Source organism: Microtus oregoni, unplaced genomic scaffold (assembly GCF_018167655.1).
Source record: "Microtus oregoni isolate MIOR12 unplaced genomic scaffold, Mior012 000171F_ref0000002, whole genome shotgun sequence".
NCBI lineage: Eukaryota > Metazoa > Chordata > Mammalia > Rodentia > Cricetidae > Microtus > Microtus oregoni.
Window position 1 is genome coordinate 457,484 of NW_024544827.1, and position 72,089 is coordinate 529,572.

Here is a 72,089-nt window from a genome sequence, read left to right on the forward strand (position 1 = left end):
CCCTCTAGGGGCAAGTTTCTTGCCCACCCTAACGTGGCTCCCTTAACTAAGAATTGTGGTTCCGTGCTCCCCTATCCACCTTTCCTTTATCCCAATTCTCCTGTTTCCCAGGTCCCCCCTCCTTCCCTTCTACCTTTTCTCTCCCCATCTCCCCTTACCCCCATCCCACCCCACCCCCAAGATCCCATTTTCTCCCCGGAAATTTGGTCTACTTCCCTTAGCCAAGAGGACAACTATATGTTTTTCCTTGGGTTCACCTTCTTCCTTAGCTTCTTTAGGTTCACCTATTGTAGACTCCGTGGTCCTTATTTATGGCTAGAAACCAATTATGAGTGAGTACATCCCATATTCATCTTTTTGGGTCTGGGACACCTCACTCAGGATAGTGTTTTCTATTTCCATCCATTTGCATGCAAAATTCGAGAAGTCATTGTTTTTTACCGCAGCGTAGTACTCTAGCATGTATATATTCCATAATTTCTTCATCCATTCTTCCATTGAAGGGCATCTAGGTTGTTTCCAGGTTCTGGCTATTACAAATAATACTGCTATGAACATAGTTGAACAAATGCTTTTGTCATTTGATAGAGCATCTCTTGGGTATATTCCCAAGAGTGGTATTGCTGGGTCCAGGGGTAAGTTGATCCCGAATTTCCTGAGAAACCGAAACACTGACTTCCACAGTGGTTGCACAAGATTGCATTCCCACCAGCAATGGATGAGGGTACCCATTCTTCCACAGCCTCTCCAGCAAAGGTTATCCTTGGTGTTTTTGACTTTAGCCATTCTGACAGGTGTAAGATGATATCTCAAAGTTGTTTTGATTTGCATTTCCCTGATTGCTAAGGAAGTTGAGCACGACCTTAAGTGTCTTTTGGCCATTTGAACTTCTTCTGTTGAGAATTCTCTGTTCAGTTCAGTGCCCCATTTTTTAATTGGGTTAATTAGCATTTTAAAGTCTAGTTTCTTGAGTTCTCTATATATTTTGGAGATCAGACCTTTATCTGTTGCGGGGTTGGTGAAGATCTTCTCCCAGTCAGTAGGTTGCCTTTGTGTCTTAGTGACCATGTCCTTTGCTTTACAGAAGCTTCTCAGTTTAAGTAGGTCCCATTTATTCAATGTTGCCCTTAATGTCTGTGCTTCTGGGGTTATACATAGGAAGCGATCTCCTGTGCCCATCTGTTGTAGGGTATTTCCCACTTTCTCTTCTATCAGGTTCAGTGTGTTCTGACTGATATTGAGGTCTTTAATCCATTTGGACTTGAGTTTTGTGCACGGTGAGAGATATGGGTCTATTTTCATTCTTCTACAGGTTGACATCCAGTTGTGCCAGCACCATTTGTTGAAGATGCTTTCTTTCTTCCATTGTATACTTTTAGCTCCTTTATCGAAAATGAGGTGTTCATAGGTTTGTGGGATAAAATCTGGGTCTTCTATACGATTCCATTGGTCAACTCCTCTGTTTTTATGCCAGTACCACACTGTTTTCATTACTGTAGCTCTGTAATAGAGTTTGAAGTCAGGGATGGTAATGCCTCCAGAAGATCCTTTATTGTATAGGATTGTTTTGGCTATCCTGGGTTTTTTGTTTTTCCATATAAAGTTGATTATTGTCCTCTCCAGATCTGTGAAGAATTTTGATGGGATCTTGATGGGGATTGCATTGAATCTATAAATTGCCTTTGGTAGAATTGCCATTTTTACTATGTTGATCCTCCCAATCCAAGAGCAAGGGAGGTCCATCCATTTTTTGGTATCCTCTTCAATTTCTTTCTTCAATGCCTTAAAGTTCTTGTCAAATAGATCTTTCACTTCCTTGGTTAGATTTACCCCAAGATATTTTATGCTGTTTGTGGCTATCGTGAATGGTGAAGCTTCTCTGATTTCCCTCTCTGCTTCCATATCCTTTGTGTATAAGAGGGCGACTGATTTTTTGGAGTTGATCTTGTATCCTGCCACATTACTAAAGGTGTTTATCAGCTGTAAAAGTTCTTTGGTGGAGTTTTGGGGGTCGCTTATGTACACTATCATATCATCTGCAAATAACGAAAGTTTAACTTCTTCCTTTCCAATTCGAATCCCTTTGATCCCCTTATGTTGTCTTATTGCTATTGCTAGAACTTCAAGTACTATATTGAAGAGGTATGGCGAGAGTGGACAGCCTTGTCGTGTTCCTGAGTTTAGTGGGATGGCTTTAAGTTTCTCTCCATTTAATTTAATGTTAGCTGTCGGCTTGCTGTATATAGCTTTTATTATATTTAGGTATGACCCTTGTATCCCTAATCTCTCCAAGACTTTTAACATAAATGGATGTTGAATTTTGTCAAATGCTTTTTCAGCATCTAATGAAATGATCATATGGTTTTTTTCTTTCAGTTTATTTATATGCTGGATTACATTGATAGATTTTCGTATGTTGAACCAGCCCTGCATCTGAGGAATGAAGCCTACTTGATCATAATGGATAATTTTTCGGATGTGTTCTTGGATTCGATTTGCCAGTATTTTGTTGAGGATTTTTGCGTCGATATTCATGAGTGAGATTGGCCTGTAGTTCTCTTTCCTGGTTGAGTCTTTGAGTGGTTTTGGTATCAGAGTAATTGTGGCTTCATAAAAGGAATTTGGTAATGACCCTTCTGTTTCTATATTGTGGAATACATTAAGGAGTATAGGTATTAGGTCTTCTTGGAAGTTCTGGTAGAATTCTGCATTGAAACCATCTGGTCCTGGGCTTTTTTTGGTAGGGAGGTTTTTGATAACCTCTTCTAATTCTTCGCGACTTACAGGTCTGTTCAGATTGTTCACCTGGTCCTGGTTTAGTTTTGGTAAATGGTATTTATCTAAAAAAGCGTCCATTTCTTTTACATTTTCCAGTTTTGTGGCATACAGGCTTTTGTAGTAAGATCTAATGACTCTCTGAATTTCCTCTGTGTCTGTGGTTATGTCCCCCGTTTCATTTCTGATCTTATTAATTTGCGTGTTCTCTCTCTGCCGTTTGATTAGTTTGGATAGGGGTTTATCAATCTTGTTGATTTTCTCCAGGAACCAGCTTTTTGTTTCATTGATTCTTTGGATTGTTTTCTGCGTTTCTATTTTGTTGATTTCAGCCATCAATTTGATTATTTCCAGTCTTCTACTCCTCCTAGGTGAGTCTGCTTCTTTTTTTTCTAGAGCTTTCAAGTGGGCTGTTAAGTCTCCAATATGTGCTTTCTCTGTTTTCTTTAGGTGGGCACTTAGTGCTATGAACTTTCCTCTCAGTACTGCTTTCATAGTGTCCCATAAGTTTGAGTATGTTGTTTCTTTATTTTCATTGAATTCAAGGAAGACTTTAATTTCTTTCTTTATTTCTTCCTTAATCCAGGTATGGTTCAGTAGTTGACTGTTCAGTTTCCATGAGTTTGTAGGCTTTTTGGGGGTAGCATTGTTGTTGAATTCTAACTTTAATCCATGGTGATCTGATAAGACACAGGTGGTTACTAATATTTTTTTGTAACTCTGTAAGTTCGCTTTGTTACCAAGTATGTGGTCAATTTTCGAGAAGGTTCCATGAGCTGCAGAGAAGAAGGTATATTCTTTCCTCTTTGGGTGGAATAATCTATAGATGTCTGTTAAGTCCATTTGCTTCATTACCTCCATTAATTCTCTAATTTCTCTGTTAGGTTTCTGTCTGATTGACCTGTCCATTGGTGAAAGAGGAGTGTTGAAGTCTCCTACTATTAGTGTGTGCGGTTTGATGGCTGCCTTGAGTTTTAGTAATGTTTCTTTTACGTACGTGGGTGCTTTTATATTAGGGGCATAGATATTCAGGATTGAGACTTCTTCCTGATGAATTGTTCCTGTTATGAGTATAAAATGTCCCTCTCCATCTCTTCTGATTGATTTAAGTTTGAAGTCAACTTTGTTAGAAATTAGTATGGCCACACCTGCTTGTTTCTTAGGTCCATTTGCTTGATAAGCCTTTTCCCAGCCCTTTACTCTGAGTAGGTGCCTGTCTTTGTGGTTGAGGTGTGTTTCTTGTAGACAGCAGAATGTTGGATCCTGTTTTCTTATCCAATCTCTTAGCCTGTGCCTTTTTATAGGTGAGTTGAGCCCATTGATATTAAGTGATATTAATGACCAGTGGTTGTTAACTCCGGTCACTTTTTAAGTAGTAGGGTTTGTGTGTTTCCCTTCTTTGAGTTGCGCTGGTGAAGGGTCTCTAGATGTCTGAGTTATTGTGATCATTGTTGGACTCCTTGGTTAGTGATTTTCCTTCTATTATTTTCTGTAAGGCTGGATTTGTGGCTATGTATTGTTTAAATTTGTTTTTATCCTGGAAAATTTTGTTTTCTCCATTTATAGTGAATGAAAGTTTGGCTGGATATAGTAGTCTGGGCTTGCATCCGTGGTCTCTGAGTTTTTGGAGAACATCTATCCAGGACCTTCTGGCTTTCATGGTTTCCATGGAGAAGTCAGGTGTAAGTCTGATAGGTTTACCTTTATAAGTAACTTGGCCTTTTTCCTTTGCGGCTCTTAATATTCTTTCTTTATTCTGTATATTTTGTGTTTTGATTATTATATGGCGAGGGGATGTTTTCTTTTGATCCAGCCTATTTGGTGTTCTGTATGCTTCTTGAACCTTCATAGGTACATCTGTCTTCAGGTTGGGAAAGTTTTCTTCTATAATTTTATTAAGTATATTTTCTGTACCGTTGAGCTGCACTTCTTCTCCTTCTTCTACTCCAATTATTCTTAGGTTTGGTCTTTTTATTGTGTCCCATATTTCCTGAATGTTTTGTGATGAGAGTTTGTTGGACTTGCTGTTTTCTTTGATCAGAGTGTTTATTTTCTCTATGTTATCCTCAGAATCTGAGATTCTTTCTTCTATCTCTTGTATTCTGCTGGTTATACTTGATTCTGTAGTCTCTATTCGTTTACCTAGATTTTCCATGTCCAGTCGGCCCTCTGTTTGTGTTTTCTTCTTTGCCTCCATTTCAGTTTTCAAGTCATGAACTGTTTCCTTTATCTGCTTGATTGTTTTTCCTTGGTTTCCTAGGGTATCATTCACTGATTTACTCAATTCCTCGAACTTTCTATTATACTTCTCATCCATTTCTATAAGGGCGTTTTTTATATGCTGCTTAAGGGTGTCAATCACTTTCATGAAGTCAGTTTTTTCTACTTCTTCTTGATTAAGGTGTTCATGTCCTCCTGTTGTGGGGTCACTGGCTTCTGGTGGTTTCGTGTTGTTTTTCAGATTGTTGGGAGAATTCCTGCATTGGCGTCTGCCCATCTCTTTTTCCCAATACTCCCCTTTGGATCTTCTTTTATAGGATCAGGTCTTCTTGCCCACTGATGTACCTTCCCAGTGATGTCACTCCCCAGAGATGTTTCTCCACAATGAGGTTTCACTCGGTGCCCAGATCGAAACTCCGCGCTGCTTGGTTAGCTCGCGAACAAAGGGCCCACCCTGCTTGCTGCGGGCAGGCTATGGGAACAAAGGAGCTACCGGCCACCCCTTTGTCCTCCTGGTTCGGGTTCTGTCCCAGCACCCTATCAGGCTGAGCAGGGAGGCGCTATGCCCCAAAGAAGGGAGGGAGGGAGGAAGACAGGGGGCGTGGGGATCTGGATGTAAGCTGAATGGGATAGGAAGAGAGAGGCGGTTTGGGCAGTATAGCCCCTGTAGGATGGCCAGGAAGTGTGGGCGGGCTGAGGTATGATCCCAGCTGCCGCAGCACTCACTCACCACAATGATGTTTCACTCGGTGCCCGGATCAAAACTGCGCTGCTTGGTTAGCTCGCGAACAAAGGGCCCACCCCGCTCGCTGCGGGCAGGCTATGGGAACAAAAAGCCAGAAATCTTTAATAAATAAATAAATTAAAAAATTAGAAAAAAAGAAAAGAAATGCTTAACATTTTAAGAAATGCTCCTGGATAGTAAAAAAAATGTTACAGATTCACAATAAAACAGATTCAGACATAAAAGACCACACTGTTGGATGAATGTATGTAGGCTTGAGAGAGAGAAGAAAAAGAATATAGAAAATAAAGTTAATGGTTTAAAAAAAAGGGTAAGGCCTGATCTCTAGGCGCTAGGAGACCCAGCATTGGGGTGAGTTTCTGACCCTGCGGCGCCAGCCCGGGAAGGGGAGTTCAGAGGTTCCTTGGCCCCCTGTCCTTCTTGAGCTCTCGGCAGGGCCCCCACTCCCTGCATACCTCCTCTTTCTTCCTAGCCCACCCAGCTTCCATCCAGAACCCTCCCCACTTTGCCCCACCGCCTTCTTTCTGCACATAACATCACCCAGCCCAGGCAGTCTGGGCACTAGGTCCGAATCATCGGGGCACCCAAGCGGGTGGGAGTCTCTTTGTTTCTATGGCCTGCCTGCACCAAGTAGGGTAGGCGCTTTGTTTGCGACCTGCCCACCAGCACGGAGGCCTGATCTCTAGGCGCCAGGAGACCCAGCATTGGGGTGAGTTTCTGACCCTGCGGCGCCAGCCCGGGAAGGGGAGTTCAGAGGTTCCTTGGCCCTCTATCCTTCTTGAGCTCTCGGCAGGGCCCCCACTCCCTGCATACCTCCTCTTTCTTCCTAGCCCACCCAGCTTCCATCCAGAACCCTCCCCACTTTGCCCCACCGCCCTCTTTCTGCACATAACATCACCCAGCCCAGCCTGTCTGGGCACTGGGTCCGAATCCTCGGGGCACCCAAGCAGGCGGGAGTTCCTTTGTTTCTTTGGCCTGCCTGCACCAAGCAGGGTAGGCACTTTGTTTGCCACCTGCCCATCAGCACGGAGGCCTGATCTCTCGGCGCCAGGAGACCCAGCCTTGAGGAGACCCAGCGTTGGGGAGAGACAACGTTGGGGAGATCCAGCATTGGGTAGGCAAGGAGACCTGATCCAGTAAAGAAGATCCATAAGGGAGCATTTGGAAGAAGAGATGGGTAGACGCCAAGGCAAGAATTCGCCCAACAAGCTGAAAAGCAACATGAAGCCACCAGAAACCAGCGACCTCACAACAGGAGGACATGAACACCTTAATCAAGAAGAAGTAGATAAGGTTGACTTCATGAAAGTGATTGACGCTCTTAAACAGCATGTAAAAAATGCCCTTATAGAAATGGATGAGAAATATAACAGAAAGTTTGAAGAACTGAATAAATCAGTGAATGATACCCTAGAAAACCAAGGAAAAACAATCAAACAGATAATGGAAACGGTGCAAGACTTGAAAACTGAAATGGAGGCAAAGAAGAAAACACAAACAGAGGGCCGGCTGGACATGGAAAATTTAAGTAAACAAACAGAGTCTACAGAAACAAGCATAACCAACAGAATACAAGAGATAGAAGAAAGAATCTCAGATTCTGAAGATACCATAGAGAAAATAAACACTCTGATCAAAGAAAACAGCAAGTCCAACAAACTCTCATCACAAAATATTCAGGAAATATGGGACACAATAAAAAGACCAAACCTAAGAATAATAGGAGTAGAAGAAGGAGAAGAAGTGCAGCTCAATGGTCCAGAAAATATATTTAATAAAATTATAGAAGAAAACTTTTCCAACCTAAAGAAAGATATACCTATGAAGGTTCAAGAAGCATACAGAACACCGAATAGACTGGATCAAAAAAGAACATCCCCTCGCCATATAATTATCAAAACACAAAGCATACAGAATAAGGAAAGAATATTAAGAGCTGCAAAGGAAAAAGGCCAAATTACTTATAAAGGTAAACCTATCAGACTTACACCTGACTTCTCCATGGAAACCATGAAAGCCAGAAGGTCCTGGATAGATGTACTTCAGAAACTAAGAGACCATGGATGCAAGCCCAGATTACTATACCCAGCCAAGCTTTCGTTCACTATAAATGGAGAAAATAAAATTTTCCAGGATAAAAACAAATTTAAACAATACGCAGCCACAAATCCAGCCTTACAGAAAGTAATAGAAGGAAAATCACTAACCAAGGAGTCCAACAATGACCACAATAACTCAGACATCTAGAGACCCTTCATCAACACAAATCAAAGAAGGGAAACACACAAACTCTACGACTAAAAAAATGACCGGAGTTAACATCCACTGGTCATTAATATCACTTAATGTCAATGGACTCAACTCACCTATTAAAAGGCACAGGCTAAGAGATTGGATAAGAAAACAGGATCCAACATTCTGCTGTTTACAAGAAACACACCTCAACCACAAAGACAGGCACCTACTCAGAGTAAAGGGCTGGGAAAAGGCTTATCAAGCAAATGGACCTAAGAAACAAGCAGGTGTGGCCATACTAATCTCTAACAAAGTTGACTTCAAACTTAAATCAATCAGAAGAGATGGAGAGGGGCATTTTATACTCATAACAGGAACAGTTCATCAGGATGAAGTCTCAATTCTGAACATCTATGCCCCTAATCTAAAAGCACCCACGTACATAAAAGAAACATTGCTAAAACTCAAGGCAGCCATCAAACCGCACACACTAATAGTAGGAGACTTCAACACTCCTCTCTCACCAATGGACAGGTCAATCAGACAGAAACCTAACAGAGAAATAAGAGAATTAATGGAGGTAATGAATCAAATGGACTTAACAGACATCTATAGAACATTCCACCCAAATAGGAGATAATATACCTTCTTCTCTGCAGCTCATGGAACCTTCTCAAAAATCGACCACATAGTCGGTAACAAAGCAAACATCCACAGTTACAAAAAAATATTAGTAACCACCTGTGTCTTATCAGATCACCATGGATTAAAGTTAGAATTCAACAACAATGCTACCCCCAGAAAGCCTACAAACTCATGGAAACTGAACAGTCAACTACTGAACCATACCTGGATTAAGGAAGAAATTAAGAAAGAAATTAAAGTCTTCCTGGAATTCAATGAAAATAAAGAAACAACATACTTAAACTTATGGGACACTATGAAAGCAGTCCTAAGAGGAAAGTTCATAGCACTAAGTGCCCACTTAAAGAAAACTGAGAAAGCTCACATTGGAGACTGAACAGCCCAACTGAAAGCTCTAGAAAAAAAAAGAAGCAGACTCACCTAGGAGGAGTAGAAGACTGGAAATAATCAAACTGAGGGCTGAAATCAACAAAATAGAAACACAGAAAACAATCCAAAGAATCAATGAAACAAAAAGCTGATTTCTGGAGAAAATCAACAAGATTGACAAACCCCTATCCAAACTAATCAAACGGCAGAGAGAGAATTTGCAAATTAATAAGATCAGAAATGAAAAGGGGGACATAACCACAGACACAGAGGAAATTCATAGAATCATTAGATCTTACTGCAAAAGCCTATATGCCACAAAACTGGAAAATGTAAAGGAAATGGACACTTTTTTAGATAAATACCATATACCAAAGTTAAACCAGGACCAGGTGAACAATCTAAATAGACCTGTTAGTCGCGAAGAATTAGAAGAGGTTATCAAAAACCTCCCTACCAAAAAAAGCCCAGGACCAGATGGTTTCAATGCGGAATTCTACCAGAACTTCCAAGAAGACCTAATACCTATACTCCTTAATGTATTTCACAATATAGAAACAGAAGAGTCATTGCCAAATTCCTTTTATGAAGCTACAGTTACTCTGATACCAAAACCGCACAAAGACTCAACCAAGAAAGAAAATTATAGACCAATCTCACTCATGAACATCGATGCAAAAATCCTCAACAAAATAGTGGCAAACCGAATCCAAGAACACATTAGGAAAATTATCCATTATGATCAAGTAGGCTTCATCCCAGGGATGCAGGGCTGGTTCAACATACGAAAATCTATCAATGTAATCCAGCATATAAATAAACTGAAAGAAAAAATCCATATGATCATTTCATTAGATGCTGAAAAAGCATTTGACAAAATTCAACACCCCTTTATGATAAAAGTATTGGAGAGATTAGGGATACAAGGGTCATACCTAAATATAATAAAAGCTATATACAGCAAGCCGACAGCTAACATTAAATTAAATGGAGAGAAACTTAAAGCCATCCCACTAAACTCAGGAACACGACAAGGCTGTCCACTCTTGCCATACCTCTTCAATATAGTACTTGAAGTTCTAGCAATAGCAATAAGACAACATAAGGGGATCAAAGGGATTCGAATTGGAAAGGAAGAAGTTAAACTTTCGTTATTTGCAGATGATATGATAGTGTACATAAGCGACCCCAAAAACTCCACCAAAGAACTTTTACAGCTGATAAACACCTTTAGTAATGTGGCAGGATACAAGATCAACTCCAAAAAATCAGTCGCCCTCTTATACACAAAGGATATGGAAGCAGAGAGGGAAATCAGAGAAGCTTCACCTTTCACAATAGCCACAAACAGCATAAAATATCTTGGGGTAACTCTAACCAAGGAAGTGAAAGATCTATTTGACAAGAACTTTAAGGCATTGAAGAAAGAAATTGAGGAGTATACCAGAAAATGGAAGGACCTTCCTTGCTCTTGGATTGGGAGGATCAACATAGTAAAAATGGCAATTCTACCAAAGGCAATTTATAGATTCAATGCAATCCCCATCAAGATCCCATCAAAATTCTTCACAGATCTGGAGAGGACAATAATCAACTTTATATGGAAAAACAAAAAACCCAGGATAGCCAAAACAATCCTATACAATAAAGGATTGTCTGGAGGCATTACCATCCCTGACTTCAAACTCTATTACAGAGCTACAGTGATGAAAACAGTGTGGTACTGGCATAAAAACAGAGGAGTTGACCAATGGAATCGTATAGAAGACCCGAATTTTAACCCACAAACCTATGAACACCTCATTTTTGATAAAGGAGCCAAAAGTATACAATGGAAGAAAGAAAGCATTTTTAACAAATGGTGCTGGCATAACTGGATGTCAACCTGTAGAAGAATGAAAATAGACCCATATCTATCACCATGCACAAAACTCAAGTCCAAATGGATTAAAGACCTCACTATCAGTCAGAACACAGTGAACCTGATAGAAGAGAAAGTGGGAAGTACCCTACAGGAGATGGGCACAGGAGATCGCTTCCTATGTGTAACCCCAACAGCACAGACTTTAAGGGCAACATTGAATAAATGGGACCTACTAAAACTGAGAAGCTTCTGTAAAGCAAAGGACACTGTCACCAAGACAAAAAGGCAACCTACTGACTGGGAGAAGATCTTCACCAACCCTGCAACAGACAAAGGTCTGATCTCCAAAATATATAGAGAACTCAAGAAACTAGACTTTAAAATGCTAATTAACCCAATTAAAAAATGGGGCACTGAACTGAACAGAGAATTCTCAGCAGAGGAAGTTCAAATGGCCAAAAGACACTTAAGGTCATGCTCAACCTCCTTAGCAATCAGGGAAATGCAAATCAAATCAACTTTGAGATATCATCTTACACCTGTCAGAATGGCTAAAATAAAAAACTCCAATGATAGCCTTTGCTGGAGAGGCTGTGGAGGAAGGGGAACACTCATCCATTGCTGGTGGGAATGCAATCTTGTGCAACCACTTTGGAAATCGGTGTTTCGGTTTCTCAGGAAATTCGGGATCAACTTACCCCTGGACCCAACAATACCACTCCTGGGAATATACCCAAGAGATGCCCTATCACATGACAAGAGCATTTGTTCAACTATGTTCATAGCAGTATTATTTGTAATAGCCAGAACCTGGAAACAACCTAGATGCCCTTCAATGGAAGAATGGATGAAGAAAGTGTGGAATATCTACACATTAGAGTACTATGCTGCGTTAAAAAACAATGACTTCTCAAATTTTGCATGCAAATGGATGGAAATAGAAAACACTATCCTGAGTGAGGTATCCCAGACCCAAAAAGATGAACATGGGATGTACTCACTCATAATTGGTTTCTAGCCATAAACAAGGGTCACGGAGTCTACACTTGGTGATCCCAAAGAAGCTAAGTAAGAAGGTGAACCAAAGGAAAAGCATATAGTTGTCCTCTTGGCTATGGGAAGTAGACAAAATTGCCGGGGAGAAAATTGAGATCTTGGGGGTGGGGTGGGATGGGGGTAAGGGGAGATGGGGAGAGAGGGGGGAGAGGGGGAGAATGGGGGGAGCTTGGGGAAGGGGGAGGATTGGGATGAAGGATGGTTGGATGGGGGAGCACGGAAGCACGGTTCTTAGTTAAGGGAGCCACTTTAGGGTGGGCAAGAGTCTTGACCCTAGAGGGGCTCCCTAGTGCCCAAGATGAGGTTCCCAGTTAGTTCCTTGGGCAGCTGAGGATTGGGAACCTGAAATGACCCTATCCTAGAGCAATACTGACGAATATCTTGCATATCATCATAGAATCTTCATCTGGTGATGGATAGAGATAGAGACAGAGACCCACACAGGAGCACTGGACTGAGCTCCCAAGGTCCCAAGGAGGAGCAGAAGGAGGGAGAACATGAGCAAAGAATTCGGGACCACGAGGCGTGCATCCACCCACTGAGACAGTGGAGCTGATCTACGGGGAGCTCACCAAGGCCAGCTGGACTGTGACCGAAAAAGCATGGGATAAAACCGGACTCTCTGAACATGGCGAACAATGAGGGCTGATGAGACACCAAGGACAATGGCAGGGGGTTTTGATCCTACTTAATGTGCTGGCTTTGTGGGAGCCTAGCCAGTTTGGATGTTCACCTTCCTAGATATGGACGGAGGGGGGAGGACCTAGGACTTAACACAGGGCAGGGAACCCGGACTGCTCTGTGGACTGGAGAGGGAGGGGGAGAGGAGTGGGGGGAGGGGGAGAAGGGTGGGAGGAGGGGGAGAAGGGTGGGAGGAGGGGAAGGGAAATGGGAGGCTGGGAGGAGGTGGAAACTTGTTTTTTGTTTATGTTTTTTTTCTTCTTTTCGCAATAAAAAAAATAAAAAAAATAGCTAAATATAAAAAAAGGGTAAAGTCTTTAAAGAGACAGAGTACAGATAGTTGTAGATTAAAAGAAATAAAGAAAAATAAGCCACGTAAAAATGGAAAATTCACAGAGAGTCTGGATTATGTACATTGTGTTTTCTTTAAAATTTTTGACTGTGAAGGAGCTAAGTACAGAGAGACATTTCATTACATGGGCTGCCAAGCTAAACCAGAATGGATATGAGGGTATTACGATTTCAAATTTTGGGTCTAAGAATATGATGCTTTGGAGAGGGTCTTCTTTTGTTTTCACAGAGGACCAGACCCTGTGGATTTCTTCTATTCCAATTTGGTATGATAGACCACGCCCTCCTGAAAGGTTGTTGTGAACATCTTCAGAAAATTGCTTCGCTCAACTGCCAACTGAGATGAAACTAGCATGAAAGACCTAATTAATGACGCCCCCACTCAGCAGGAAGCAGTTTGGAGAGAAAAAACTGCGCCCATGTTCCCAAAATATTGTTTATAAATGTTCTTTTACTTTTAAAGGGGGATATGATATAGATATGAATAATTTGCATTAGTATAGATTTTGCTTTATTGATAGAGATTTGAGGTCAATTTTGTTATATGTATATGTAATTCTGCTCTTGATTAAGGTATTGTGATTGTGTAGTTCATTTAAAATATAATGTATAATAGAAAATAGAGGTTGCTAATGGATCATCATCGATGATAGTAAAGTTTGTAGTCATGTTACTTAGATTTTCTAGATATATATAGATATATTTCAGATAGGCTTTCTTCATATCTTTCAAAGACTGCAGAATATGGCATTTTAAATGTTTTAATAACTTAGGACTTTTCATGACAATGAGACACTCTGCTCCTGGCAGCACCAATCTACTTCAAGAAGAAGATGGGCATCGAAGAGGATCCTTATAGAGTTTGATAGTCATTTGGGCAAGAAACTGTTCTTGCCTGGACTGTTGCATAAACTGGACAAAGAGAACCCACAGAGAGAGGACTGCTGAACTTGCCTAAAGGTGAGATGGTCTTTCAGGTTCCTGACTCATGAAAGAGTCTGCGAGACATTCTGCAGGATACAGCAGAAAATGACTAAACTGTCTTTGGAATTTCCTGCTTGATGAAAATGTCTGCTGGATACTTTGGGCCTGAAGGCTGAAGATGGATGCCCCAATGGTACAAAAGAACTTTGGGTGACTGTCCAGGCAGCGAGATGTCTCTGTCATTTCTAGAGTTTTCTTATTTCTTGTTTACTTAGGTAGTATTATATCTTTCTGGAGTCTTTGATGGAGTTGAAGAATGAATAGATAGTTATAGTTTTCCTTAGTTATGATAAAAGATAAAATAGATATAAATATTGTAACTGTAATTCTTGCTTTATAACTGTTTTGTTATATGTAATTTTGCTATGTTAAAGTTAAAGCCTTCCTTTTTTTGTTTAAACAGAAAAAGGGGAAGTGATGGGGGAGTGTCATATATCAATCTGTTGATTTCATTGGTTAAGCAATAAAGGAACTGCTAGGCCCATTTGATAGGCCCTCTCTTGGGTAGGTGGAGTAAACAGAACAGAAGGCTGGGAGAAAGAAGCTGAGTCAGTGAGTCGCCATGGTTCTCCCACTCCAGGCAGATGCAGGTTAAGATCATTCCTGGTAAGCCAGCTCGTGGGCTACAGCAGATTATTAGAAATGGGCTAGTCCAGGTGCGAGAGCTAGCCTAAAAGAGGCTAGATAGAAATGGGCCAAGCGGTGTTTAAAAGAATACAGTTTCCGTGTAATTATTTCTGGTAAAGCTAGCCGTGGGGGCGGCCGGGTGCCGGGGACGCAGCCTGCTGCTCCTATTTCAACACATGACCATACATTCTCTGATGTCTCCAAATTTGCTAAAATAGTCTCTAAGGCTTTCTGGTAAGGTCTTCCAGCTCAGTCCACCAATAAACAATTTACTGGGGTCAGGCTGGGAGTCGCTGGTGCTGCCCAAGGTGCCTGAGCTCCCATTTGCCTCCATAGTGGAACACCCCCATCCCCCACCCCCTACACACTGAGTCCAACATCTAAGCAGAGCACAGTGGCAGCCAGTTCCTAGCCCCAGATTTCTGTCCCTCCTCCCCTGCCTCCCCCAATCCCCCTGCCTGCCTCCACCTCTGCCTCTTCCCCCTTCCCCCTCCTAGGATACATCTAATAGAGTTGTTGTTCAAGGGAGTCACATGGAAATCCCCAAGAAACCCAGGCTATTGCCAAGACAATAGGTTGCTCTCCACAAAGTGACATCAAGGCCATCAACTACACAACTCATTGAACATGGAGAGGTCAAGCTAGTGCTATATAGAACCTTCACTCTCGTGTCTCAGTGTCTTTGGTATGGGAAGTACTCTGAGGGTTATCTAACGTGAACTGTAAACACCAATCCAGCCACAAGCCCTTTGATCTACATTCTGACCTACCTGTAAAATATGCTAGGGCGATGATGGCACAAAGTTTGTGGGAGTAACCAACCAATGTTTGATTTGACTTAAGGCCTTCTCCATGAGATGTAACCACACACTGCTTGGGCAACCAAGAATGAGAGACTAAATAACCCAGAGACCTAGGGTTAAACCAAATAATTCTGTTCTTAAAAAAATAGAGAGTAAAAATAAAGTGACTCCTAATGATATTCTGCTATACTTATAGATCAGAGCCTTATTCAGTCATCATCAGAGAGGCTTCCTCCTGCAGCAGAAGGGAACAAATGTAGTGGCCGTAGCCAGATATATTGCAGAGAGAGAGACCTTGGCACACTCAGCTCTAATTGGGATGTCTCCATCAAATGCCTTTCCTTAGAGCTCAAGGAATAAACCCTTTGAAAGAGGAGGCAGGGGTATGGGAAACAGAGGGGATGGAGGAAAGCAGGAGAACAAGTCCCTCTAATCAATTAAGCAAAGTTCATATGAACTCACAGAGACTGAAGCAGCAAGCACAGGTCCTACGTGGTTCTGTCCCAAGTCCTCTGTGTATATATTATAGCTTTCAGCTTAATGCTTTTATGGGATTTCTGAATGTGTGAATGACTGGGTCTGTGATTCTTGTACCTTCTTTTGGTGCTTTATGCTTTCTGTTGGTTTGCCTTGTCCAACTTCAATGTGACGCAACCATTCTGTTAGTCTGTGTCTTTTTACTGGGTAATTGATACCATTGATACCGAAAGATATCAATGATTCTTAATTTCTGTTATTTTTTGTAGTTGTTGGTGATGGTGGTTGTGTGTGTGTGTGTGTGTGTGTGTGTGTGTGTGTGTGTGTGTGTGTGTGTGTGATGTGTTTCCTGTCTTTGGGTTTTGCTGGTTTGAGATTACTTATTGCCTGTGATTTTGTGGGTATAGTTAACCTCTTTGGGTTAAAGTTTTCCTTCTAATGCCATTAGGAGACTTAAGGTAAAATTGAAAGACCCAGTAACTCAACTAGAAAACTCAAAAGAAAACTTTACAAGTAGAATTAATCAAGCAGAAGATAAAATATCAAGACTAGAAGATAAAGTGGAGGTATTAGAACAAAAGAAAAGAAAAATAAAAAACAAATGAAACAAACTAAGAAAATGTGGGACACCATGAAAACAAACAAACCTTTGAATTATAGGTATACAGTTTCACTTGCCAATGGTGATGAGGCCGGATTTCCATGGCTTGGCATAGAGGACAAGCCTGCATGGGGGCATTGTGATTTCCAGTGTCTAGGTTGCTGGTAGATAGAGCAGGTGTAGTGCAATATCGTACGTGACCATTTAGGCCACACTTGATTGAGCCCTGTGGTTGGCTTCCCTTGTTCCCCTTCCTGTGACCTTAGGGCAGCTGCTAAGGCCTATAGATTGTTGTAACTTTGTCTATTGGGAAGACTCAGCTGATTCCTCTCTCACATTAAAAACTTTAAAGGCCATTTTCACCAATTACCATATAGGAGTTTGGGGACTATCATCAACCTTTTTTTTTAAACTCTTTCCTAATATCTAGTACTGACTGAGGAAGCAGAATAATTAGTAGAAAAGGAACCTAGCTGCTTTTCTACCTGAGAGAGATTTGGAAGAGAAAAGGGAGCATGGGAGGGGATAACCCAGTGTGCAGAGGGGGTCCAGGAGTGGAACAGTGAGGTAGGAGGGGGAGGGGAAGGTGGAAGTTGACCTTGAACCTCCGAATTGGGAAAGGGAGGGAAAAGAATGTTGTTACACAGGAGGGGGTTGGGAAGTATGGACTGGAGGGAGTGGGGGAGAGGCCAGTGCCTCTGGTGCTGTGAGACACTGGCTAGTAAGTGGGGGGCTAGTAAGTGGGAGGCAAGAGCACAGAGCCCAAAAGCCATGGACATATATATGTAAGCTCTGTTTATTTGTATCAGACAGGATCAATTTTAAAAGATTTTTGTAAGAGGCTTACATGGGCAACAGCAGACATGGCTTTGAACTGTAAGTGCCCATTTTAGAGTCTATGTCCAATCACAAGGCCTAAGTCCATTTCAGGGCATCCTCCAAAATGGCTTTTAAGTCCAAAAGGGGCCATAGAGATTGGATGCCCGGTGTCCCAGGACAAACAGATCTCCGCCTCAGCCAAGCCTGATTCCATGGGACTGACCGCACCCTGGGACTCGAATTCCCGACGTGAGCTCACAACTTCAGCAGGAATCCAAAAACGACAAAAATAAGTACAAATGGGTAACCCCCAAACCCTATAGCATAGCCAAGAAAAGGGACTCACCAAGACGCAGCTGCTGTAGCCCAGAAGCCAGTTTTAAGTGTGGCATAGAGACCTCAAAGTGTAGACTAGGGGCCTTTCAACACGTGGCCTGACACATGGAAAGGGCCTGCCCTATCTCGGTGGAACTTACAAAATTTTAGGAATATTTCCTAACATGAGCTCCCTGCCGACACAAAATTCCCAATCAAGCCAAATCAAAACAAGCGAAATTAAGAAATATCCAGGTTTAATGGGAGATCTGTGCTCTCAGGCGGCCCCAAGGGGGAACTGGGAAGCTGTGGAAACGTGACCCCCAGGAGGAAGAAAGGAAGACCATGCGTTCTTTTTTTGGGAGATCACTTAAGTACCCTGGGGAGTGGTCCTAACCCCTCCCTGGGATTTGGAGTCCAGACCAGGCCTGGGGGCTGGGATAGATGTGAAGGGCAGAGGCCTAGGCTCCCAACTTGACATATAGGCATAGATGAATCCCAAGTTAGTGGCATAGATCATAGCTTCAACATGATCATGGAAAAAACATTCAGCAAACTAGTGAAAGGCACATCCATACAAATACAAGAAGCACACAAAACACAAAATAGACTGTAGGGATGAGTCCCGCCCCTTAAGGGGCGTGTTTGCCTCAGGCTAATGTTTACCTATAAATCTGGCGAACATGCTCGCAGCACTTGCTTCTGCTTTCCTGGTCTCCGCCGGAACGGTGGTTCTGTAAGTCTATTCCTCCATTAAAGCTGTATATATTTTTACAATCTGTCTGAATTCGTTTACACCATTACAATAGACAACATCAAAAAGGAAAATCCCCACAACATATAATAGCTAAATCACTAAGTATATATAACAAATAAAATGTACTAAAATCTGTAAGAGAAAAAGCACAAGTCACATATAAAGGAAAACCCATCAGAATAGCAGCTGTTTTCTCAATGGGAAATTTGACAGTCAGAGGATCTCAAAGCAATTGTTAAATGTCATAAAAGGTAATAGTCATAAAAAAATGTGACAGCCAACATAGATTAATATACACAGTGAAATTATCTGTGTGGTTGAAGGAGAAAGAGAAAGTTTCTACAACATAAACAACCTAAAAAAGTTTATATCCAACAAATCAAGCCTACATAAAATACATAGAATCAGTCATCAAAAGCCTTCCAACCAAAAAAACCCAGGGCTGGATGGTTTCTGTAGTCAGAGCCTGCTTGTTCATTTCTCATCCTTCCAGACCCAGAATAATGGCACAGAAATTATATTAATTAAAGCACTGCTTGATAAATCACTTAGGTATATTTCTAGCTAGTTCTTATATCTTAAATCAATCCATTTCTATTATTTTACATTTTACCATGAGGCTCATGGTTTACTGGTACTGGGATGCGAGCATCTTTTCCCTCTAGCATCTACATGGCATCACCTTGACTCCACCTACTCTCTTGCTACAACTCTGTTTGGATTTTCTACCTGGTTTTACTCTGTTAAACCATTGGTCAAAGCAGCTTCTTTATTAACCAATGGCAATAAAACATATTCACAGCATATATCACCTCCTATATCATCTCTTCTTTTTTTTGTCTAAATAAAAAGGAAGGCTTTAACTTTAACATAGTAAAGTTGCATATAACAAAATAGGTATCAAGCAAGAATTACAGTCACAATATTTATATCTACTTAATCTTTTATCATAACTAAGGAAAATTATAATTATAACTGTCTATTCTTCAACTCCATAAAGACTCCAGAAGGATATGCTATTACCTACGTAAACAGTAAGCAACTTCTAAAATTCTAGAATTGACAGAGACATCTTGCTTCCTGAACTGTCACTCAAAGTTCTTTTGTAACTTTGGGGCTACTGGACTGTCACCCAAAATTCTTTTGTAATATTGGGACACCCATATTCAGCATACAGGTCCATAGTATATGGAAGACTTTTCCATAAAGCAGGAAATTTCAAAGACAGTTCCACCTATATTGGCAGTTTGTAAGTCATTTTCTTCTGTGTCCTGCAGAATGTTTGGCAGACTCTTTCATGAAGAAGAAACCCTGAAGGACAGTCTTACTTTTGGTGTAGGAGGCCCTTCTGTATTTGTGTTGCTTTCATTGGTTATCAAAGAAACTGCCTTGGCCTAGTTGATAGGGCAGAACTCAGGTAGGCGGGGAAGACAGAACAGAATTCTAGGAGGAAGAAAGCAGAGACAGGCAGACACCATGATTCTCCTGCCCAAGACAGACACTGGTTAGACTCATGCCAGTAAGCCACAGTCAAGTGGCGATACACATTAATGGAGATGGGTTAAACTAATATGTGAGAGTTAGCCAATAAGGGGCTGGAGATAATGGGCCAGGCAGTAATTAACTGAATACAGTTTCTGTGTGGTTATTTCAGGGCTAAGATAGCCAGTCAGCAGGACACAGCCTGCTCCTTCTACAACGGAGTGGTGCCCACGTGGACAACTGCATCCACATAAAGCCTGACAGAGTGTGGGAAGTAATTCTGGGCAGAAAAGAATAGAGTAAAGCATGGCTTCTTGGGAGCAGCAATTTCTTGGGTCTGCTCTGCTTGCTAGAGGCAAGCACTCTCATTTAAGAGAGGCTTCCTGACTCAGCATTAGCTGCAAAACCTTGCAGCTCCTTTAAGAGGTCCTTCCACGAAACACTTACATAGTGTTGATGAAAAGCTGACCACATGCTTTTTGGTTTTCAGCCATACCAGGAAAAAAGCCACACTGTTTTAAAATGCCAGCTTTCTGGGCCGTCCAGCCAGGGCAAACTCTGACTCTTTCAGGCAGGCAATCTGACTACAGAGCATTTGAGTGTGGTTTGTGAGCACACTGCTGCAGCTTGCTTGCTGGCAGGGACCTTGAAACGCTATAGGGCTGTGGCAGTAAACATGGCTACAGCCAGTACCTCTGCCATGAGGCTGGAATCGCAGAAAGGGGCTGGATCCAGCAGTCAAAGCCATGGCTTTAAGCCTACCCATATTGCTTGGTAAATCAAAGACTCGCCGGGCGATGGTGGCGCACGCCTTTAATTCCAGCACTCGGGAGGCAGAGGCAGGCGGATCTCTGTGAGTTCGAGGCCAGCCTGGTCTACAAGAGCTAATTCCAGGACAGGCTCCAAAACCACAGAGAAACCCTGTCTCGAAAAACCAAAAAAAAAAAAAAAAGTAAATCAAAGACTCATGTAATCAGAAAAAGAGAGATATACAGTAAAGAGAGATTCAAAGAAAAACACCTCTAAATGGTTTACTGTATGTTAAAAATAAATGCAGGATTGGAAGAAAAAAAGGTTAAAATCCTTAAAATAAAAAAGAAAGAGAGTAGTTGGGTGTGGTGGTACACACCTTTAATCCCAATGCTTGGGAGGCAGAGGCAGACAGATCTCTGTGAGTTCAAGGTGTGGTAGCACACACCTTTAATCCCAACACTTGGGAGGGAGAGGCAGGTGGATCTCTGTGAGTTCAAAGACAGCCTGGTCTACAGAGGGAGTTCCAGGACAGCCAACAGAGAACCTATCTCAAAAATAAAAGTAAAATAAAAGAAACAGAGTTTAAAATAAAGCCACATAAAGATGAAAAATACACAGAGAATCTTGATACTGTATGTTATTATGCTGTCTTTGAATTGTTTGAATGCTGAGAAAGGAGCAACAACTGCTAAAAGATATTTTCTTTTAAATGCTGCTGGATTAATTCACAATGGGTATTTTGAAAATACCTTGACTTCAAAATTGAAGTCAAAAGGTATGTTACTTTGAAGAAGAGGATTTGCTTTTGTTTCCACAGGAAATGAGAGGCTGTGCATTCATTCTGGGTTAATAAAAATCAGGATTGATCAAGGAAGACTACCTGAGAAATCTCTGGTAGGAACTGATGGCCCAGATGTCTGAGTTCTACATCCAGAACAGATTCAAGACTGCTGCCTGAGGTGATCAAGACTCACAGGATACTCCAGTCAGTATTTGAAATCATAATTCTAAATTTTCTTTAGGTCCCCATAAGATTATCAGCACCCTGAACCAGCCAGAAGTAGCCTGGAAAACTATGCCCACATTCCAAAGAAAATGGATTACAGATGATCTTTTTTATATAAAAAAGGGGGGAATAGTTTGGAACAATTCTGTATTCTGTCAATTATGTTTTAAATACACAGATTGGCTGGTAGCCAGGCAGGAAGTATAGGCAGGAAAACCAGACAGGAAGTAGAGGTGGGGCAACGAGAACAGGAGTATTCTGGGAAGAAGGAAGCTCTCTCCCCAGTCCTGCCCAGACCACGAAAGAAGCAAGATGTGACCTATCCCACTGAAAAAGGTACTAAGCCATGTGGCTAACATAGATAAGAATAATGGGCTAATATAAGTTATAAGAGCTAATACAAAGCCTGACCTAATGGGCCAATTAGTTTATAACATATGTAGATTTCTGTGTGATTTTCTTTGGGACCTAAAGACTGTAGGAAATGGACAGGACAGAAACCCCACCAAGCAGGCCCTCATGTTACAAATTTTAGGCAAGTTCAATCATTATTTTTCTGTGGGTCCTGCATGTCCAGTTCATACAGCATAACATCAAGCAGTCCAGGCAAGAGAATTTTCTTTCCCAAATGGCTAACAAACTCCATAAGGAGTCTCTCCGATGACCATCATCCTCTTGAAGAAATTTGTGCTGCCAGGAGCATATGTGTCTCAATGTCATGAAAATTCCTAAGTTCTTAAACATTCTAAATGCCATATTCTGTATGTCCTTGAAAGGTTTGAAGAATGCCTATCCATCTGAAATATTTATCTATACATCTAGAAAACCTAATTGACATGACTACAAACTTGACTATTATAGATGGCTGATGACATAAGTCACAAAACAATCCCACACCAGTTCAGAATTATGAATAATAAAGGGTTATTTATTTAAGGGAAAACTTACAGATCACTGTCTTAGACAACAGTCCTCTGCACAAACAGGAACAGAATCTAACAGCTGGAAGCGGGAGCCGTAAACAAGAGAGAGGGCACATGTTTACTGCTGCTTTTACCACATCTAAGTGGGCTGGTACCTTAAAGGCTATTGGCTGAAGGAGCAGAATGTGCTCACACAGCACCTCCCCCTTTCGTTTAAATAAGAGAGTTCCAGACCCATTACAACACGATATACACTAGGAACAGATATCAAGTATATTTAGAATTACAACCAGTACAAACAATAGTAAGCAAGGAACATATGCTAAATGTTTTAATAAACATTCTATCCTAGGGAGTCTAAGTCTTGTATTAGAAATGGCTTGGCTAGATCATAAGAGGACAGTAACTACAACTACCTAATCTTCAACCCCATTGAAGGCCTGAGAAGGGAGATAATATTACTTGAACAGGTAGGAAGTACAATCAAGTAGCTTCCAAAGCCAGCAATATATGACAGAGACAATTAGCTCCCTGAGCAATCACCCAAAGTTTCATTTTGCAACGTTGAAGTAACCAACTTTGGCTAAAGCCTAGTGTAACTGAGAGACCATTTTTAGAGGCAGGAAATTTTTCGAAACCATCTTATCCTATCTTGGCAAGATTTGACAGTCCTGTTTATTCATTTCCAGATACCATGTAACTTGTTAGTGGTTGAGGTATTGTCAGTTCCTTGCCCAAAGGCCAGTTTTGTCAAGAAGAAAACAAACTCCAAGTGGAGTGTCTTTGGTGCTCAACACTCTCTCAGGAATAGATTGGTGTGGTCAAAAGCAATCATGTCTCATGTCAACAAAACCCTAAATTATTTAAATGCCATGTTCCACATATCCTTGAAGTGGTTGAAAATTACCTATCTAGACATAAAACAATTTCTTTGTATCTAAAGACCCTAACTGACTTGACTGTATGTACAACAAACATGAACAACTATTGACCTATAATAATTAATACCTGTATAACTTAAAGACTATAACTTCATGTCAGAATATTAAATAATCTGTAAACAAATATGCAACAAATGAGGACAGTGACCTCAAAATGTAAACAATATATAAGTATCTTAATCAGAGGTAGGAGTAATATTTAATGCAACATGAAAAGTTGCATCAATATACAAAATGTCCTAAACAGAGATGAAATCATGCATATATACAATCTGACAGAATAACTTTGCATAGGTGTACAAATAATGTAAACAAAAATAAGAAATATCATTTGAACTTGTATCAATATACAAAAACTATACCAATGTAAATTATCCATGAATAATAATAGCTCACAAGTATTCACTCTATTACTCACTATTATTATACCTTTTTTTGAACAAATATAGTTTTCACCCCAACCCTCTAGTACAAGAAATAATCAACAATACCTAAACAGTTGCATCCTCCTTCAGATTTCCTACCTCTTTTTCAAGAAGTTTGGTACCAGTCTATACCATTTCTAAAAATACCTCAGTTAACTAAGTTTTGTTAGTTTAAGTGGTCATATCCTTCTTCAGATTTCCAACCTGTCTCTTGAGAAGCCTGGTATCAGTCTGGAAAGACTGTACCATTTCTAAACATTCTTCATTCCTAGCCCTATTGTCAAACCATACTTTTAATAAAAAAAATATTGAGGACAAGACTAATCCCCAGAATCAAAAATAGTGATGTAGAAGGGACATCATATAAGTCTTGTAAAACCTCGCACATGGTATAAGTAAAGAGGCTATTAAAACCTTGGACAGTTAGGTTGTCTGACATATTTCCCTTTTAAATTAGCAACTTATGATATATTTTGGATATTAAATCTTACCTGTGGTTTAATTAGCTGGATTAGATGGAAAAACCATTACCTGCCAGTAGGTGTCATGGGCCACCTACAAAATGAACCCAGCTGGGCCCAGCAGCATACCTGAAGTCATGTGACTGGTCTGAATCTGAATTTAGTGTGAAATGCTGAAAAATATGCTTAGATCAAAAATATATATTAATAGAAATCACAGACTGTGTGTACCACGGAGGGCCCTGATCAGTCAACAGCTGCAGGAGCACAGGAATAACAAGATAACAGCAGGCACCCAGGAAAGCTTGTATCCCCTCTGAATTTCTGCACAGTGTGCAGTGGTGGGACACAGACACTGGGGCTAGCATGCAGGAACTGGAAGCCACTCTTAGGCGAGTAATGAGATAATATAAAGAACCGTGGCCAAACTGCAGCAAGAAAAGCTGCAGATTCACAAGAATTCTATAACCAAATGAACTGCTGGCTCCATGCACAGGCTGCAGCCAACTGAGGGAGGAATCGCGCCAAATCGGGCACACTCCAAGCCAGTGGCATGCAGCAGGGCTGAGGGGTTCTAAAACCAAACATTCAGGTGCCGGGTGATGATGTAAGTCACAAAACAATCTCATACCAGTTCAGAATTATGAATAATAAAAGGGTTATTTGTTTATGGGGAAAGCTTACATGTTACTGTCCTAGACAACAGTCCTCTGCACAAACAGGAACAGAGTCTAACAGCCAGAAGCAGGAGCCACATTAGTCTGGAAGGGATCTACTGGTTCTCATCCTCTGTGGAAACAAAAGCAGAGCTTCTTTTCCAAAGCAATATATCCTTTCACCACAGTTTTGAAGTCAAGATATCTTTAAAATATATATGTTGGTTTACCTTATCACCCTATAAAATAAAATATCTCTCTGTACTTAGCTCATTCACTCGAAAATTCAAAAAAACCACAATAATATACATAATCCAGACTCTCTGTGTATATTCTATTCTTACATGGCTTATTTTTCTTTATTCCTTTAATCTATGACTATCTGTACTCTGTCTCTTTAAAGACTTTGTTTTATTTTTTAAACCATTTACTTGCTTTACATCTGTCTATATTATTTCTCTTCTCTCTCCCAAGCCTATGTACATTTATCCAACACTGTGACCCATTAAGGGGTCTTTTTCATCTGAATCCGCCTTTATTGTGTATCTGTAATAATTTTCTGACCAGGAACACTTTTAAAATGATAATCAGCTTGGTCACAGTGACCCTAGATGCTGATTCTGCCTGCCTCAGGCTTTTAATATATCAGAGGTAGTTCATCATCAGCTCTGAGACTGCCAGGTAGGAGCTGTCCTCACCACCTCAACTCTGGGTGGCACTGTGTAGCATACAAACACTTTATCTGAGTAAAAGCTAAATCAGCCATGTAGCACTTTGTATTGCCTGAAAATATCTCTGTGTGTGGCGGAGTGGGGTGCCTTGCTCTCCTGCCTGTGCACTCCTAGCAAACCTGATCCCACAACCTGACCAGGCAGGGAATACTAAGCCATGCTGTTTTCCTCCTAACCCCAAGCAGGTATACAAGTACCCAAACCTAAAGTGTGTGGTTTGCCATGCAGCTAGCCCTAGTTGTTTGGGCGCCATTCTGTAGTCAGAGGCTGATTGCTCATTTCCCAGGCACCCAGACCCTAAATGATCACACAGAAACTATATTAATTGCAACACCACTTGGCCAATCACTTAAGTGTATTGCTAACTAGCTCTTATATCTTAACCCATCTCTATTAATCTGTGCATCACCACAAGGTCGGGGCACACCAGCAAGGTACCAGTAGGCTCCCACAAACATCTTTCTCCTTCAATGGCTACATGGTTTCTCCTTGACTCTGCCTACTCTCTCTACATCTCTGTTTCTATTTCCTGCCTGGTTTTTTTCCATAAGTCATTGACTAAAAGCAGCTTCTTTATTAACCAATGGCAACAAAACATATTCACAGCATACATCACTTCCCACATCAGGTTTCAGTAGAGAATTCTACCAAAACTTCAAAGAAGAGCTAATACCTATATTCTACAAATTGTTCCACATAATAGAAACAGAAGGAACATTGCCAAACTCTTTTTATGAGTCTGAGGTTATGCTGATACTGAAAGTACACAAAGACTCCACCAAGAAAGAGAATTACAGACCAATCTCCCTCATGAACATTGATGCAAAAATACTCAATAAAATACTGGCAAACCGAATCTAAGAATATATCAAAAAAAATCATCCTCCATGATCAAGTCAGCTTCATTCCAGAGATGCAGGGACGGTTCAACATGTAAAAATCTATCATTGTAACTCATATAAATAAACTGAAAGAAAAAACATACAATCATCTCACTAGATGCTGAAAAAGCATTCACCGAAATCCAACACTCCTTCATGATAAAGGTCTTGGAGAGATTGGGGATACAAAGAATGTATTTATACATAATAAAAGCAATATACAGCAAGTTCACAGCCAACATCAAATTAAATGGAGAGAAACTCAAAGCAATTCCACTAAAATCAGGAACAAGACAAGGCTGTCCACTCTCTCCATATCTATTCAACATAGTTCTGAAGTTCTAGCTAGGGCAATAAGACAACAAAAGAAGATCAAGGGGATACAAATTGAAAGGGAAGAAGTAAAACTTTCAGTATCTGCAGATGATATGATAGCATACATAAATGACCCCAAAAACTCTACCAGAGAACTCCTACAACTGATAAGTACCCTCAGTAATACAGCAGGATACAAGATCAACTCAAAAAATCAGTAACCCTCCTATATACAAATGATAAAGAACCCGAGAATGAAATCAGAGAAGCAGCGCCTTTAACAATAGCCACAAATAACATAACATATCTTCGAGTAACACTAACTAAAGAAGTGAAAGACCTGTATTACAAGAAATTTAAGTCTTTGAAAAAAGAAATTGAAGAAGGTACCAGAAAATGGAAAGTTCTCCTATGCTTTTGCATAGGTGGGATCAACATGATAAAAATGGCAATCTTACCAAAAGCAATCTATAGATTCAATGCACTCCCCCATCAAAATCCCAACACAATTCTTCATAGACCTTGAAAAAACAATACTCAACTTCATATGGAAGAACAAAAAACCCAGGATAGCCAAAACAATACTGTACTATTGCTGGGTTCTAACATCTTCCTTGGGGGAAGAGGGTGAAAAAGTGCAACACCAATGAACATAGATGCCAGGAATCAGGCAGAAGACTTGCTGCAGGCTCATTTATTTAACAGTGTGAAAACACTTATATACCCAGGCTGGGAGACAATTGATAGCTGACATCTCATGCTTATCTCTCATTGGCTAGGCACCATCAGGACCTCTGACAGCACCTGTCACTAGGCACTCAGGAAACACTGTTTGGTAACTCCTTATTGGCTAGGCACAGACAGGATCTTTGACACCTCCAGGCAGACTCTAGGTTGCCTCCTTTTGGTCCAGTAGGCCTTATCTTCCTACATATCCACCCTTTTTCTTTATTACATAGGATGTTCTGTGGGAGCCAGAGTTCTTTGTTTAGACCTTGTTGACCGCACCTCAGGGAGGCTCAGCAACTTGACTGTGTCTGTCTTAGGTTGGCCTGCCAAATAAGCTCATGCCCACCTCTGACCACCAGCCCTCCAAGAGCATTCATTCCTGGAGAACTGCCAAGGTGTGGGGTACTAGATAATAATAGCATTTTGAATTACAAATAACTAGGCACGCATAAGCTCCTGTGGAGGACTGTCAGAAGGATGCCTAAAAGCCATTAACACCTGGAGTCACCTTAGTTACTGTCTACTGGTATTGGATTTACTGCATGAGGCATTTAAGGAGAATAAGAGTTAAAAAAAAAACACCACCAATTAATACATACATGAACATCCAGGAGGATCAATATCCTTTTTTATATTATGCCAAACTTTTTTTAAATGAATCATCAAAGGCCATAACCTCTGCTCTTAATAAACCAATTTGTTGGGGATGAGTAATGAGAGCAAGAAAGGGGAGTATGTACATTGCCCATCCTGGTTTATTCCCTCCTTGGTGGAAGCAGCCTGATCCATGGCTAAATGTACATCTCTTACTGGGACCCATATTGGTGTTGTGGCATTCTGAGAAAAAACACAAGCATACCCTCTCCCAAGGGTTAGCAGGGTGCTGGAGGCTGCCACTGGAGGGAGATAGGATCTCTGCATATCACCAGGGCAAAGATGCCCAGTGCTTGTAAACTGGGCTGAGCCCCTTGTCATCAAAACTGAGAAAGTCATATGGAAAAGAACCTCTGTTAAGGCCAGATGAGGATCTCTCCTAGCCTCTGGCAAGACAGTCCTGGCCAACAGCTCCTTAAGAGGACTGTTGGTTCTTTCCACAATGCCTTGTCTCTGTGGGTTGTAGAGGATGACAGTAGTGCAGAAAATCCTTCAGGTCCCCAGAAAATCATTGAATTGTTGAGAGGCATAGGCAGGGCCATACAGGAAAAAAATAGACATACATACACTCACAAATAATTACAAGTAAGATAAATATGTTTAAAAGTAATGCTATTCCACTGAGTATATGTCACATCTATTATCATCTGTCTATCACTTATCTATCCTCTATCATCTATGTATCTATCGATCTATTTTTCTATCATCTATTTTCTATTTATCATCTATATATCTCTATTTTTCTACCAATCTATTTATTTTATTTATCAGTTTATCAATATATACTTAAGCTACTTAGCCAAAGAAAGGTACTAAAGAGTCAAAAATAAGTAAGGGGAGAAATAGAATTTTGGGGAGATAACAGAGTTTTGACAATAGTTCCTAGATTTTTGGTTTTCTTCTGTCCTATACCAGGTGGCTCTTCTGATGTGAGACAGAAACTCTGATTTTTTTCTTCCAACAACATGCTTGTGTTTAGAGAAGGAAACAGCCACATTCCAACTCCAAAGTTATCTTTAATTTTTAATTGAATTGGGACTACAACTTTTCTGAGAAGTAAAGAGATATAGATGTTTAGGTAGTGGGATCTAATGTGACAGGTACCAGCACTCAGTCCCCTGAGTTTTCACTGGAATCAGAAAAGACCAGTGTGATGTGAGGGGTGGAAGTGGAGGCAGGGACTGCATGGGGCTGTATCTAGGGATGGAGTGGAGGCGGGGGACTGCATGGAGCTGTATCTAGGGATGGAGTGGAGGAGGGGACTGCATGGGGCTGTATCTAGGGATGGAGTGGAGGAGGGGACTGCATGGGGCTGTAACTAGGGATGGAGTGGAGGAGGGGGCTGCATGGGGCTGTATCTAGGGATGGAGTGGAGGAGGGGGCTGCATGGGGCTTTATCTAGGGATGGAGTGGAGGCAGGGACTGCATGGGGCTGTATCTAAGGATGGAGTGGAGGAGGGGGCTGCATGGGGCTGTATCTAGGGATGGAGTGGAGGAGGGGGCTGCATGGGGCTGTATCTAGGGATGGAGTGGAGGAGGGGACTGCATGGGGCTGTATCTAGGGATGGAGTGGAGGAGGGGACTGCATGGGGCTATATCTTTATTGGAAGCGTAGGGAGCCCAGCTAGGATCTTGTTTTTTGGCAAATGATTGACAGTTGTATCCAAAATGATAGTATTTGATAAGCCTTTCAGTCCAGGGATGTCCAGGAGATTAGTCAGTCCTGTCCAGTTAATCCCTAAAAGTGGTTTCCTAAGGAAGAAGATGGACAATGTTCCAGCTAAAGGCATGTCATCAGTCAAGGGCTCCAGGATCGTCCACATTGTCCCACGAATCTGAATACTTTTCACACCAGCTCCACAAAAAAATTGATCTCCAAATCAATCTCACAATTTTCTGCAAAACTAATCCAAAGGGGCCCCGGAGCTGCGGGACAAATTGCGGCCGCCCGGCGCCCCCCCCCCCCCGCAGCCGCCGGAACTGGGGGGCAGCCTGCCTCCCCCCCCCCACCGCAACTGACGTGATGTTTCCGCAAAGCCGGCACTCAGGCTCCTACCACCTCCCCCAGCAGCTCAAGTTCACCACCTCCGACTCCTGTGACCGCATCAAAGATGAGTTCCAGTTGCTGCAAGCACAGTACCACCGCCTCAAGCTGGAGTGTGACAAGCTGGCCAGCGAGAAATCAGAGATGCAGCAGCGGCATTACGTCATATACTATGAGATGTCCTATGGATTGAACATGGAGATGCATAAACAGGCTGAAATCGTGAAGAGGCTGAATGGGATTTGCGCCCAGGTTCTGCCCTGTTTGTCACAGGAGCATCAGCAACAGGTTCTGGGAGCTATCGAGAGAGCCAAGCAGGTCACGGTTCCTGAGCTGAACTCCATCATCCGACAGCAGCTCCAGGCTCACCAGCTGTCCCAGCTGCTGGCGCTGGCCCTGCCCCTGACACCGCTGCTCGTGGGGCTCCAGCCGCCATCACTCCCTGCAGTCAGCGCGGGCACCGGCCTGCTGTCTCTTTCGGCTCTGGGCTCTCAGGCACACCTCTCTAAGGAGGACAAGAATGGACATGATGGGGACACCCACCAGGAGGATGACGGCAAGAAGTCGGATTAGCTCCTGGGGAGGAGGGAGGGGGAGGGGGGACACAGGGGAGACAGGCACAGAGAGGGAGCAGTGTTCCTAGGGCCACACAACACAGAGCTCAGCCACTGCCCAAGCTTCCACCCCCAGTCCAGGTTCCAGCCGTCTTGCCCTGCACCCTGGACCTAGGGGACCTCAGACGGACACCCCAGGTTACAGAGGGCAGCAAGAAATCCCCCACCTGCGACATTTATCCGGGTCACCGCCACCAGTCGTGGCCCACAATGTACACAATGCAACTCTAGCTGCCCCTTTCCGCCCTGTGCGCCCCGAGTCCTCCCCGTGCCCCGGCTCTGCTTCCCCACACTGTACACTTGCTAGGTCCAGACCCCCCCCAACTCACCCAGTCCAGTTCCCTCGCCCACCAAGGAGGGGACAGAGGAAGTGACATGAAGACTAGGGACTGCAGTGGGGGTGGGCACCCACAAACCTCCCTTCCTCCCCTTTCCCAAATAAACATGAGGGTTCTGAATTTGGTTTGTTTATTTTTTTTTTTGCCCTAGTATTCTATAGCTTGTCTTCTAAGAAAGGGGATTTAAAGAAAGAAAAAGAGGAAAGAGATAAAAGACCGAAGCACCACGCATGTCTGTGTATATAGTTAGCTTTGGTGTGTCCTCTTGGTCTCCCCATGAAGGAGGATTGCTGTACTGAGGGTGGGGTCTAGCTGTGCCTTTAAAATAAAAACATGAAAAGGTTAAAAAAACTAATCTGAAGGGCCAGAATAATTTGTCTTTTGTTTACATTTTCAGTATAAACCTTAACATCATTGACTCTAAGGGGTTGCTGACCCACATTTACTTTTGAAAAAATGAAAATGCTGAGGTGGGCGTTTGTTCAGCACACAGCCAGTTCTATGATTTCTTGAACGAGTTTTTCTATAAATTGACAAATAAAGGGCCACATGTGCCTTACCATCTTATTTAGCCATTCTACCTTTTTGGTGTCTGGAAAATGAACCCAGGCAGGCAGATTACAGGCGTGTACCCCCAGGTGCACAGCTCGCCCCTTGTCCTCAAACAACACCAGCACATGACACAGGCAGCTAGCCTCAAAGCCACGGCTCAAGCAGCACCAGGCAAGAAGCCCAAGCGCCAGCAGCACCCAACTGAAGATCAGTCCAGGTAGCCAAAGGCATACACTGACAGCAGCAACATGAAGCTGTGGTCACTGCTTCATCCACACACCAGCTGCTAAGAGTCAAAGGGAATCAGGAGCTGTGAGGACACACCAGAGCGACCAGTTAACACCCTCACTCTGCAGGGCAGGCCCAAGCTCCCACTGCTTGGACCACCCACCAAAGTCCCAGCAGGTGCCGCAGAAGCAGCAAGCGTCCGAAGGCTCTGGCGGACTTGGACAACTTGGGCAGACCAGGCCGCGGGATATAGACACTCTGCAGTTCCTGGACAGGCTGCCGAAGACCAAGGCGGACCACAGGCCACCCTCCATGCACTACTGCAAGGTCTGCGGTGTCAGTTGCATAGGACCGCAGACCTATCGCGACCACCTGGAAGGACAGACGCGAATGATGAAGCTTAGATGACAGGTACACAGACAGTGGAGGTCCGTGAGGGGCCCATAGCCTTCACTGAGGCCTAGTTGCACACCAGGCTAGGGAAGCCTTTTTCCTCTGAGCCCACACCTCAGAGTTTCACCTACACCCGAGGCTCGGTCAGCACCCTGAGACCTCAATCAAGTAGGAAGCTCACACCAGTCACAACTCACACCCTTCAGGCCTGACCAACACAGGCCTTCGGGTCCTCATCTCCCATGCCTCCATGCAGTTCACTTCTCTCTGCTGAGGCAAAAGCGGCACTCCATACCCTTCCTGTCAGTACCCCTCTGAGGTGGACAGCAGGAGATCAATGGTCAATAGGGGTGGGAAATTGTATTGGACCCTGTTGACATCATAGCTGGTCTAACTTGAGACCCATACAGCAAGAGGAAGTTCATACCTGGCACTGCCTAGTGTGCCAGGAACCAGAAGCTGGATAGCCCAGAGACCCAGAATAGAAGAAAAAAAAAAACATGACTGGCAAAAAAAAGTCAATGAAATGATTCCTACCAATACTTTTCTGTACTTGTAGACTAACACCTGGCACAACTGTCCTCAGAGAGGTTTCATCCAGCAGCTGATAGAAACAAATGGAGAAATCCACAGCTAAATATTAGGCAGAGCTCAGGGAATCCTCTGGAAAGGGGAGAGGAAGGATTTATGAGCCAGAAGTTCAAGGACACTACAAGAACCGGCCCACAAAATCAACTAACCTAGGTTCATAGGGGTTCACAGAGACTGAAGTGACAATCAGGGAACCTGTATGGATCTGACCTAGGTCCTCTGCATTTATATTACAGTTATGTAACTTGGTCTTCTCATTAGACTTCGAAAAGTAGGAGTTGGGAATGTCTCTGACTCTTTTGCCTGCCCTTGGGACCCTTTTTCTCCTGCTAGATTGCCTCATCCTGCCTTAATATGAAGGGATATGTCTGGTCTTATTGTAACTTGTTATGTCATGTTTGGTTGATATCCCTAGAAGGTGTACTCTTTTCTTAAGGAAAACAGAGGAAGGGTGGATCTGGATGGGTGACTGGGAAAAAAGGAGGAAGAGGAAACTATATTCAGGATACAATATTTGAGAAAAATAAAAGTCAAAACTATTTTTAAAGGCAAAAAAAATGACATTATAGATCAAATGGACTTAACAGATATCTACAAAATGTTCCACAAAATACCAAAGAACACACATACTACTCAGCAACACACAAAAGCTTTTCTAAAATAGACATCTTAGAACACACATAAAAAGAATCTTTACAAATTCAAAAATATTGGAATCATTTTTATATCCTAGTTAACCATAAAAAATTAAAATTGACACCAACCAAGTCTCTAGTAAATACACAAACTCATGGAGATTAAACAATTCATTACTAAATGAACAAAATCAAAGACCCAAACAAATGTAACTCCAGTCACTTAATATTTGACAACAATGCCCAGAACCTATGCTGGAGGAAGGAAAGAATCTCCAACAAATGTTGCTAGGAAAACTGGATGCCTACATGCAAGAGAATGGCATTAGAGCTGTATTTATCACCTTGCACAAAAACTGACTCAAAATCTATCAATGACTTAAGCCTAAATCCTCAAATACTGAAACTGCTAAAAGACAGCAGAGGCAGTGCCCTGTATGATTAAGGTGTAGGAAGAAACTTCCTGAATAGGACTCCATTGACTCAAGAATTAAGGCCAACAATTGTCAAGTAGGACTTAATGAAACTAAAAAAAAAAAAAAAGAACAATGACCTAGAGGAAGGGAAAGCCCACAGAATGGGAGAGAATCTTTGCTGGCTATACACTTGATAAAGATTTAATATTCAAAATATACAAAGAACTTAAAAATTAAAGGGCCAAAAGAGTGACCCCTTTCAAAAATGGGCCTGGAGCCTGAATAGAAAGTTCTCAAAAACAAAACAAAGAAAGTTTAAAAAAAAAAAGACAAAGCAAAACAAATTGGCTAAGAAATATCTTTTTAAAAAAACACATCATGGATTGCAACTAGGGAAATGCAAGTCAAAGTAACTTTGAGATTTCATCTAACCAGAGTCAGAATGGCTAAGATCAGTGGAACAACTGGCCACAAATGCTGGAGAGGATGTAGGAAAAAGAGAAACCTCACTCGTTGGTAGATTGCAAACTTGGTCAGAAACTATGGAAATCAGGAGCAATATAGCTGCCCTTTGGTAGATTTCTATTTGCTTTTTGATAATTCTCCATCCAACAGGCTCTCCTGAACATGAGCTAAACAAAGATAACACCAGTAGGCATGCCTCTGGATAAGGAAAAGCCTAAAAGGCCTCAACCCTAAACAAAGAACTACAAGCAACTAAAGAATGCTGGAAGTAAGAGAAATCGTCTTCCCCAGGGAAGAGCACACCAAGGGGTTATCCAATCCCAAATGGTCAGTCCTGAAAACATACACACAAGTAATACTATAAGATTAAGTAGGCTCTATATAGGAATAAATGTATCTGTACATATATGCATGCAATAAGAGCTAGTGAAAAAAGAGCCTATGAATTTGACAGAGAGAGTGGAAGGATGTATGAGAGGATTTGAAGTATAGAAAGGAAAAAAGAGAAATTAAATTATATTATAATCTCAAAAAAATTAAAATTGAAAAATACATTTCTAGTAACCATATTTGATCTTTAAATCTTCTTTGCGTGATGTTACAAAACATATTCTAGCTCTATTGTGTTTTTTTGTGGTATACCATTTTTCATTTTCAACATATTTGTATCTTTGAAACTAAAGTTTATCTTATAGGTGCAGTGGTTGTGCTTTTCTTTTTAAAGTTCTTCCAGTCTTTCCCTCTTAACTAGATAATTTACTTGATTTTAATGTAATGCGTAACAAGTAGGAACTTTGACAATTTGCCATTCTTATGACTCATTTCTTAGACTTTGTCTCGGTTGTGCTAGATATTTCCTATCTTGCCAATTTACTAACCTTAACATTTCTTTCCATATGTAATTTGGGTTATTTTTTCCTTAGCAATTAGGCAATTTCTTACAAGAGTAAATTTATCATTGTTTTATTATTGCCATATGACTCAAATTTCAGTCTTGGATTTTCCCAGGGGAAAAAGTTATATTTACGCATAATCCTGTGAATGAATTTTTAGCAGTTAAGCACATACAAGCAAGAACTTGGCATAAATTTTTTTATCTATTCAACAACTGACTTTAACTAAACACACTATATATAATATATATGTATATATCTGTTGGAGGAAGGTCATTGGTTAAAAAAAATAAAGAAACTGCTTGGCTGGCCCTCATAGGTTAAAACATAGATGGGAGGAGTAAACAGAACAGAATGCTGGGAGGAAGAGGAAGTGAGCTCAGACTTGACAGCTCTGCTCTCTGGAGCAGAGACACAATGCTCCCCTCGCCCGGCCAGACACACGCAATGAAGCTCCTACCCAGGATGGACGTAGGCTAGAATCTTCCTGGTAAGCGCACCTAGCGGTGCTATGAAGATGATTAGAAATGGGCTAAATTAATATGTGAGAATTAGCCTAGAAGAGGCTAGACAGAAATGGGCCAAGCAGTGTTTAAAAGAATACAGTTTTCGTGTAATTATTTCTGGTAAAGCTAGCCGTGGGGGTGGCCGGGTGGCGGGACACAGCCCCGCCGCTCTTACTACAACATATATCTATGCCATGTATTACTATAAAATAAAATGTTTTAAAACCCTATTCTATTGCTGTGACAAGATACTATGGCCAACCAAAGCAACTCTTATAAAAGAAAGCATTTAATTGGGGGCTTGCTTAAAGTTTCAGAGGCTTAAATCTTTATCATTATGGCAGAGAGCATGGAAGTACACAAGCAGACACAGTATAGGAGAAATAACTGAAAGTTCTACACCCCGATCTCCCTGCAGGCAACAGGGAGAGAGATTGGATTTAGCATCAGATTTTGAGACCCCAGTGACACACTTCCTCCAACAAGGCCACACCTCCTAATCCTTCTAATCCCATCAAAGAATTCCACTCTTGGTGACTAAACATTCAAATATATGAATTATATATTCTTATTCAAATCACCACACCCTCTTTTCAGATATATTACTTAACAGAATCGTCATAGGGTTGTAGCCATATCCTGGTTGTTATCTATGTTATAATATTACAAAGTATTACTATTGAGGGAAAGTGAAGAAACTGCTCAAGGTATCTCTATTGTTTTTATAATTGCATATAAACCTTATTAGATAAATTGAAATTCCAATATGTAATCACTGGGTGTGATGGTTAGTGTTAGTTGTCAACTTGACAGAATCTGAAATCACCTGGGAAATGGGCATCTAGGCATGCCAGTGGGAGAATAGTTTGATTGTATTAATTGTTGTGGGAAAAAACATCTAAATTGTGGGGTGAGACTATTCCCTGGCAAGAGATCCTGGATTGTAAACAATGGAGAAAAGGAGCTGAGCACCAGTATGCATTGTTCCTGATTGTGGATGTGATATGACCATATGACCACTTTCTTCAAGATCCTACAGCTCTGACTTTACCACAATGAACTCTAATCTGAACTATGAGCCAGAAGGAACCATTCTCTCTTAAGTTGTTCTTGTCAGAATGTTTTTATCACAACTACAGAAAAAGAAACTAAGATGAGTTAGCCAGGAACTTTGATCTTAGAAAAAACAAGTTTTATGTTCACACAAATACTACATATTGATGTCCATAGAAAACATTTGTAACAATAAAAAACAAAAATAGTCCAGATACCTTCAGTGTATGAGTGGATAGAGAAACAGTGATACATCCACACCTTCAAACATAATCACATGATTTAAAATAATTACTAGTACAAGCATTAACTTAAACAGTAAGAAAGTTACGTTGAATAAAAAAGTCAGCTATTAAAGATTATGTAGCATATGATTCCTATCATAACATTCTCAAAATGATAGTTCTTGTGCTAGAGAACATATTAATGCCTACTAAGGATTAGTGGCAAGGTTCTTGTGAGAAGGCAGTAGATATGACTAGAAATTGGTAGCATGAGGAATCTCCATGGTAATAGGACTATTATACCTCATGGGGATGTATGCATGAAACTATTATACATCAGAAATCGCATAACAAACATATACAATTGAGTATAAATAAAACATAAAACTTAGGCATTAAGGTGGATTCATTGTATCTGTGCTAATATTGTTATTATGATGTTGTTCTATAGCTTTTCAAAATTCTTACAATTTAGAAGAAATGTAGCACCAGTAACTTCTTTTTACAGTGTTTTTAAACAGTGAGACTATTCAGTTATCTTGGAATAATTTTTCAACATGTAAGCCTTCAAAACATCAAGTTGATTCACATGTTAAAAAGACTAATCCTTAAAATTACTCCAGCACAAAACAAGATTTAATTAACAAGAAAGGTATTTGCTTTTGTTTTATTCTTATTTTAACATTTTGAAAAGAGATGAATGTTACACAATTTTTCATTAGTACAACTGACATTTCAAGTGTCATTCAAAGGCCACAAATTGATCCAAGGGAGTAAAGGTAACTTGTCTCATTAAGCATATAAGATTCAGTATAGACTTCAGATGTAGTCCGGCTCCCTCAGAGTCAGCTTTCAATTAGGGTTGAACTTCAACAGTAGGCTGTATTATGGCCTTAAGTAAAGACTGACCTCCTTGTGATGGTGGTGTATTGTATGGAATTTCATATGGAGGGTTTTTAGTCTCAAGATCAATAGGTAAAGGTGTACTGGTAATCACTTTAGAAGTTGAAGGCGTACCTATGTTGACCATAGGTACAGGCTGTAGTCTATCTGAATCAGACTCAGGATGATTCTGAGCTCTTAGTAAATCAAGAACTGATTGATCTTGAGAGCTTGCATTATAATCAGAGGAAGAACCCCAGGGCTCAACTGTACCACTTGGCTGGGGAATCCTTATGCTTTCAACGGGGGGTGGTGGAGGCTCCAAGGGCAGACCTGTTTTGGTAAAAACTCTGCCTGAATTAAAGTATTCCCAGGGTCCCCCAGAAAAAGAAAGTTCTGGTGCTAAGTTGGTCTGAGTCGTATATTGATTCTGAGATCCATTTGTTATGGCTTTAAAAAGGTTTTTGTACTCTTCTAAATTAGTACTATTGTCTGTCCAAGAGTCATCAGTTGTATTAGCATTGAGGGAATTTGCAGGCTCCACACCGTCATCTACAAATGGACTCCATTGTTGAATTATATCTGCCATGATTTTATCGAAAGACTCATCGGAAGTCTCTGCTGCAAAATGCCAGGGTTTAGCACTATTAGTCTTCGGAGAGGTGTATGGCATGGCTGTGTCAGAAAAAAGATGGGATAATGGATTCTTATGCAAATTCCCTGCATTAGGTGAAGGGGTAACCTGATGATACTGAACTAAATTCTGTTCAGAATGTTGTGGAAGCCTGGCAACAGGCAATGATTTCACTTGCTTGGGTAGAAAACTAGCAGCTTGTGAGGTCTGGCTTTTTTTGAGTAACAATTTATAACCATCAGTAAAAGAATTCATATGACTATAATTAAAGATCGTTGGGACATCTTTGATATGTTTGGTTTGTGGAGAAATGCCTATGTTTCCTTGCAAAAACCTTGAAGTGGAGTCAGGTGAGCCCAGGGTTGAGATATTATTATGGCTGTGTCTTATTTGAGGAACATGCTCATTTTCCTGCAATTTCCTACAGTGTAAGGAGGAAGTAGGATTCAGTAGTTTTTTAGATGCCTTGATGAATTGTTTCATCCAGGCAAAGTAGGGAGCTATTCTAATGATGACTGTGGGATTTTGACATATTCTTGAAGTCTTCTGTATGAGGCCCACCAGTTCCCAGCGGTTCTTTAGGAGACATAGAACAGGACTGGCTCTCTGTACCTGAATAAAGAAACCAAGAAATATGTGTCACTTATGCAGTCTACTGTGCACAAAATTCATATACCATGTAAGGAAGAGGGAGAAATTCAAATAATAATCATTATCAAGCAGCCTCCAGAAATTACCAATGTATATGATAAGAGAATATAACAACTGTTGCTACTAACTACAAATTTATGGACTCCTACAACCAACCACTTTATCAGTACTGAATTTGGATTTCTAAACTTTATACCAAACTTAATGTGAAAACAGAAAAGGACCAACTATCTTCTGCATACAAAAATCTTCCCTTCTTTCTGTTTTCCTAGTAACACAACACTCTTTCAAAAGTTCAAGTTTTAAAATTTAAAAACCTTGAAATCATTCTCAGTACCTCTCCTTCTTCCACATCTATTACCAGTCTATCAACAAATAATGATCTGACACTTTAAATAATTTCCAAAAAAGTATTTTAGTAATAATTAAATGATTTTCTTATCTAGGAATGCTCCTATTAATGATAAAACTTGTGCTGTCCTTATGAAAAGGCACACTTTGTCCTTCTTACTTCTAATTTTAATACAGCATCCAAATTTATCCACTTAAAATCTAAGAAAGACTGCTACATCTTTCTGATTAAAAACCTTTCAGTGTTTCCAAGTCTTAACAATGTCAAAAAGCTAACTTTTATAATTGCTTATAAGACCTTTGAAACCCTTGTTACCACCTTGATATCCCCTACTGCTGTTAGCTTGGCTAGGATAGTATAGCTACCTGGCTTCTCCTACCTGTTACATATTTCTACATCAAAATCTTTGTATTGGCTTTTCCTTTACCCTATACTTGTAACAGGGCTCTGATATCCAAATGACTTCTTTCATAATTTCTTCCACAACTCCATTCATACACTTTTATTTTTTACACATGTCTTTCCTGATTACCTAATCCTATTGAACAAAATTATATAAACAAAAACTCTTACATCTATTTTGTGTTGCAAATATTTTAGGTTAATACTGTCTTTAGAGTCCAGTTGTTCCAGACTGCATACAGAATTCAAGGTTATAATAAACACTGTTTTATGTTTGTCCTGGTGTATTTTACTCAAAATATTTAAATAGTACTTGTATTATTTACTTATTCTTGATCACCTTTCAAAAATACATAAAGTCATGAGACCATGAACAGCTCTACATTACCCTAGTTCAGATAAGGTTATTAATGTAAGAATGAAGAATGCATAAATAGTCTCTCATAAAACTGTTGTTTTGCATTTCTTCAACGTCTTCCCTTTTAGGGCATTTTCACATCCACTATAAGTAAACTTCAGAATATAAACTTTGCCATGCCATTTCTCTTGTTAAAATCTTTGCATGGCCCCCCATTCTTTTAATAATACAGTTTGTTTATGATAATAAGGTGATAACATATTTATAATCTGTCCCATAATTATTTGTCTCTCACTTCTCTCCTCCCTCCTACTCTACTTTTCCCCAAAAATCAATGCGCTTTTACATCTTCTAGACTTGTCTTAGTCTGCCTCCTATGACCTGAATGCCATCACTTCATCTTATATTTAATATTCTATTTGGTAAATGGCTTTTAATCTTTAAGTTGTAGTTGAAGTATTAACTTCAACACACTTCAAATTAACCTTCCTTTTACTTTCAGTGCTAATTTTATACTGTTATTGTACTATTGATATCTATTGTATTTACTTTTCCTCCTGGGCTACTATTCTCTGTCTTCTGTATAAGAACGTGAGCTCTGGGTGCTGGGACTAGGATGATTTTTCTAGCACCTCCATACTACTGTAAACCATCTGATGTTTGTGAGTACTCTGGCTCCTCTTCTCCCTTATCAGGCCGACATTCTAAGGACTGATCTCAGTTGTTTCTTCTCTATCTCACCAAATACACAAGAGTCCCCTAAGTGCTTACTTGAAGTTCTTTTGCAACTATGTGTTTCTAGAAACTAACATAAGGCCTGATATTTGATATATATTTCCAGAAATAGTACTGGTATTAATCTCATTCCTTGCAATTATCCACTACAAAACCTAGCTACTAACTCTATAACTTTACATGTGTTATTTCCTCATCTCAATCTGAAACAGTTTTGAACAGTGTTCCATCTGTTCTTGCTTAATTATTTGTCATATCTCAAAATTTAGCATCCATGGCTGGTCATACCATTCAGTAACTCAGTCCAGATCTCCACAGTTCAAGTCAATGCTTCCCTTGAAGTCTAGTCACTAGTATTTGTGTATGTGATTTCAAGTTGTCCAAGATACGTTGGTACCTAAAATTTTTCCTGCATGGGGCTTTGCTTTCTATAGCTTTACTACATGAATGGGTGGACTGGGTTGCATCTGTACCTTTTAAATCTCTCCACAGCTAAGTTTAAGCCATATTGTGTTCATTATCGTACCTACTGAGAAACTATAATAAAATTAGAAGCAGAAAGATTATTGTATTTTGTGTCTATTGATTATTTTATGTATTTCTCATTTGTATCTAAAGCATTCCTTGTGGTAAACTCTATGTCTCTCAAATATCCAATGGAACTTTCCAATTTTTCATATTTGCCTGGCGCCAACTTCTTTGTGTCCTGTTATCTATCTAACATTTGTTTGCTTGCATATTTATAGAATCTACATTTTTATATTTCCTTCCTGTTATTAATATTTCTTTGGTGTGTGATTACCCAGCAGTCTTCTCGTGGTTGACTCTGAATACACAAGCCCTCAGTCTTCTCTAGATAGGAATGTTGATGGTAGCATGTTGAGAAATCTAGCAGCTGCACGTCTATCTTCTTTACTCTTGTGGTTCCAAGCTTCTTGCTACCTGAAGGTGTACATAATGGATGATGCTGAGACCCAAAACACCCAATATCTGACTTTAGTTTGTCACCACCCTCAATTCAATCACATAATCGTCCTAAGATATTCTCCTTTCCCTTCCTTTTCTTCCCCCTACTTTTTCCTTTCCTTTCTCTCCTCTCTTTAGACATCTCCTTATTTAGGACTGTCTGAACCAGTCACACCTTCCTTGACCTACTGTGATGCTTAGTATTGACCATCAACTTGATTGGATTAAGAAATACCTTGGACTGCAGGATGTGCTGGCACAAACCTTTAATCTTAGCCCTCAGGAGGCAGAGGCAAGCACGTCTCTGTGAGTTAGAGACCAAGCCTAGTCTCCAAAATGTGTTCCAGGACAGCCAGGGCTTCTGCACATTACACATCTGTTTTCCAAGAACGCCTATCTCATAAAAGTAGCAATGAAAGAAACACCTTGGAGTACCTTTGCAAAACTCTGGGCATGTCTTGTAGCATTTTCAAAGAGCTAGCTCATGACCACTCTTAACAAAACAATGAAATAATCACTTGAATATGATAACAGCATTGAGCTATGGTTAAAGGTATGAAGTGCATCCTAGTTGGAGAGGTAGTCAACTGGAGGCATGCCTTTCTTTGTGCCTTCCTATACTCCTCTCTTCTACTTCCTGACCACCAAGAAGTGAAGACCAGCCTCCACCACAAATTCCAAGTGTTCCACCCAGTAGACCGGGACAAGCAGCCATATTTGGAACTTTCTGAAACCATGAGTCAAAATAAATCTATCCTGTCTCAAATATTCTCTGTTAGATCTTTCATCATGACAACAAGAAAAGTAGTTAAACTACCTGGGTATAGAAAGAGTTCTGTAGCAAGAGTTGCGACTTAAACCCAGACATATCCCATTCCTTCCTTATGCTTCAGCTTATCTCCCAGTAGACTGAGGTGATAGAGACTTAATGACCTCCAATATGTCTTCTACATTATTCTTCCCACTTCAAAGACTGAATTTCTTTAGAAAATGAGTCATATGACCACAACCAAAAATCACAAAATAGTTTAACTTGAGTCCTTTAACTTACTCTGATATTCATACACATCACAGCTTCTGTATTGGCACTTAGAACAACTTTTCAAGGTTATATTTGGGGACTGAGATAGTGGAATTTCATCCCCGTAGATAGGCTCTTCCAAAATGAACAGGCCAATATCTGCTTTCACTGGATCATTTTCATCTTGAGGATCAAAGTTGGGATGGAGGCAAATTCTTTGTCCATGTGGAATGCTTTCTGGGTTATTTACTCCTGAAATGTCCAGGTGTAATAGTTTCCTAAGGTAAGAGAAGGATGTACAAAAATCTAATTGATGACAATAAATGATTATCCATATAATTTCTTATGAAAGACATCGTTTGGCAGCATACATAAAATTAAGTTATAAAATAACTCAGTTTTTCATTTATATGATATTATCTTATTCCAAGTCATACTGTGGTTATGTAAGGTCTTCTATTGGTCTTTGGTTTCTTCTCGTTTCTACAGCTCTACCAATTATCTGATTCTCAAAAAATTGTTATGCATGCTGGGATCTTAGTGAATTCCATAGAATGGAGATTCAAACTCCATTTCAGATTTAACCATTCTCTAAGTTGAAAAATAAGCACAGACTCTCTGCCAGGGATCCCCAGTGTTCACAAGAGTCTGAGATTCAGGTAGGTAGTTTCCACTCTCCTTTCTGTCCTTACAATCTCTCCAGTCTCATCCCTAATCCTGTAACACCCTGCTTGTATGTGCCTCTTCTCCCACCCTACCTTCAATCTCTGGGGACTCCGCTGGACTTGTTCTGAACCCAGCCTTCCGTCAGTCACTGATACTTATGCACTTTCTGCCTGGGGCCCCCAGTGGACACACTGGTCCTGCATACAGGCAGGTGATTTGTTTTCCTCTCCTTCCTGTCTTCCGTTAAAATCTCTCCATTCTCATCCTCATCCCTGTAGCAGCACGTTTGCAGGGGCCTATCCTCCTACCATCCCTCCATTCCCCGGGGACTCCACCAAACCTTGGTGTGAACAGAGACTTCCTCATTTCTGTGCTCTCTCTCTACACTCTCCACCCACCTCTATCTCCATTCCTTTATTTATTCCTCTGATGCCTCAAAACAATTTCTACCTAGGACACCTAGTACCAAACCTGGCAGGGACTCGGGTAAGTTATTCACACTATCCTTCCTTTTCTCCATTATGACTTCTCCATTCTCACTCTGAGCCTGGTAACAACTTGCTTACAGGTGCCTCTTTTCCCTCCTCAACTCTAGTCACTGGAGAGTCCAACTCCTGGTTCAGAACATAAGTCCCCTTAGCCTATTCAACCTTGTCTCTCCAAATTATTCTTTCTCTTACTGCACCTTACTTGCAAAATCCCCTTTTTTCACCACACCTGCAATTTCCAGGGACCCTGCCTCTCAGTGCAGACAGGATCCTCTTATCTCTTTCCCAAAACCACTCTACGCATTTCCTCTATGCCCACCTCTACTCCTTTGTGCCACCAACTGACAAAAAGAAGCACTTTCTACCATGGAAGCCACAGTCACTGCACTTCCCTAAGATCTAGAGACAACAGCAGAAACCAATGAATAGAGCACCACCCAACAAAGACAAGACCAGATATCAACACCTAGAATCACGTCATTCATCCCAACCCCAGATGCCCAGAAACCAGCACAAAAATGCAAACCCTAACAGCTAAGACATTATGTCTCCACCAGAACACAGTAACTCTACTCTAAGCCTTGAGAAGTGCAATATAGCTGAATCACATGACAAGGTCTTCAAAATACCAATTGAGATATATCCAATGACCTTAACTAAGGTATGAAGAAAACCCTTCATGAAGTCTGTGAAAACACAAACAGTGGAGCAGAATAATGAAAATAGTTCAAGACATGAAAATAAAAATAGAAACACTAAAGAAAACCCAAACTAAGATAAAACTGTGTTGCAGAATAATCTTTTTGTACACTCTGAGTTTGTGTCACTTTGATTGGTTTAATAAAAAGCTGAATGGCCAATAGGTAGGCAGGATTTCCAGGCACAGAGGATGCTGGGAAAAAGAAGTGTAGAGATGAGGAGACACAGAAGAAGCAGCATATGGCAATACAGAGTAAAGGTAACCAAGCCACATAAAATAACATAGATTAAAAGATACAAATTAATTTAAGTTATAAGAACTAGAGACAAACCTAAGCTATCGGCCAAGCTTTCATAATTAATAGTGTCTCCGTGTAATTATTGGAAAACTAACAGACCCAGCAAAAAAGTCCAACTACAAATGGTGCCCAACATAGGGGCACATATTTACACATAAGACCTAAGAAAGCTTTCAAAAAGGTTCCAAACACACAAAAATGGGACCAAACACAGCTTCCTAGTCCCATAGTCTCACATGCTGGCTACCAAAGACACATCTCCTGGCCACTGCCTGAAGGCTTGAGCCACCAGTGCACCACGACTGGGAGAGACCTCCTAAGTATCTTGGCTACAGACAAGGTGAGGAAGCTAATAAAGACTACAGGACAGGTGATCTGTAAGCTGATCCCTTTGCATGGGAACAATCCAGAGACAAGATGGGATGTGATAAACTTGTAGGCTATGGAGTCACCATAACTATTGTTACATGTCATCCTTTCATATTACATGAATAAAAATGTATATTACAGTTTTGTTTTACAGTCCAAATGGACTTATAAAGTTAACAGGTGCCTTTTACCTGATCAACTAGTCCTTCAAAATTCCTGCTTCACAGAAAAGACTGTCAGATATTCTAGTCCTATGGGTTGAAGATGGATGCCCTAGTGTTACAGAGGACTGTCCTACTGTAGGTGAAATTTTCTGTCCCACCCAGTCCTACAGCCATTCATTCCCAAAGAAACACACAGAGGCTTATATTAATTATAGACTGTTTGGCCTATTTGCTCTGGCTTATTATTAACTAGCTCTTGAAACTTAAATTAACCCATAATTCTTATCTATATTTAGCCACATGGATTGGTATTTCTCTCAGTAAGGCATTCTCATTTTGTTTCTTCTGTGTCTGTCTGGTGACTGTGTCTCTGCAGCAAACACAAGGGCAACAAAATTTATAAAAGAAGCAGTTTCAGCTAAAATCACATTTTGACCCTCACACAGGAATAGTGGGTGACTTCAGCACACCACTTTCACTAATCAATAGATCATCCAGACAAAAACTAAAAGGAGGAATGCTGGAGCTAACTGACATTTTAAACCAAATGGACCTAATATATATTACAGAACATTTTACCTAACTACAAAAGGAAATGCATTCTTCTTAGTAGGTAATAGAACTTTCTTCAAAATTGATCATGTATTTGGACACAAAACAAGTCTCAATATATTTAAGAAAATTGAAATAGGAGCCTACATTCTCTCTGATTACCACGGATTAAAACTGAATATCAGCAATACAAACAAAAGAAAGGACACAAACTCATGGAAACTGAACAAGTCACTGAGTCACTGCTGAATTGAAAAATGGATCAAGACAGATAACAAGAAGAGAATAAAAACTTTTTATAACTGAAGGAGAATGACTACACAACATACCCAAACCTGTATATACAATGAAGACAGTTCTAGGAGACAAATTCACAGTATTAAGTGCCTACATAAAAAAATTAAGAGAGCTCTCATATTAACAACTTACACACTTGAATGTCTAGAAGAAAAAGAAAAAATCACACCAAGAGGAGTAGATAGCAGGAAATAATAAAACTGAGGGTTAAAATCAAATCAAAAAAGAATAATACAAAGAATGGATGAAATGTGGAGTTTGTTCTTTGAAAAAAACAATAATATTGATGGTTAACTCTTAGAAAAATTAATAAAAAGATGGTGAAAGAAGATGTAAATTCATAAAATTAGAGACAAAAATGGGGACATCACAAAAAAACAGTGAGAAAATTCAGAGACTCATAAGAACACACTTTAAAATCTGTACTCCCCCAAACTAGAAAACCTGAAAGAACTGAATAAGTTTTATAAATTCAACCTAGAAAAGTTAAATCAAGATCAGATATCAATTTAAACTGATTCAAAACCCCTAATGCAACAGCAGCAGTGATTAAAGGCTTCCCAACCAAAGAAATTCCTATAGCCAAATGGATTCAGCACAGGATTCTGAGAGACTTTCAAAGAATTAATGCCAATTCTCTTCAAATTATTCTGCAAAATAGAAGCATAAGGAACATTGCCTAATTCTTCTTGTGAGAGAATAATAATCCTGATATCCAAACAGCATAAAGACTCAACAAAGAAAGAGAATTACAGCCCAATTTCCCCCATGAACACAGATGCAACAATAATCAATAAAATATTGGCAAATCAAATCCAAGAACACATCAAGAAGATCATCCACCATGATCAAGTAAGCTTTGTCCCAGAGATGCAGGGATGGTTCAACATATATAAATCGATCAATGTAATCTACCATATAAGCAGGCTGAAATATAAAAACCACATGATCATCTCATCTCACTAAAGGCATAAAATATCTTTGACAAAATCCAACATCCTTTAATGATAAAAGTCTTGGAGAGCTCAGGGATACAAAGGACATATATAAACATAATAAAGGCAAATTACAATAAGCCTATACCCAACATCAAATTAAATGGAGAGAAACTCAAAACAATTCCACCAAAATCAGGAACAAGACAAGGTTTTTCACTCTCTCCGTTACTATTCAATTTAGTATTTGATGTCTTAGTTGAAGCAATAAGACAAATGAAGGAGATTAAGGGATAAATTGGAAAGGAAGAAGTCAAAGTATTGCTATTTGCAGATGATGTGATAGTATAGTAAGTGACCTCAGAAATTCTACCAGGAAACTCCTACAACTGATAAACATTTTTGCAAAGTAGCAGAATATGAAACTAATGCATAAAAATCAGTAGCCTTTCTATATACAAATGGAAAAAAAAACCCAAGAAAGAAACCAGGATTGTAGTAGTTTGAACATATAAACTTATAGGAAGTGGCACTACTAGGAGGTGTGGCCTTGTTGGTGTAGGAGTGGCCTTGTTGGAGGAAGTGTGTCACCAAGGGGTAAGAAGGACTACTCTGGCCAGGTATGCCCATGACTCAATGTTATGATGATAACCAACTACTTTCTGATAATATTTAAAGCCTGTTCCATAAGATAGAATGTTGGAGGAAGGTCATTGGTTAATTAATAAAGAAACTGCCTTGGCCCATTTGATAGGCCAGCCCTTAGATGGGTGGAGTAAACAGAACAGAATGCTGGGAGGAAGAGGAAGTGAGGTAAGACGCCTGAGACAGATGCCATTCCTCCTCTCTGGGGCAGACGCAATGAAGCTCCAACCCAGGATGGGCATAGGCTAGAATCTTCCTGGTAAGCGCACCTTGTGGTGCTACACACATTAATAGAAATGGGCCAAACAGTGTTTATATGAATACAGTTTGTGTGTTGTTATTTTGGGGCATAAGCTAGCCAGGGGGCCGGGAGCTGGGAGGCAGGAAAGCAGGCCCACAGCTCCCTCAACAATAGAACCCATAACTGATACCACTAACAGGACCAAGAACCTGTGGCTAGATAAGTCATAGGCCCAAGGGAAGAACCTAGTACTATTATCCTTCTAAAATGGGCATAGTATTAAAACCACTCCTAGTCACTTATTGCCATACCCATACATCAGTGCATCTCTCAGCTCTCATCCAGAGAAGCTTCTTCTTGTGAAGATGGCATGTAACAGAGACTCACAACTGGTCAGCATGTAGAGTATGAGAGACTGCAGAGTGTTCAGCTGCTAATGTGACATCTATTTCATACCTCTATTCCAAAGGACAGAGATCTTCACAGAAGAGGAGGCAAAAAGATCATAAGAGACAGAGGTGGTGGGTGACATCAAAGAAATAGTGTTTTCCTGGTACCAGTGAAGTTGTGCATATAAACTCACAGCAATTGTGACAGCATGCATTTGCAAGAACGAGCTAGACAATAGTCCTAGCATGAAAGGGGGGAAAAGGGTTGTTATGATGTCTCACACCTAGCTCAAGAACTATTGATATTTGATAATTGCTAGAAGAAGAGTCAATTTTCTTAAATGGTAGGATGACCATATCCAGAGGGAGACCCCATACTTAGGAGTAGTTGAACAATACAATTTGGGCTACATGGACCTTACAAAGAAAGATAGAGAACACACATAAATTGGGGTGGGTAGGGAGGTAGGGGTGGACCTGGGTGTAGATAGGGTGATATAGTCGAAATATTGTGTATGAAATTTTCAAAAAAATAGCTAAAATATTATTTAAAAAAGAATATAGAGGATAGGGTCAAGAACAGCATTAAAATATTCCAGAATCAACATCATGAATATCTGAATTGAAACAATGACCATAGGGAATGAAGATAAAGGTCTGAATGACATGGCAACTGAATTGATATCAGAGCAAATCATTTTGAACAAATTCTGCTTATAACCTTAGTAATATTAATGATTTCTGTTTCTTGCTGCATTTGTGATAAAAATGCAATCTCTTCAGATGACACAAAAGACTTCAATCTTTATCTTTCATGAAAAACTAGCATGTCTTCAAGAATAGAGATAATATCTGCCCTTTAAAAAATTTGAGGAGCAAATCTAGTCCTGGGAGCCAACCCAGTTTTGGGACACTGGCAGACCTGGATTAAGCCAATGATCTGACTTAGAGTCTGCAATCTCCACTGGAACTGGAACCAGAGTGGGACTGAACCAGCTACCTAGGACAGAGAGAGAACAAGCCCCACCAGGAGCAGAAGCCGGGACCAAATCTAGTCCCAGGACACAGTCACATCAGGATTGAGCCAACGAGCAGATCCAGAGTCAATGATCTCCACCAGAACAGGTACAGGGGAGTAACCACTGAGTGAATGAGTCAGAGCCAGAGACTGCTGAGGGTCTGGACATGAATCTTGGACCTTCAAGGGAGTAGACCTAAGCCAACACCCAGGAACTAGGACCTCCCAGTAACTAGGCCTGATCCAGGACCTCTGCCAGCCTGGGTGTGGGTGAACTTGGGTCCTCCAAGGGAATAGGCAAAAACCAGATATCTCGGAAGGGCCAGGCATGAGTCTGGGACCTCAGATAAAGTAGGCCTGAGCCAGGACCTCTGTGGGTTTGGACATTGGTCTGGGACATCAAAGGGAATAGGCAGGAACCTGGAACCTCTGCAGGTCCTAAGCAGGTTCGGGCACACCTGAGCCTAGGTCCTCTGAGGTAGTAGATCAGAACCAGAAACCTTTCCAGGTCCAACTCCAACCCAGGGACTCTACAGGAGGGAATTCAGACCAGAATTTACAGACACAGGTCAAAGTCGGTAACCTAGGCCAAAGTTGTCCTGAGGCAAGGAACTCTGCGTTGGGCAACAAATTCCACAGGAGTGAGACTGAAATAGCTACCTATGACAGAGAGGGCCTGAGGAAACAAGCTCCACCAGGAGCAGAAGTCAGGAGCAAATCCAGTCCCAGAAGCCAACCCAGTCCTGGAACACTGGCAAATCAAGATTGAGCCAATGACCTGACTCAGAGTCTGCAACCTCTACTGGAACCAGAGTGAGACTGAACCAGCTACCTAGGACAGAGAGAGAACAAGCCCCACCAGGAGCAGAAGCCAAGAACAAATAGAGTCCCAGGACACGGTCACATCAGGATTGAGCCAGCTACCAGATCCAGAGTCAATGATCTCCACCAGAATATGTACAGGGGAGTAACTGCTGAGCGAGTGAGCCAGAGCCAGAGACTGCTGAGGATCCGGACATGAATCTGGGACCTTCAAGGGAGTAGACCTAAGCTAACACCCTGGTGGGTCTGGGCATGAGTCTAGGACCTCCCAGGAACTGGGCCTGAGCCAGAACCTCTGCCAGTCTGGGTGTGGGTGAACCTGGGTCCTCCAAGGGAAAAGGCAGGAACCTGATCCAGAGTCAGCGATCTCCACCAGAACAGGTCCAACTCCAAGGCAGGGACTTTTGCAGGATAGAATCCAGACCAGGATTTACAGAAACAGATCAGCAACCTAAGCCAAAGTAGGCCTGAAACAGAAAGCTCCAAGGGAGCAGAGCAAAGCACAGGAGCACTGAGCCATCTCTAGAAACAGAAGTAATCAATGGGGTAACTAGAACTGTGACACTGACTGTACCATGAGGAACAACCATCTGAGCTTTGGATTCATTGGCACCTAGAAGATTATTCAACAGAATCTCAGACAGCCCCAATCACACCTATTAGAGGAAAAGATGAATAGAAAAGGTAAGATCACATGCTATACCACAAAGAACAACACAATACCAGTAAACCTAAAGACCCTACAACAGCAAGGCCTGAACAACCAAATATGGATGAATCAAAAGAAAATAATCTAAAAAATACCCTCAAGAGAATGTTTGAAATTCTTAAAGATGAAATGAGAAATTCCCTTAAAGAAATTGAAGAAAAGACAAACAAAAAATTGGAAAATATCAGCAAATCACTTAAAGAAAACCAAGAAAAACAAACCAAACATATAAAAGAAGCTATCCAGGACTTGAAAACTGAAATAGAAACAATAAAGAAAACACAAGCCAAAGGAATTATAGAAATAGAAATCATGAGAAAAAGATCAAGAACCACAAACGCAAGAATGAACAGCAGAATACAAGAAATGGAACAGAGAATCTCAAGTGCTGAAGATACAATAGAGGAAATAGACTCATTAGTTAAAGGAAACATTAAATCTAAGAAAGGTTGCCAGGCGATGGTGGTGCACGCCTTTAATCCCAGCACTCGGGAGACAGAGGCAGGTGGATCTTTATGAGTTCGAGACCAGCCTGGTCTACAAGAGCTACTTCCAGGACAGGCTCCAAAGCCACAGAGAAACCCTGTCTCGAAAAACCAAAAAAAAATAAAAATCTAAGAAAGGCTTAACACTAAATATCCATGAAATATGGGACATCATGAAAAGGCCAAATCTTAGAATAATAGGTATTGAAGAAGAAGAAGTTCAACTCAAAGGCCCAGAAAATTTATTTAACAAAAATCATAGAATAAAACTTTCCCTACCTAAAGAATACCAAATTGACTGGATCAAAAAAAAGGCCTCTTGCCACATAATAATCAAAACAATAAACATACAGAGTAAAAAAAGAATATTAAGAGCTGCAAAGGGAAAAGGCCAAGTAACATATAAAGGTAGACCTATCAGAATTACACCTGACTTCTCGTTGGAGACAATGAAAACCAGAAGGTCATGGTCATGCATTATGCAGACAATAAGAGACCATGGATGCCAGCCCAGACTACTATACCCAGCAAAACTGTCCATCACCATAGAAGGACAAAACAAGATATTCCATGACAAATCTAGATTTCACCAATCCCCAGCCACAAACCCAGCCCTACACAAAATACTAGAAGGAAAACTCCAACCCAAGGAAGATGGCCACACCAACAAAAACACAGACAATTGATGATCTCATAACAGCAAATCCCAAAGAAGAAAAAAATGCCCAAATTATCATCACCAACAATGAAGACTAAATTAACAGGAGATAGAAATCACTGGTCATTAATATCCCTTAATGTAAATGGAGTCAACTCACCTATAAAAAAAAAACATGGGCTAACTGATTGGATATGAAAATCCATCCTTCTTCTGCATACAGGAAACACATCTCAACCTCAAAGACAGACATTGTCTCCGAGTAAAGGGTTGGGAAAAAAATATACCAATCAAATGGACCTAAGAAACAAGCCTGATATCTAACAAAATAGACTTCTAGCTATAATCAGCCAAAAGAGACAAAAAAGGTCATTTCATATTAGTCACAGGAAAAATCCATCAAGAGGAAATTTCAATAATAAACATCTATGCCCCAAAAACAAGGGCACTCTCTTATGTCAAAGAAACACTTCTAAAGCTTAAATCATACATTAAACCCCACACACTAATAGTGGGAGACTTCAACATTCCCCTCTCACCACTGGACAGGTCAATCAGACAAAAAAAATGAACAGAGAAATAAGAGAACTAACAGATGTTATGACTCAAATGGACTTAACAGACATCTATAGAATATTCCATCCAAACAGAAAAGAATATACCTTCTTCTCAGCACCTCATGGAACCTTCTAAAAAATTGGCCACATACTCAGTAACAAAACAAACCTCAACAAATACAAAAAAAATGGAATAACCCAATGTACCTTATCAATCATCATGGTTTAAAACTAGAATTCAACAGCAATACTAATTCCAGGAAACGCACAAACACATAGAAGTTAAACAATGCTCACCTGAATCATCAATGGATCAAAAAAGAAATAAAGGGAGAAATTAAAGACTTCCTAAAATTCAATGAAAATGACCACACTACATACCCAAATTTATGGGACACAATGAAAGCAGTGCTAATAGGAAAGTTCATAGCACTAAACGCCTACGTAAAGAAGCTGGAAAAATCCCACACTAGTGAATTAACAGAACATTTGAAAACTTTAGAACAAAAAGAAGCAAGCTCACCTAAGAGAACTAGATGGCAGGAAATAATCAAATTGAGAACTGAAATGAACAAAATAGAAACAAAGAAAACAATAAAGAATCAATGAGACAAAGAGTTGGTTCTTCGAGAAAATCAACAAAATAGACAAACCTTTATCCAAACTTACCAAAATGCAGAGAGAGAATATCCAAAATAACAAAATCAGAAATGAAAAGGGGGACATAAAAACAGAAACGGATGAAATACAGAGGATCATCAGGTCATATTTTGAAAACCTGTACTCCACAAAATTGGAAAACTTATAGGAAATGGACAACTTTCTGGATAAATATCACTTACCAAAATTAAATCAAGACCAGATAAGCAAATTAAACAGACCTATAACTGCTGAAAAAATAGAAACAGTCATCAAAAGTTTCCCAACCAAAAGCAGCCCAGAACCAGATGGTTTCTGCTCAGAATTCTAGAAGACTTTCAAAGAAGAACTAATACCAATACTCCTCAAATTATTCCACATAATAGAAACAGAAGGAACATTGCCAAACTCTTTTTATGAGACTACAATTACCCTGATACCCAAACCACAGAAAGACATTACTAAGAAAAAGAATTACAGACCAATCTCACTCATGAACATTGATGCAAAAATACTAAATAAAATACTGGCAAATCAAATCCAAGAACACATCAGAACCATCATCCACCATGATCAAGTCAGCTTCATCCCATGATGGAGGAAGGTCATTGGTTAGTTAATAAAGAAACTGCTTGGCCTGATAGGTTAGAACATAGGTGGGTGGAGTAAACAGAACAGAATGCTGGGAGGAAGAGGAAGTGAGCTCAGACGACATGCCGCCATGCCACTGCTCTCCAGGGCAGACGCGATGAAGCTCCGACCCAGGATGGACGTAGGCTAGAATCTTCCTGGTAAGCACACCTCGTGGTGCTACACACATTAATAGAAATGGGCCAAGCAGTGTTTATATGAATACAGTTTGTGTGTTGTTATTTTGGGGCATAAGCTAGCCAGGTGGCCGGGAGCTGCATGGCAGGAATGCAGCCCACCGCTCCCACTACAATCCCACAGATAAAGGGGATTGTATGTTCAACATACAAAAATCTGTCAACGTAATCCACTATATAAACAAGTGAAAAATAAAAACCACATTATCATCTCATTAGATGCCAAAAAAAGCTTTCGACAAAATATAACATCCCTTCATGATAAAGGTCTTGGAGAGAGCAGGGATACAAGGAATATACCTAAACATAATTAAGGTGATATAGAGCAATCCAACAGCCAACATCAAACTAAATGAAGAGAAACTTAACAAGACAAGGTTGTCCACTCTCTCCATATCTATTCAATATAGTTCTTGAGGTCTTACTTAGCTAGAGCAATAAGACTCCAAAGGGAGATCAAGGGGATACAAACTGGAAAAGAAGAAGTCAAGCTCTCACTGTTTGCTGATGATGTGATAGTTTACATAAGTGATCCCAAAAATTCTACCAAGGAACTTCTACAACTCATAAACACTTTCAGAAATGTAGCAAGATACAAGATTAACTCAAAAAAATCAGTAGCCCTCCTGTACACAGATGATAAAATGGCTGGGGAAGAAATCACAGAATCAACATCCTTCACAATAGCCACAAATAGCATAAAATATCTTGGAGTAAGTCTAACCAAACAAGTGGAAGACTTGTATGACAAGAACTTTAAATCTCTGAAGAAAAAATTGAAGAAGTCGCCAGAAAGTAGAAAGATATCCCATGCTCTTGGATAGACAGAATTAACATAGTAAAAATGGCAATCCTGCCAAAAGCAATCTACAGAATCAATGCAATGCCCATCAAAATCCCAGCAAAATTCTTCAAAGACCTTGAAAGAATGGTACTCAACTTCATATGTAAAAAAAAAAAAAAACAAAAAACAAAAAACAAAAAAACCCTCAGAATAGCCAAAACAATCCTGTACAATAAAAGAATTTCTGGAGGCATCACAATCCCTGACTTCAAACTCTACTACAGAGCTACAGTACTGAAAACAGCCTGGTATTGGCATAAAAACAGACAGGAGGACCAATGGAACCAAATAGAAGACCCAGATATCAATAAACACATCTTTGAACACCTGATCTTTGATAAAGAAGCAAAAAATATCAAATGGAAAAAATAAAGCATATTTGACAAGTGGTGCTGACATAACTGAATATCAACATGTAGAAGTATGAAAATAGATCCATATCTATCACCATGCACAAAACTCAAGTCCAAATGGATCAAAGACCCCAACATAAAGCCAGCCACACTGAACCTTATAGAAGAGAAAGTGGGAAGTTCACTCAAACGCATTGGCACAGGGAACCACTTCCTAAATAGAACCCCAGAAGCACAGACACTAAGAGAAACAATCAATAAATGGGACCTTCTGAAACCGAAAAGCTTCTGTAAAGCAAAGGATATGGTCAACAAGACAAAACAACAGCCTACAGAATGGGAAAAGATCTTCACTAACCCCACATCAGACAAAGGTCTGATCTCTAAAATATACAAAGAACTCAAGAAATTGGACACCAAAAGATCACATAATCCAACAGAAAAAAATGGAGCACAGACCTAAACAGAGAACTCCCGATAGAGGAATCTAAAATGGCTGAAAGATACTTAAGGAAATGTTCAACATCCTTAGTCATCAGAGAAATGCAAATCAAAACAACTCTGAGATTCCATCTTACATCTGTAAGAATGGTCAAGATCAAAAACACTGATGACAACTTATGCTGGAGAGGTTGTGGGGTAAAGGGAACACTTCTGCATTGTTGGTGGAAATGCAAGCTGGTATAGCCCCTTTGGATGTCAGTGTGGCGATTTCTCAGAAAATTAGGAAACAACCTTCCTCGAGACCCAGTAATACCACTTGTTGTTGGGGTTTTTTGTCCTGCCCAGTCCCACATTCGTTAAGTCCCAAATCACACAGTTTTACATTAACTATAAACCGATTGGCCCATTAGCTCAGGCTTCTTATTAACTCTTCTAACTTATATTAGCCCATTATTCTTGTCTATGTTAGCCACATGTCTTGGTACCTTTTTAGTGGAAGGACCTCTTAAAAGAGCTGCAAGGTTTTACTGCTAAAGATGAGTCAGGAAGACTCTCTTAAATGATGCACATTTGCCTCTAGCAAATAGAGCCCACCTGAGAAAATGCTGCTATCAGTAAGCCATTTTTAACTCTATTATTTTTGTCTAGAATTACTTCCCAAGATCACAGGCTTTATGTGGATGCAGTTGTCCATTTGGGTGCCATTTGTTGTCGATGTTTTTATCCTACCTGGTTCCTGCAATCTTTAAGTCCCCCAAAAAAATCACACAGAGTTTTATATTAACTGTAAACTGATTGGACCATTAGCTCAGGCTTCTTATTAACTCCTGTAACTTATATTAGCCCACTATTCTTGTCTATGTTAGCCACATGGCTTGGTACCTTTTTTAACGAGGCAGTCACATCTTGCTTTTTCTGTGTCTGGGACAGGACTGCATTCTCTTCCCAAAATTTTCCTGTTCTCCTTGACCCATCTCTACTTCCTGTCTGGTTGTCCTGCCTATACTTCCTGTCTGGCTACTGGCCAGTCAACATTTATTTAAAATATAATTGACAAATAATCCCACACCAACCACTTTTGTGTATATATTCAAAGAATGCTCAATTGTGCCACAAGGACATGTGCTCAACTATGTTCATAGCAGCTTTGCTTGTCATAGCCAGAGCCTGGAAACAACCTAAATGCCCCTCAATTGAAGAATGGATAAGAAAAAATATGGTACATTTACACAATGGCGTACTACACAGCAGAAAAAAATAACGGCAGCTTGAATTTTGCAGGAAAATGGACGGAACTAGAAAACATTATTTTGAGTGAGGTAACCCAGACACAGAAAGACAATTATCACATGTACTCACTCATAAGTGGTTTTTAAACATAAAGCAAAGAAAGCCAGCCTACAAACCAAAGTTCCCAGAGAACTTAGACAACAATGCGGACACTAAGAGAGACTTACATAGATCTAATCTACATGGGAAGTAGAAAGTAAAAAAAAAAGACAAGATCTCCTGAGTAAATTGGGAACATGGGGACCTTGGGGGAGGATTGAAGAGGGGAGGAGAGAGGTAGGGAGGGGAGCAGAGAAAAATGTAGAGCTCAATAAATATCAGCAAAAAAATTTCATTTCATGTTATTAATCTGTTTATTTTTATGTATGCCTGTGTATGCACATACTACAGCAAGTACATGGCACTCAGAGGACAACTTGCAGGAATCAAGCTCAGGTCATCAGGCTTTGTGACAGGCAAGTTGTAACCACTGAACCATCTCTCCTCCCCTAGATATTTTATCTTTCATCTATGACTCCTCAGAACTTAGTTTTGAGCATGACAACAATGAATATTCAATTAATTTTCAATAGAATCGGTGAGAGAAAAAGAAATGAAAAATAAACTGAGAGAAAACAGAAAAGAGATTGGCTAGGTAATTGTAACAAACTGGTTATCTGATTTCAGTACAAGAAAGTGATTCTTTTTTACAGTGATTCTTATCAGCATCTTCTTCATTGAGTTTCTCTGGAATCTCAGCAGGAGTCCTAAAAAGAAAAACTCATTTAACAGATCCAAGACCCAAGAACATTCTTTCTCCCCCTACTCACGTTTTTTTCAGACAGTTAGCTGTAGAGAGAATCAGCCATGGAGTCAGGACAATACCCTGACAATTTCCAGGTATAGCTACCAGCCATGGTATGTCAATGTGGGGTTCCACTGGTAGCAGACTTCCAATCAATGAGCTTGAACGCAGACTCTGTTTCGGCACTTGGGGCACTGAAAGGGGGTATGATAGAAATGAGGATGCTGAAGAACTTTCTATTTTTTTTTTAGTTAATCTACTCAAATTCAGCTGGAAAATTTCTGTTGCATATTCAGTTTGGCCTAACTTCCTTCACATATGTGGTTTCTTCTGTGTGAGTAGATGTGTGATATCCCCCACCATGACCATAACTCGATACTACATCTCTTCTCTATGCATTTAAACTAAATGAAAACAAAGTTTGTACAAGGAAAGGTAGGCAAAGATGTTCTATCTGATGCAGTGCCATTTAAAAGGTGGGGCAGAGCCGGGCAGTGGTGGTGCACACCTTTAATCCCAGCACTCGGGAGGCAGAGGTAGGCGGATCTCTGGGAGTTTGAGGCCAGCCTGGTCTACAAGAGCTAGTTCCAGGACAGGTTCCAAAGCTACAGAGAAACCCTGTCTCAAAAAACCAAAAAACAAAAAAAAAGGTGGGGCAGAAAGTAGAGATAGAGAGAAGAGAGTAAAAAGAATAAAGTGGATGTGTAAATGTAGATGAGGGATAAGAGAATGAGAGGAGGCACCGAAGAAGGAGGCTAAACTAGTTCGGAAAAGGATAAGAAATGAAATAGGGATGAGACAGACAGGAGAATGGTCTTTGGACATAGAAGGGAAAGAAAAATACATAAGGATATTCAGGTATCTATGACTTACCACCCCTGCAGTAGGAAACAAAATACAAAACACAGTAAAACCACAGTAGAGCCTTCATTTTGGCTCTACTGGCAAGAGCTGTGTTGTGGAGATCCTAAGGCAAGAGCAACTCTAACGGAATGAAGCAGAGTTCAGAGGTTACAGAATGTCTGACATCATAATACCTACTGTGAGATTCTTTCTCTTGTAGCCTTCTTAGTGCTGCTTAACATAGGGAACTGGAAATAGCAACAGTTTAAAATCAAGCATTATTTTATTTTTAAATTCTGGGTCTTATAGGGCTTTTTGGCTTAAATGAAATAGGAACTATATTACCTCATGCAATTGAAAACTCAAAGGATAATATTAGCTTCAGAAATAGTTGGGTATGGGTGGCCGAGGGTTGTCCCTTTTCACCTCTAGGCTCCACGCTCCCCTGATAACAGACTGTATGGTGACCCTGATAACACTGTGCTTTCATGGTGTTGAGGCTGGCACTTGCCAGCCACATTGGGATGAGAACCAATATTTTCAATAACTCCAGCCAATTCCCCCTTTCTCTGTTGGGGCATGCAGCCATTTCTCAAAGAGCCCAGCCAATAGATGCATTCATAGTTTACCTCCGGAGGCCATGCAAGTGGCCTAGTCCCATGCAGACACATAAGAAGATCAGGAAACAGAGTGAAGAAAGGAGAACAGGCAGGCAAATCAAGTCCCCAGCACGCTCTGGGGCTTGAGAAGCCTGTAACCTGGTGTTGTCCTTCCTGTACTCTCTTAGTCCTGCCCCTTCTTGCCCAGCTCCTTTACTTCCTTCACAATAAACACAGCATGTCCTTCCATCAACCTCTCAGGCTTCAAATTAATCACCTTCATTCCAAATTGTGTCTGGACCTTTGTCTAATGAAGTCCCCATGCCATACTCACATACTCACCCATCCCCTGACTGTGTAGACGTGGATGCTATTCAATCTGCTCCCAGCAACATTCTGCTAAATTTGCTTGTAGCTGGTTGGTTTGTTTTTATTTTTGGAGATGGGGTCTGGATAGGTAATCCTAGTTGGCTTCAAACTTGTAGCAATCCTGCTTCAGGCTCCTGCATGCTGGAATTGCACGTGTTGAGCCCACCATGACTAGCTACTCTGCAGTGTGAAGGGAGCCCAGTTCATAATATGGTTGTATAAATGCCATTGTGAGCCCTTTCTGTGTTTAAATAGGTTTCAACCTGTGTGTGTTAGATACACATGACACATGACAGTGTCAGGGCTGAACTGAATTGTAGGATACCCATTAGTGTGTACAGAGACCTGGAGACCTGTTTGGTGTGAAGCCCCTGGCATATTTAGTAGCCAGTAGTATTGGTATAGTTGAGGGAAAACTGTTTTTCTTTATTTGGGTAGAAAATACTTTCTTTTTCACTGTGCTGCTGAGAGCATTCTGCCTGCCTCAGTCATCTGAGGGTGGGTCTGAGACTGAGCACAGTCCAGGAACTAGATGTAGCACGATTAATAAAAAGTCAGAGACAGATATTTGGGTTCAACCTGAAGGTCAGAAAAACAAAACAGACAGACATTGACTCTTAATAAAATGTGGGACTATTAGTAACAACAGAAAGACAGATATTGGGGTTCAATTTGAAGGTCAGAAAAGCGAAACAACCAGTCACTGGTTCTTACCTCTACCTCAGTCCAAAATGGTGATCCTGCCTCCAGGAATCCTCAGAATGAGACTCAAAACTCTGTTTTGTTTTTGTTTTATTTTTTGAGTGGGTGGGTATAGCATAATTATTAGCTATTTTCTTTCTTTTTAAAAAGAGTTTTATTTAGTTGTATGGGTGTTTTGTCTGCATCTGTGTCTGTGCCCCACATGCATGCCTGGCATCCACAAAGGTCAGAAGAAGGCATGAGAACACCAGGAACTGGAGTTACAGACAGTTGTGAACTATGTGAGTGCTGGGAATTAAACACAGATCATCTTGGGCAAGTGCTCTTAACCCATGAGCCATCTCTCCAGTCCTACTGGCTATATTTTAGTTGCAGGAGCCACACCCCCAATCTGCTGGATACCAATGCACTTTCAAGTCTGTGTATTCACAGCAAAGCTGTGTTTACAGAAACTTTTCAAACTTCTGCACAACTGAGTCTGACTTCTTGCTACTCTCAATCCTCAGTGAGGGAAGAGTTCAGCTCCACAGTTTTCTCTTTCTCAAGGTTAGTCCTGCTCAACAGGACTGAATGTCTGATTTGGACACCATTATGTGTATGCTTATTAGTGTGCCCTCATGGGCATGTCCATTTAGAGCCAGCTCATATTTTCAAGCTCACCTTCTGCTGTGGAGGTGTCACTAATTAGGACTAGTGGCCACACGGGCTGTGACATGTTACAATTGCTGTTATATGAAGACTCAACCTAACCTCTGTCTGAAATGTAGGCCCCTCTGTCATTTCAAAAAATAAAGGTCCGGATACAGAAATACTTGCTCCAACCTAGCAAAATTATTCATGTACTTTCATTTTCCAATTTGGCAGACATGACACCTCTCACTGACACAGCTCCACCGCTCCTATCAATACAGAGTGGCGCCCAGCGTGATGAACTAAATCCACTTAAAAACCTGAGAGGGCTATAAAAAAAAAAAAGGGAGAGAGAGTTTAACACAGCTTTTGGCTGTTTCTGGGTGGCTTGCCGCAAAGAAATTTTCCTGACTCAGCAGCAGGAAAAAACTGGCTGTTTTAAAATGCCAGCATTCTGGGCTGTGCCGCCATTGCGATCTCTGTCTGACTCCTGCGGGAGACAGATCTTTTGAATGGAGCATTTGGAGTAAAGTGCTATGATTTGCTTGATGGCAATGTGGACTGCTGTATGCCTGGAACTGTGTGCGGCTCAGGGACATCAAATGGCTCTGAGGCAGGAGCAGCTCAGCTCTGCCATGCTGAACTGTGCTGACCTCAGGCAGGAACTACAGTAATTACCATAATAACAGCACAGTTAAAGTTTAGACTCTTCAGGAAACAGGCGGTACCGTATTACCCCTATGTGGCGCAACTTAAGTTTTTAAGAAGTGCTTAACATTTTAAGAAATGTTCCTGGAAAGTAAAAAAAATTACAGATTTACAATAGAACAGATTCAGACATAAAAGATTTGTAAATCGGTCACACTGTTGGATGAATGTATGTAGGCTTGGGAGAGAAAAGTAAAAGAATATAAAGAATAAAGTTAATGCCCTTAAAAAAGGGGGGTAAAGTCTTTAAAGAGACAGAGTACAGATAGTTATAGATTAAAACAAATAAAGGAAAATAAGCCACATTAAAATGAAAAATTCACAGAGAGTCTGGATTATGTACATTGTGTTTTCTTTAAAATTTTTGACTGTGAAGGAGCTAAGTACAGAGAGACATTTCATTATATGGGCTGCCAAGCTAAACCAGAATGGAAATAAGGGTATTATGATTTCAGAATTTGGGTCTAAGGATATGATGCTTTGGAGAGGGTCTTCTTTTATTTTCACAGAGGATGATACCCTGTGGATTGCTTCTATCCCAATATGGTATGATGGACCACGCCCTCCTGAAAGGTTGCTGTGAACACCCTCAAAAAATTACTTCACTCAACTGCCAACTGAGATGACCCTGGCACACAGGTTATACCATGAAAGACCTAATTAACGACGCCCCCATTCAGCAGGAAGCAGTTTGGGGAGAAATAACTGTGCCCATATTCCCAAATATTGTTTATAAATGTTCTTTTACACTTAAAGGGGGATATGATATAGGTATGAATAATTTGCATTGGTATGGACTTTAAGGTCAATTTTGTCACATGTATATGTATTTCTGATGTTGACTAAGGTATTGTGATTGTGTAGTTCATTTAAAATGTAATGTATAATTAGGAAATATAGGTTGCTAATGGATAATCATCTATAATAGTCAAATTTGTAGTTATGTTAGTTAGATTTTCTAGATATATAGAGATATATTTCAATTAGATAGGCATTCTTCATATCTTTCGAAGACTACAGAATATGGCATTTAATGTTTTAATAACTTAGGGTTTTTCATGGCAATGAGACACATCTGCTCCTGGCAGCACCAGCTACTTCAAGAGCAAGATGGGCATCGAAGAGGCTCCTTATGGAGTTTGATAGCCATTTGGGCAAGAAACTGCTCTTGCCTGAACTGATGCATAAACTGGACACAGAGAACCCACAGAGAGAGGACTGCTGAACTTGCCTAAAGGTGAGATGGTCTTTCGGGGTTCCTGACTCATGAAAGAGTCTGTGACACATTCTACAGGACACAGCAGAAAATGACTGAACTGTCTTTGAAATTTCCTGCTTCATGGAAATGTCTGCTGGATACTATGGGCCTGAAGGCTGAAGATGGATGCCCCAACGGTACAGAGGAACTTTGGATGACTGTCCAGGCAGCAAGATGTCTCTGTCATTTCTAGAATTTTGGATTTTTTGTTTGCTTAGGCAATATTATATCCTTCTGGAGTCTTTGATAGAGTTGAAGAATGGTTAGTTATAGTTATTGTTTTCCTTAGTTATGATAAAAGATAAAGTAGATATAAATATTGTAACTGTAATTCTTACTTGACAACTGTTTTGCTATATGTAATTTTACTATGTTAAAATGAAAGCCTTCTTTTTTGCTTAAACAGAAAAAGGGGAAATAATGTGGGAATGATTTCTTTCTGATCTGTTGCTTTCATTGGTTAATTAATAAAGAAACTGCCTTGGCCCATTTGATAGGCCAACCCTTAGGTGGGCAGGGTAGACAGAACAGAATGTTGGATGAAAGAAGCCAAGTCAGTGAGTCACCATGATTCTCCCACTCCAGACAGACACAGGTTAAGATCCTCCCTGGTAAGCCACCAGCTCGTGGGCTACACAGATTATTAGAAATGGGTTAGATCAATATGTAAGAGCTAGCCAATGAGAGGCTGGAACTAATGGTCCAGGCAGTGTTTAAAAGAATACAGTTTCCGTGTAATTATTTCGGGGCATAAGCTAGCCATGCGGGCAGCCAGGTGCTGGGGACGCAGCCCTGCCGCTCCTATCACTACCGGTGAGACCCTATTGCTGAAGATACCACACACTTGACTTATACTACAAAGAAAATCATGATACAATTGAGCCAGAAGTTTCCTCCTTGTTGACTAACCCTCATAATGCCAAAAGCTGCTATGTAGGTAACTATGCTACGCAGATATGGAGAAAATTTATCAGTGGCATTACTGTGGTGGTTTAAAAGAAAATGACCCTCATGGGCCCACAGGGAGTAACAGTACTAGAAGACATGGCCTTGTTGGAGTAGGTGTGGCCTTGTTGAAGGAAGTGTGTCACTGTAGGGATGGGCTTTGAGGACTCATATTCTCAAGTTACACCCAGTGTGGCCCACCATCTCCTTCTGCTGCCTGTGGATCAAGACGAAGAACTCTCAGCTCCTTCTCCAGCACCATGTCTGCCTGCACACTGCCATGTTTCCTAACGTAACGATAATGGACTAAACCTCTGAACTGTGAGCCAGCCCCAATTAAATGTTTTTCTTTGCAAGTGTTGCAATGGTCATAGTGTCTCTTCACAGCAATAGAAACCCTAACTAAAACAATTACCCATATGTGGATCATGGATGCTATTAGTACCAATTTATCAGGCAAGATATGTCCATTGGTACATTTAGTGGCATGATAGTTATGGTTATAACCAACTGCCTTCTGATTCTAAGGCCTACTCTGTGTTTATACCCATAGATGAGTACTGTTCTCAGCCTTGGTCAAAGCAATGAAAAGAGGTTCATGACAAGACTTGGCCCACAACACTCAGTTATGGCTGGAAAAGGCACTCACAGGGTGCAATCCATTCTTGAGGAGCTACTGAAAGTTTTAGTAAATGTGGAGAGAGAGTCGTTGCCTTCGGTGGTGTAGCCACCAGAAAGCTATTTATACTTTGGTGAACAGCTCCACACACATGCTCATGTGGGCAGCAAGTAGGCCACAACACAAAAACAAAGGAAAAAGATTTGGAAGTTGGAAGCAAAATCTATTGGGAGAAGTAGAAGGAGAATAGAGAGGTTGGAGTGAATGTGACTAGAATGTATTTACAGGTGTAAAATTCTCAAAGAATAAATTAAATTTTTCTTAGAAATGTAAATTACCAAGTTATAAGGATAAAACCAATAAAAACATATATAAGCCAAAAAAAAAATCTATCCCGAGATTGAGGATGAGGTGAATGGCCGAGCCCTCCACCACCCCCTTACCCACTGCCCCAGATACCTAATCCTGGTGCTAGAGGCAGCACTGGGGGGAGGGGAGATCTGCGACAGGCACACGAAGTCGGTGTGCTCAGAGTCCTGCACAGGGTCCCAGAGGACCATTTCAACAGTGGCATTGCCACTGTGCATCCATGGCCCTCCAGTGGACCCACCCCATCTCCAACCACTCCAGTATTGGCCATTTTCCTCTGCTCATCTTTACAACTGGAAAGCTAATCACCCTTCCTTTTCAGAGAATCCCACCAGCCTGACAGAAGTGGTGGCATCTTTGATGTCTTCCCACCAACCCACCTGGGATGACTGTCAGCAGCTTTTACACTACTGAAGAGAAAGAGAGGATCTTGTTGAAGGTCCAGAAAAATGTCCCCAGAGCAAATGGGGCACCAATCAATCTTCCGAATGAAATAGATGCCAGGTTTCCCCTTAACTGACCTGATTGAGACTTCAATACGGCAGCAAGTAGGGAGCGGCTGACAGTCTGTCACTAAGTTCTCATGGCAGGTCTCTGAGGGGCTGCAAGATGCCCTACTAATTTGGCCAAGGTAAGGGAGGTTCTTCAGGGGCCAGTTGAACTGCCATCTGTGTTTCTTGAATGTTTAATGGAGGCTTACAGGCATTATACTGCCTTTGACCCAACCTCTGAGGGTCAGCAAGCAGTGGTAGCTATGGCCTTCATAGGGCAGTCAGCATCAGATATTAAGAAAAAATTACAGCGGTTAGAAGGGTTGCAGGATTATACCTTGCAGGATTTGGTTAAGGAAGCAGAGAAAGTGTTTCATAAGCAAGAGACGGAGGAAGAGAAGTGAGAGAGAGAGAGAGAGAGAGAGAGAGAGAGAGAGAGAGAGAGAGAGAGAGAGGTGGGAGGCAGAGGAAAGAGAGGACTGGAGGGATCATAGACAAGAGAGAAATTTGACTAGAATTTTGGCCACAGTGGTAGGAGAGAAAGGAAAGACAGGACCTAGACAGATAGGGAACCTGGGCAACAGAAGACCAAAGATGAGTGAAGACAGACAGAAGCACCCCTTGGACAAAGATCAATGTGCTTATTGCAAAGGAAAAGGACATTGGGCAAGAGAATGCCCAAAGAAGAAAAGAAGGGCCTCTAAGGTACTGGCTCTAGAAGAAGATGATTAGAGGGGACAAGGTTCAGACCCCCTCCCCAAGCCTAGGGTAACCCTGACTGTGGAGGGGACCCCTATGGATTTTCTAGTGGACACAGGGGCTGAGCACTCTATGCTGAAACAACCACTGGAGAAGCTAAAGAATACAAAGAATATAGTAATTGGAGCAACTGGACAGAAACAATATCCGTGGACCACCTTATAATCTATAGATTTGGAGAGAGGACAAGTGACTCATTCCTTCCTGGTTATCCCTGAGTGTCCCATGCCTTTATTAGGAAGAGACTTGTTAACAAAGTTGAAGGCCCAGATCAGGTTTACTCGAACCGGGCTGGAGGTAACATGGGAGACTCCTACCTCCATGATATTGGCCCTGAGACTCAAAGGAGAGTATAGACTACATGAGCTCCTGAGTCAGGCAAAGACCCCTGACATTAAGGAATGGTTAGTGACATTTCCTAAGGCTTGGGCAGAGACTGGGGGTGTGGGAATGGCAATGAGAGTTCCCCCAGTAGTAGTGGGACTAAAGACTGATACCTCCCCCATATGAGTATGTCAGTACCTGATGAGCCAAGAGGCCAGAGAAAGAATTAGACCTCATATCCAGAGGCTTATACAACAAGGTATTTTGGTGCCTTGCCAGTCTTCCTGGAATACTCCCTTGTTGCCCATCAAAAAGCCTGGCACTAACTACTACAGACCAGCACAAGACCTAAGGGAAGTTAACAAGAGGGTCCAGGACATACACCCAGCTGTCCCCAACCCATACAACCTTCTCAGCTCACTCCCACCAGACAGGAAGTGGTACACTGTTCTAGATCTAAAATATGCTTTCTTTTGCCTGAGGTTACATCATTCCAGCCAACCTGTTTTTGCCTTTGAATGGAGAGACCCGGACACCAGACTGGTAGGGTCAATTGACCTGGACCAGACTACCCCAAAGGTTCAAAAATTCTCCCACTCTTTTTGATGAGGCCCTCCACTGGGACCTGGCCACCTTCAGAGCTGAAAACCCACAGGTAACCTTGCTTCAGTATGTTGATGATTTACTTTTGGCAGCAACTACTGAACTTGAGTGCAGACAAGGAACTGAAAAATTACTAATGGAATTAGGTGAGTTGGGGTACCAAGCCTCAGCTAAAAAGGCTCAGCTGTGTCAGACAGAGGTTACTTATTTGGGATATGCCCTCTGAGATGGGAAACGATAGCTAATGGAAGCCAGGAAAAGACTGTAACTCAGATCCCCACCCCACTACACCAAGGCAAGTAAGAGAATTCTTGGGCACTGCTGGATTCTGCAGGCTATGGATACCTGGGTTTGTGACCTTAGTTGCCCCATTGTTCCCCCTAACCAAAGAAGGGGGTGTTTGCATGGACCCTGAATCACCAGAAAGCCTTTGAAGAGATTAAAAGGGCCCTACTGATGGCCCCAGCCTTCGCCTTGCCTGACCTAACTAAATCTTTTACTCTCTACGTAGATGAGAGAGCAGGGGTTGCCAGAGGAGTCCTTACTCAGACTTTGGGACTTTGAAAGAGGCCAGTAGCTTACCTATCCAAAAAATTAGACCCTGTTACCAGCGTATGGCCTTCTTGCCTGAAAGCTATTGCTGCCATAGCTCTGCTCATCAAAGATGCTGATAAGCTCACTCTGGGACAACAGACAACTGTAGTGGCACCCCATGCTCTAGAAAGCATTATCTGACAGCCCCCTGACTGATGGATGACCAATGCTCATATGACACATTATCAAAGCCTCTTGTTGACTGAATGAGTGACCTTCACTCCCCCTGCTGTCCTCAATCCCACTACCCTACTGCCCAAGACTGATGACTCCTCACCTACCCATCACTGCACTGACATTCTGGCAGAAGAAGCTGGGACCTGAAATGATCTGAAGGATCAGCCTTGGTCTGGGAGTCCAAACTGGTATATGGATGGCAGCAGTTTCATGGTTGAAAGTGAGTGGAAGGCAGGGGCAGCAGTGGTGGATGGAAAGCAAGTGATCTGGGCCAGTAGCCTCCCTGAAGGGATATCAGCCCAGAAAGTCAAACATGTGGCTTTGATACAAGCTCTATGGATGGCAAGGGGAAGTCTATCAACATCTCACTGACAGCAGGTATGCTTTTGCCACTGCCCATATACACAGAGCAATATACAGACAAAGAGGACTGTTGACATCTGCAGGAAAAGACATAAAAAATAAAGAAGAAATTTTGAGCCTCCTCGAGGCCATACATTTGCCAAGGAAGGTAGCCATCATATATTGTCCAGGACACCAATAAGCTCAAGATGCTGTAGCTAAAGGAAATCAGATGGCAGACCTAACTGCTATGTTGTACAGCAGCTTTAAAGGCTTGGTACAGGATTCAGGAACTAGGAAAGAGAGTTGAATCACATCTTAGAGTTAAACAGGGTCAGAGAGAACCTTTTTGTGACTTTTTGCAAAGACTAACTAGGGCTGTACAAATAGGGGTAACTGACCCAGACGCTAGGCATATAATAATTGAATTTATGGCTTATGAGAATGCCAAAATTGAGTGCAAATGGATCCTTGGGCCTTTACAGATCAGATCAGTGCCCATGGATAAATGGGTTTTAAATACAATGAATGTTGAGACACTTGATTATGGTGCTGAATGGTGGGTAGGGGAAGCAATTTCCAATGGTAAGAGAATACATCAAAATACCAAATGTTTTAACGGTGGTAGAATGGGACATATGAGAAGGGATTGTAGACAATGGATTCCTAGGAATAATACCTCCTCTGGAAATGGCAGAAATAGGAAGACTCAGGGTTCAGGTGTATGTAGGAGGTGTGGAAAAGGCCAACATTGGACAAATGAATGCAGGTCAACAAAAGATAGACAAGGCAACCTGATACCATCAGGAAATGCTGTGGGGGGCCTCTTGCAGGCTCCCATGACAAATGTGATCCAGTCATTCCCAGTTACAGTAGAAAACATGTCTCACCAAAAAAATTAAAAATCCAAAGCCTGCTGTAAAAAGCAATACTGGTTTGAATAAAGGATTAAATATCAAAAACTCTAGTAGGACAAAGGAAATGTATATTTTGGCAGATTTCCATCAATGATCAAAGACCAAAACTAAGAGTTTGTATAAATGGTATTTTTATTGAAGGCTTATTAGACATGGGTAGGGGTGTAAGTATCATTACTCCAGAATCTTGGTATATGAATTGGCCTCTTCAAGAGGTAGATGTTCAGTTTCTGGGAATTGAAACCCTATATCAGGTAAAACAAAGCACGAGATGGGTTGACTACATAGGGCCTGAAGGGCAAATAGGAAGACTAAGGACATATATAGCCAATATTGTAGTGAATTTGTGGGGTCGTGACTTATTGCAGCAATGGAATACCCAAATTAACCTTCCTGCATCCCCCAAAACTTATGTTTCTGAAGAAAATATTAGAAGATATTATAGAGACACCACAGAGAGACCAGCGCGCAGACGCGGCGGAAAGACCGGGATCAACCTACCCCTGGACCCAGCAATACCACTCTTGGGAATATACCCAAGAAATGCCCTATCATACAACAAAAGTATATGCTCAACTATGTTCATCACAGCATTGTTTATAGCAGCATTATTTGTAATAGCCAGAACCTGGAAACAACCTAGATGCCCTTCACTGGAAGAATGGATGAAGAAAGTATGGAATATATACACTAAGGGTTACCAAAGGCTTGTTCACAGAAATAGAGAGTATTGGAGCATCTCCTCAGGGTCTCACTAGTCCTCAAAAGGAGAAGGGGTTCATTGCTTCACTAGGATGTCCAGGAACAAAGTCAAGGGTATTTTCCCTTTTTTTGGTTAATGGAGACAGGGTTTCTCTGTAACTTTGGATCCTGTCCTGGAACTAGCTCTTGTAGACCAGGTTGGCCTTGAACTCACAGAGATCCTCCTGCCTCTGCTTCCCGGGTGCTAAAATTAAAGGCATGTGCCACCACTGCCCGGCCATTTTTCCTTTTTTATGTTTAACCAAAGAGTAAAGTCTTTGGGGTGGAGACTAATATTCCCTCACAGAGGAGAGAGGGGCATTCTCTCTTCCAATGGTGTTTCACTTTTCAGATTAGACATGGCCCTGGGTGAAGCTTATCACCTAGGAGCTTTAGGCACTCTCAATGAAATGTCCTGACTGAGCACAGTAGCAGGAGACATTCTGAAGCTGGATTGGTTCCTTTAGACTGGACCAAATGGCCACTAGATGGCACTATAGGATTCCTGGAGTTTCATCCATAGCGAAATTGACATGTTATTGAAAATAACCTTCATAAAGTGGGACAAGAACTATGGGGTCTCTGGTCTAATTTTTGAAGCTTCTGTTTATCCAGAGAGGCTTGGATTATAAAAGGTAGAGCTCGTATAACTTGGCCTTCTTGAGTTTTACAGATGGTACATTTATTTGTTCATGGCTTCAACTAAACTAGACTAAATGAGAACCACATTCTCAAAATCCCCCTGTGTTACGTCTCACAACTGGCTACAGTTAAGAAGTATTGTCTGCCAACCCCAAAGGAAGGCCACACGCCTCAGATAGGAGAGCTTTATCTTGCCCCTAACAGGTCCAGTCAATATCTTGCTTTCCACAATGTTTGGAAGACTATTTATGGAAACTGGAGCAAAATCTATGAATGATGAACACTTCTTCATTCAACATCTTCTAATACCCCACCCAGACAAACCCAACTGTCCTTTCCACAGCCTCTTTTTCTCCTGATTCTGCCTCTCCATTACTAGTCTCTTCTCTTCCTAACTCCGTTTTTCCTTGAGCCATCACAAACTGCATCAGGATTCTAATGCAGGGAGGATTATAGTAGCTATTGCATTCTGGCAGCTATTCACTGTCATGGCTGGGGGCCATTATATTTGACATCCCTGGGATTTCCTTTCTAAAATGGATATTCCAGGAGCCAGAGGAAGCTTATTTTATTGTTTTCCCTTGGAGCCTTTTCTTCCAGGTGGCAAATATTTTGATGTGAGGGATAGTGTAGGCCTAGGCTCCCGCAAGCAAGGAGCCTCATGAGAGAAGGGGAGGGGAAATGTTAGTTGAGCCATGGGTAGGTGTTGAAGTCTCAATACTCAGTCCAGCATCTCCTGGGACAGACTAGACAACTTTAACTGATTCCCTTTGTACACTGGAGTTGGTCCTCCAGGATAGAGAACATGAGTGGAGAAGGGGCACCTCCATCTGAGGCTTCTCTATCTTTCCTCCTCCAAACTCTTAAAAGATTTTGATCTTTTTCTGCAATAGAGCTTGGAAGATCTCCCCAGGAAGATCTTATATCCATTTTTTTATTCCACCAATTGTTAGAACAAGCTCCTGTTAATGCCACTTTTTCTCTTCAAGATACATTATGTTTTGTTAAGGTAAGAAACACTCTTAAAATTCTTCATTCTTGCATCACTG

The 72,089-nt window shown here is 41.0% G+C and overlaps 2 protein-coding genes and 1 pseudogene across 2 annotated transcripts; 1 reads left to right on the forward strand and 2 right to left on the reverse strand.

Annotated features, from left to right (window-relative positions):
• LOC121445281 overlaps positions 1 to 14,886 on the reverse strand; it is a 17,765-nt pseudogene extending 2,879 nt beyond the window's left edge.
• A 15,418-nt stretch (positions 14,887 to 30,304) lies between these two features.
• On the forward strand, positions 30,305 to 30,898 carry LOC121445283 (TLE family member 5-like). Its single transcript, XM_041647327.1, has one exon. The coding sequence runs from the start codon at positions 30,305 to 30,307 to the stop codon at positions 30,896 to 30,898; it is 594 nt and encodes a 197-aa protein (XP_041503261.1).
• A 7,793-nt stretch (positions 30,899 to 38,691) lies between these two features.
• LOC121445272 lies at positions 38,692 to 59,339 on the reverse strand. The gene is made up of 6 exons (XM_041647310.1): positions 59,282 to 59,339; positions 58,434 to 58,602; positions 43,265 to 43,512; positions 42,050 to 42,189; positions 39,215 to 39,361; positions 38,692 to 38,736 (listed from the first exon to the last, which is right to left on the reverse strand). The coding sequence occupies exons 1-6, from the start codon at positions 59,337 to 59,339 to the stop codon at positions 38,692 to 38,694; spliced, it is 807 nt and encodes a 268-aa protein (XP_041503244.1).
• Between the last annotated feature and the right edge of the window lie 12,750 nt (positions 59,340 to 72,089).

What these genes read in the sequence shown, in the direction of transcription:
- LOC121445272 (XM_041647310.1), bottom strand. Translation starts at nt 59,339, where the DNA reads ATGAAGGCTCTACTGTGGTTTTACTGTGTTTTGTATTTTGTTTCCTAC. An exon ending in GCTAACTGTCTGAAAAAAAC is followed by an intron (nt 43,513 to 58,433) that starts GTGAGTAGGGGG and finishes CTCTTACCTTAG; the next exon opens with GAAACTATTACACCTGGACA. An exon ending in TGATGTGTATGAATATCAGA is followed by an intron (nt 42,190 to 43,264) that starts GTAAGTTAAAGG and finishes GTACACCTTCAG; the next exon opens with GTAGCAAGAAGCTTGGAACC.
- LOC121445283 (XM_041647327.1), top strand. Translation starts at nt 30,305, where the DNA reads ATGTTTCCGCAAAGCCGGCACTCAGGCTCCTACCACCTCCCCCAGCAG.